At 29.1% G+C, this 72,089-nt stretch overlaps 1 protein-coding gene across 1 annotated transcript; it reads right to left on the reverse strand.

Annotated features, from left to right (window-relative positions):
- Positions 1 to 20,148: 20,148 nt before the first annotated feature.
- Positions 20,149 to 24,480, reverse strand: LOC129975546 (uncharacterized). Its single transcript, XM_056088606.1, has one exon. The coding sequence runs from the start codon at positions 24,478 to 24,480 to the stop codon at positions 20,149 to 20,151; it is 4,332 nt and encodes a 1,443-aa protein (XP_055944581.1).
- Positions 24,481 to 72,089: the final 47,609 nt, after the last annotated feature.

The following is a 72,089-nucleotide window of genomic DNA, read 5'->3' on the forward strand; positions in this document are numbered from 1 at the left end:
GTATTGAAGCATTAAAAAAAAATATAAAATATTTCTAAATTAATAGACAACTAATTCTTTAGTTCAGGAACAACAGCATATATTGAGAAATTTCTACACCAAACTTGAAAAAAAAAATAAGTCAAATAACGGTCTAAACGGTCTGGTCTTGGGGGCCAAACATCTTCCCGTTGGTGTGATGCGGAATTTAGGAGAAAGTGGAGCCAGCTCAGATGTCGGCCTCAGCATCTGAGAATGGTTTAAAATGATGAGATCCGTCGCAAAATAATCTGAGTGTTGCTTTAGAAAGGGGTGTTAATATACCTGATTCCAGATTTTCTAAAGCATTTTGCAAATGCATATTTGTGCGAAATTTGTATTTATATATTTTAAATAATAATGCGCCATATACGAATTTGTAAAAACTACGATCCCTTTTCTATAAAACGGAACATGCGCATTAGCAAGCGATAGGGAGAAAGAGGATTCGAAACCTGGGGAGAAGATTAACTCTTATTGAAATGCAAATACATTTATATAATCGAGTATTATCTAAATGCCTTCAAAATAATTATTATTCTGCATGCTGAAATGCAATTCGTTGGTGTAAACCACAGAAATCTATAACAAAAGAATGAATGTTTTAGGATTCTCATCTACAGAGACAAAATTTCGGTTAACACAACAATGTGGGATGAAAAACCATGTTAAAACAGTATCACTAGCTTTTTGCTACATGCCTATCCTCCTCTCTAGGGATTGGAATACCGGGATACCGAATACCGGTATTTTGAGCCATTTGTACAATTTTGTAAAACCGGTATTCACAAGTTTAAATACCGGTTTTTCGGTATTTACTAGAAATTTTTAAAATTGTTTCCACTATATGTTCAGGTATCGCGAACATAGCAAAATAGTATGCGTTTTTGTTTTTATGTCTCCATAACGGGCGAAATTAATTAGCTAATTAACGGCTTAATTAATTGCTTAAATCTAAATTAGCGAAACATGGACTATCCCTGAAAGAAAATATTGTTGTATCCTTAACGATTTAAGTTGGAAAGTTGATTGGTGGAAATCAGCAGTTGTGCTATGCACATGGAATTGAATTAGGAGTAATAGATGTATTATACCAAAAATTAAAGAACAGAAGAATCCAAATACTGTGGATATAGAAACTTCGGATTCCAACTTTGAAGAGAGTAAGAGTGAGAGTGAAATTGACAATGAAGATAATGACAATGTAATTGTGGAAGAAGATATTGCTAATGAGGATGAAATATTAACGTATCAAGAATTGCTTCTTATAATTTATAAAGTTCGAAAAATTGTTGAGATATTTAAACTTTCCCCTACAAAAAATGCCATATTGCAAAAATATATACTAACTGAAAATAAACAGAATATATGTTAATAATAGATTCTAAGACACGTTGGAACAGTTTACTCCTAATGATGGAACGGTTTTTGAAATTTAGAAATCCAATCCAAAAAGCAATAATCGACTTAAACCTGCAAATTAATTTTTCAGACAGTGATTTCGACTTAATATCCAGAACTATATCAGCTCTACTTCCAATAAAACTGACTATAGAGGCATTATGTCGGAGAGATTTTAATTTATTAACAGCTAATGCAACAATAAATTTCATGTTGCAGTCACTGAAAGAACAGCACACATCACTATCTGAAGAATTATATATTACATTGAAAAATCGCACAGAAGAAAGGCAACAGAAATAGAAAATGTCTTAGGGTATTTACATAATTATAATGATTTTAAAAATGGAAATGAAAAAGAAGAAAAAAAAATAATCAATTCAAATCTGATTAAGTTTATAGTAAATTTTCTTACAATTTTTTACCCACAACTCTATCCACATTCAGAAGAATTCGGTTCAATTATCGAAGATTATGATGTCACTACTGTCGATAGTGAAAAGGAATTGTCTCTTGATCAAAAATTAGAATTGGCGATAAGTAAAAAAAAAAAAAAATCAACGAACCAAAATACAATACAGAAATCAGCTATATCCAAAACCATCCGACGAGAAATTGATTTATTTGAAGATGAGGGATTTAGAGGTAAATACTTGGAAAAAGTATATTGCGCATTGCTAACAGTACCACCAACTAGCGTAGATGCCGAAAGAGAGTTTTCGACAGCTGGTTATTTTTACACAAAATTGCTTTCCAGGCTTAATGACAGTACAATGGATGCATTATGTTTTTTAAGATCACATTTCAAAAAGTTGTACTAGTACCCCAAACTGAATAGTGATATTTACACTTTTTTGTGATTTAAATAAATAAGATGTTTCTTTACTTTTTTGTGATTATATACTGTTATAATTTATAAGTTACAAATTACTTTTGTGATATTTACACTCTCTAACAAAACTGGCAAATAAAACAAAGAAACACTTGTGTTTTCTTTCTTTTTCTAAAATTTCTAATACCGGTATTAAGATTTAAAAAATACCGAATACCGGTATTGAACTTTTGGTCTGGTATTGCAATCCCTACTCCTTTCTTTTTTCTATCATTCCTTTTCTACTTTCTGCCATTTTTTTCGATTCTTCATCAATATCTTTCTTAAAATCTAAATAATTGCCATAATAATTAATATAAATAAATGCCATGATGATTAATTAATCTAAATAAGTCCCTATTTTTCAGATACTAGTGGTGACCGAGTATAAAAGAATAGTCCCGAAGTAGCTCATGCATGTCATAAAAGGTGACTAAAAGGGGTACCGAGTATCCGGTAATATAACTGGACACCCTCCTCCTGGGGATTATATCAGGGAACTAGTTCTGAGGGCTGGGCGTGGGACTAACAACTCCACCTCGGGAAAAAATTTAATTGTTACGAAATCCGAAGAAAGAAATACCTAGGTGTCTTGGAATGGACTTGAAGAAATGAAATGTTCATACATTGTAATTTAGCAAGGACCTATATTTCTTAACAGAAGAATTTAAAAGCCTTGAAAACTATTAAGATGACGAATTGGAAAACTTTAGCCAAGCATAAATTAAAGTTGCTGTTAAATAAAATGGTATACCTGTAACTAAAATAAAAATTGCTTATTTTTAATGTTATATTAGAATAAGTGACCCAGGGTTTCCAAGTCTACTTTATATGTAATTAACATACAATAATTTTATTTATTTATCACGTGGCACGTTCCTTTTCAAATATGCCGTATGTTCATGCATATGTTATTATTTCTAATGCAGTCGATTCATTATTGAGGGAAATTTCACATTTTACGAGAATAGTTTAATATGGTATACAGATGTTCATTCACACTCCTTCTGCAACATTATGTAATATGTTAGTTACGAATCCGTAATCCACAGTTAGTTCCATTTTGGGAAAAATAGTTTTACCGTCAGCTCTATTGGATGCTGATCGGATGCCGAATCAATGACCACCGGGCTTATTGACAAACTTGGCGACTATTTAACGACTTACGCGACAAAATGAATGATACCAGAATTTTGAATAATTTTGGCAATAGAATCAATAGTAGATGAGATATGCTTGATTGTTCGAGAACCTTCCCTGCCCTGCTCCAGAAACTATAAAAGGCAGGCAGTCCAAGCCGAAGTCAGTCGTGTATTTAGTGTGTTGGTACGTGGTTGTTGTTTACTACCGATTACTACTTGTGGGCTGCTGTTTGTTCTGTTTTGCTTGTGTATATCTCGGCTGTGTTTTGTCGTTTGTGTATTCGTACGTTTGTGTAAATAAACGCTGGTATTTGCTACTGAGGCCTGTTGATTGGGTGGTACCATACACCCAATATTCAGACGAACCCTTTGAATTTATTCCTAATATTTGGTGTCAGAAGTGAGGTTTTAGCTGAATTTCCATAACGTATATACTAAGTCATTCGGAGTTCTTTCAACACTCTTAGAATGCATAAATTATTTATTCAATTTTATGGATAATTTGTTCTGAGTCAAGGAAGTTTTTATATAGTAGAAAAAGCAATCATCGATATGTTTAAAATAATTGGCCAAACGAAATAACCAATCTCTAGCTCCAAGTGTTGGTCAAATTTCATCAATTTGTTTTCTTATAAAAAGCCATGCTTTCTGGTTAACTATAAATATTAGATACATGATTTTTTCTCTCTAGATAAGTTTCCTATAAAAGGCTATGCCTAGCTTTACTTCTAATCCATATCCTAATGGTCACTTGCCCGTACCAACCCCTTATTTCCGAGAAAAAAAAATCTGAAAAACTCTACATTCTTCATGGGATTAGCTTTTGATATTGTCCTCTTACCACAATCACTGTCACAATTTTGTCAAATTTTATTTCATATGAAAACTAATGACTCGAAGATACGTTATCAATAGTCGCTATTCCCTACTTCCTGTGCGAAGATATCACGAAATAAAACCCTTACTACGCCTCCCTCTCTCCAGCATCAACAACATAACCGATTTCGCCAATTACGTGATACAATTTATTGTGATAAGGCGTAGATCGTAAAAGTTTTAATTAATACTGTTTTTATATATATATATACATATACTGTTTATATAGGGATATAGTTTAATTAATACTGTTAATATAGTGATTAAGAATTGTTTACCAAAAATGATTAGTATGAAAGTAATGAAAAGAAATTTTTTACATTTCGTTAAAAATCAATAATAAGAATTTTCTTTATCTGTATTTCACTTCATGATCTACATATTAGCAGAATAAAATTTATTATTTAGCATAGATCTCTATATATACAGAATGAATTTATTTTCTATATACTATTACAAATATATAGAAAATATATTTGTAAGTTTTAATACATATATCTTTAATTTTATTAATAAAAGGAGAATATCGATTTATTTATTTTAATGGCCATGAAAATTAGAAGTTTCTAATTTTCTTTATTCTTTTTAAAAATTTAATTCAAAAGTGCATTAAAATAAATATGAAAGTTAGATTAAATAATATTTAGTTTTCACTGTATAAGACATTAAAAAGAATATTTTCCCTTGAAATATTAGAAGAAAATATTTCCAAGTCTTGCTTCATTCGCAAGGAGAGGGGGGGGGGGAGCGCAGTCTCTAAAATTCTACAGTTGTGAAAAGATTAACACACTGCGCATGCGCAAATAATTTTTACGCCATCAGAAACCTTACATCATCGGTGTGGGAAAAAAAATAAGACGCCTTTCCCCATCGCCGTAGGAAAAGAAGTAAAAGATTTGTGACGGAGGTATGCGACACAGAGACGCGTAAAATCGTTTTTAATTAATAAAAAAATTAATCATTCAATTAATTGTATGAAACTTTTAATTAATCTTTTGATACATGTATATGCAAATTTCAAATAAATTATGTCCAGTAGTTCTTTAGTCTATAAAGAATACACACAAACAATTATTACCTTTAATATATGTAGAGAGTTGCCTTTGACGAATCGCATAATTTCTAAATTTTGCTGAACATTTCAGTTTGAGTTCAGCAGTAACAGATTTAAATCGTTTTTTCGATTCGCCCATTTGAGAGGAGTGTCACGGAGAGCTTGAACTCAAAGTTCTTAACCTCCGGACATCCAGTGAATCGAATAATGATATGGGAATGATATTACTTAGTAAGTTGTTATGCAAGAAAAATTGATGATTTACTAAAAATATAACAATTAACTATGAGAGATAAAACTTTTTTTCAAATATTCATTTCATTAAAAGACACCTAGGGTCAGCAAACTCCATGGATTACAACATGAATAGTATCATTAGAAATAACTTCGATTCAAACCCTAGGGGACCACGTGTCCTCATGTTTGACTGCCAGATCGTTCAACAGCGAAACCGCAAATTAATTAAATGTGCATGAGTTATGTTTCTGAGACTGCAAATCTACCCGCATCCATTAAATATATTTGTTGAATAAAGCACGGCAGAACTCCGCAAGTATCGTGTAATGAAACAGGCTTTGTGGACTATTCGCGGTTAGGAAATTGATATACGAGGATAAGTGGCGTTCAGAGTGAGTTTTGAAAATACTTTAAGAATTTATCAATGTTTACGAAGTTTATAAATGTCCCTAACCTTCTCCTAAAAGCACTTCCAGGCAGTCTTCGTTATCATTTTATGAAAGACCAACTCAGAGCGGGAAATCTTTTAAATATTTCACAGGATTTAACCGAAATCGAGTTCCGTTAAGATTGGACTTTAGAGGGAGATTGTTTAGAGGCTTTTCGATAGCGGAACATGGGTTGAAATTTGTATAAATCTTAGATGTTTCTGGGAGGGGGGGGGGTTAGCTTTGTCAAATATTAGTTTCGCGGGGTGTGGGATGGAACATGAAAAATGGTGGTTGAAGTTACAATTTTTGAAAATTGATAAAATGAAATTTACATTAGGAAGCTGATAGCAGTGGATAAATACTGGATAGTGTATGTTAGCACTAGCATTAGCAAAAGCGGATTAAAAGAAACAAGATGGACAATAAATATTACAAAAATTTAATTCACTTTCAGATATTCAGAAGGATTCATAAGTGGTTACAGAATCCGAAACATTTAAAACTTTTTCGTAAATTCTAATATATAAAATTAGGATTGTTCAAATATATTGGATGATATGTTAAAATGCTGTAAGTGCTTTTCACAAATGCAATAATAATTATGATTTAAGACATTTCTTAAATTTCGTTTTATTTTTTCTTTTCTTTGCAGTGACACCCTTTGCAGTGGTGCCTCACCGTTCAAGACGGTGCATTATTTTGACCTTTTATTTATTTATTTATTTTTTAAATTTAGATTTTTAAAAAAATACCTAAAGAATGGTAAGAAGATGTAGATTAATTTTTCGGTAAAATTCAACTTGAATTTATAGTAAATATTCTTTTATATCAATAAGCATATCCTTGTATTAGCTGAATAATTTTGAATCGAATTACTTTTTTCCGAGTGCAAACGTTTAATATTTCAATTTAGTATCTTCAGGCATCAAAGATGCTTCAAACACGTTATCTGGATCGTTTAATGTACTTAGGAAATTCACGGATTAATTCAGATATTTATAATATTCATTTGTTTGAAGTGCTACATCTCATCTTTTGTCTTAAGCAGAGGGCTGAATTCTATCAGTTGCGATGCGATTCATCTGAACTTTCTTCACATGAATGCATTCAGTGAAAAGCATGTTCACCGAACACATTCATGTGAACAGCTGTTGAACGGGAGACCTGCATCCTGAGGTCGACTTTTTTTTTCCCATGCGCAACCCTTGTGCTAACGCTGACTGCTTTCGGCTGGTAACTGTGGAATCCCTCCACCATACTGTTCTTTAACCTAATATTATATGAGTGTCTATAGTAATAAGTGTTTGTGAATTTTGTAGTGTAGCTGTGTTTGTATAGATTAAAAATAGTATATTTAAAACCGGGCAGTTCCTTGGAAAATCCCAACATACTCACTATAAATTTTATTTTTATTGCAAAACTGTTATAGTGTGAATTATGTCTCAGGTATATTAATTCATGATGCACCCATTTGGCTCATTTTAATTTTTTAAACTAATTCATGAAAAAATAATTTAAAGTTAAAAAATAATTTTCCAAAATTATATGCAGCTATTCAATACATATATATATTTTAAGAAAATTTAAAAAATCATGCATTCTAGGGTGCATTTTATAAAACTCATTTGAAGATTCGCCATAAACAAGAACTTAATCTGCGGTTGTATGCAGTTTTATTTTTATTGCAAGCTGCAAGAAAAATGAGCTTGTTTATGCTTGATGGTATTTTAAACGTGATAAAGCGCATTTGATCTGCATCCATAGAACTATTGATATATGACATAGTTCAGATAAACCACAGGGCAATAACTTAAAAATGTTCATCGCATTTGTGTTGTTAAGCGTGATACATCTGCTTTTATCATGTTCATTCTTTCAACTAGCATATTAGATAATGTTTTGACTACGTAGAGGGAAAAAAACGTTCCCTGCTGACAAAGGGAAACTTAGTAAATCTTCGATTCAAAAATGTTTATTTAACACACACATCCTTAATATTTGCTTCGTATGATCAATTTAAGAATTTTTATTGACATTGTGCTTTATAATATTTATTATAAATATTAGTGCAAGATAGACCTTGCAGGTTCTTTAGCTTTGGTATATTTGATTGGCTGAACTTCGTGATTTCAATTATATAATTTCACTTCAGTTGTTGCAAAATAGGTGCTGTATAAAATATTCTTTTATCATTTTTTAAAAATTTTTTTATAATAGATGTTTAACCTCAGTAGAAAATAATGATCCTGAAGTGTGCATCTCGCACAGAATAAAATGCTGCTATCATATATGCACTAAAAATTGTTTAATCGTTTTTGCAAAAACATTTAATTTCTTTCCTCTGTTTAGTGTTTATAGACCTTTTTTTCGTATATTTATTTTTAAATAAGTACTTTAAAGCATAAATCAAATAAGAATGTTGACAAAACAGGCGTCTTATTCTATAAGTTCTAAAAAGAAAAATTAATTTGATTTTGAAAATATTTCCTCTGTTTAATCATACTCATACTTCGATTTCTTTTATTTCACCTTATGGTGATTCCAAGACAAGTTGATCATGTTGTCTCTTAATTCACTCAAAAGAATAAACTTTTAGACATTTTGGAATATTATAATTGAAGACATCTCTAAAATTCAGTTGTCTGGAAAACGTATTCGGAAATAAGAGTTGGGAGCGATCAACAGATTTCAAAATTATTTCACGTAATTTTGTGAGTGTAAGTTTTAAAATGCACATCTGCTGCGTACCCATTTAGATAAATACATTTTATTAGCAAATTAATTTTTCCTTATTTTATCAAAGCACGTCTGTACCTGATTTTTTTTTCAAAGTTTAAACATTAAAGTTTTTCCGATTCATACAAAGTCAACTTATTATTTATTTATGGTTTTAAATTATTCTAAATTTTATGAAGAAATACTTTGGGGGAAGACTCATTTCTTATAAAGTTAATAATCTTAACTAAAACTAGTCATTATTTACTACTACGTAATAAATTATTCCAAAATTCTTTGTAAGTTTAATTTTGCATAATTTTTTAGATCCTAGATAACGTCATCCTTTTTTGAGATAATAAATCTTTTAAATTATTGGATACTTCCAGAGCTCTATGCCACGCAATGTCAAAAAATAAACATTCTTTTCTTGGATTTTTGTTGTTTGAATATAGTTTATCTCTCAATAGGATCTTTTGTTGTTTGTCTCTCAAAGATGAATACTTATCTTTGTGAAATATCGGACGATGAATAACTAGACAAACAACAATATTTTTAATATCCATTAATATTTTATTAAAATGTACAAAGAGTGCATTTAATTTTGTTTTTGTGTTTTATGTTCCGTGTGTTGGTTTCTATTTCATAGTTACTGAATGTCTCCATGGCGAACGATATGTCTGATGACAAAAATACTATGCATTACCAGTGATAAAACTGATCATTAGATTTGATGGCTAACATTTTTTCGAAAGTTAAGACAATGAATGCTTCCGAAATATATTTCTATAAACCCGCAGTGTATTACAAACTAAAATGAGAAATCAGTTCTGGGATTTTGTTGTATGATAACAATGAGAAGCGAGCATGTGGAGCAGTTAATTAAGTGATTAGATATTTTTCTTGACTTACCGTCAAGTATTTCTCTAGCCGGTCAGCTACATGATGGCGATGCAAAAAAGACTGTGTATTAGATAGTTTGAAAGAAAGTATATTTAGTTAACAGTCACCAGGAACTTTTATAAATGATTTCCAAAATGTTATGGATGATGAGACCAAAAGAAAGTCAACGAAAAAGTCATTCAAAATATTTTTGCATAAAGATTTAAAATCAACTTCTCACGTTTTCCTTCGCTTTGATAGAGTACGAAAGCCCCTTATGAAGGTCTATATTTTGTTATTAACCATCCACCAAAATATTTTACTCTGAGGCTGAAGAATAAAGAAGTGAATGCAACGATAGACAGATTAAAGCTAGCATATCCACTACCAGAAGAAAATCCTGAAGAAGAACAGCTTACAACTCTAACTGGTGTGAAGATTGCGTCTGCGGCACGGCCAACTAAGATTCTAACCAAGAAAACTGTGTCTCAATCTGATCTTAAATCAGCTTTAAGACACTATTGAGATTCAAAATTTAAATTTTGAAGATATTGAAATGTGGGTAAACCTACTATTAAACGAAATCTTACTACATTATAAATAATATTACCAAATTAGCATCAACTTTTTAAAATTCAAACTCTAGTATCTTTAGAAACAACAAACTCAAAAATTTGATAATGTATCACTGTTGCCAATCTGAATTAATAATTGTTTACAAAATAATATTTATAATTATTAAACTACTCGTGAGTTACTTTTAAATGAAATATTTATAATTTATGTCACAACAATAGTAATAAAATTTGTAACGAGATTTTTATTAATGATGATGGAAATAAATACTAAAGTAGATTAAGATATGTTATTTCATGTGATAGTAGTTTGCCAGCACTTTTTAAAAATATTGCTGAAAATTATAAACAACGCACATATTTCCAAACATTTTTGATGATAAATACGAACTATGCTTTCCAATATACTAATGAATCATTCAAAGGCAATTTACAGAATTTAGTCTTGCAACATTAATATTTAAATGAATTTAGATTCACAAATAAAAGTCATGTTTTACCTAACTGAAAAAATAAGTATTGCACATTTTGATGAAATAAATCCACTTTTTACATTAAAGGGAGCTAAATATCAATTTTATATCCTTCATCCGCAAGCTATTTTTACTACAGAACATAAGTCATTTTAAGAATAGCAATTAAAGATAAATCAACACATTTAAAAAGGAAACAAAACATTTTCAATCAAGTTATAATTTTATTAACACACCTTTACATTACAGATAAATCTATAGTTACCTCAACAGAATACCGCTTAAACAAAAATCACATATACCTAATAAGTTTCCAAAACATCAAAAACAATATCCTTTCCCAAATACACACAAAATAACCATAAGTTGAAATCATATAATATCATACAGCATAACTTGTATGAATGTTATTACGCTAAAGGTCTAACTAACCATTTTCAAAAAGGTACTTTTACAATAATTCTAGTTTTCAAGCACCTTAAAATAAGAAAGATACATATATTCATAATACAAACACAAGAAAAATAATTAATACCCAATAGCCATCTTCCACATGAAAATAGTAAAATAATATTCATTCACCATAATATCAAATATAACTGATATGTAAAATGAACTTACAACAAGCCAATATCTATGCAAATATACTTAATACGAGGGCTATTTTTTTTCATGGTCCGATGGGTCGCTAAAGGAAAGCTTCGGGGAAAATCCGCTAGTTCTGTGCTCTGTGTCTATGATTGGCTAGGGGAATGCGTCGATTTGTCATTTCTGAGTACGTAGAGAGCACATAAACATGCTTCGAAAAATAGTCTCCCGCCAAATGTTAGCTGCGTTCAGTCATTCGATTTCTGCATGCTGAAGGAAACTATGAAGCTGAAATTCATAGACGAATGAGTAAAGTGTACGGAGAATCGTTCATGAGTGACAGCAAAGTGTGGAAATGGTGCAAGAACTTTGATGCTGAACGCACAGATGTCCATGATGCAGGCGGCCAGGGAAGGAAGAAAGTGTCAACCGATGATCTTGTTCAGCGCATGGATCAGGCGATTCGCGGAAATCGTCGGTTCACAATTTCTGAGTTGAGCGATTTGTTTCCAGAAATTTCACGGTCAGTTCTGTATACCATTGTGAGTGAAAGACTGCTGAGTACTACAATCACGACGGAGATGGGTTTTTGGACAAAATTGTCACAGGTTTGATTTGGTCACAGGAGATGAGACATGGGTCCATTACGAAACTGAAGAAACGAAAGAGTAATCCAAACAGTGGGTGCATTCACACTCCCCGAGTCGTAAACCAGTCAAGTTCAAGCGCACGTTCTCCACAGAAAAGTATATGGCTGCAGTGTTTTGGGACCGTAAAGGTGTTCTCTTGGTGGAATTCATGCCGCGTGGCACAACCATCAATGCATATTGGTACAGCAAGACTCTTCAACGTCTTCGAAGGGCAATTCAGAACAAGAGAAGAGGAATGTTGTCGCCAGGCATTGTCCTTCTTCATGACAATGCGAGGCCGCACTCTACAGTTGCAACAACGATCCTCCTGGAGCCCTTCGGATGGGAATTGTTTGATCATCCACCATACAGTCCTGACTTGGCTCCCTCAGATTTCCATTTCTTTGCCCACATGAAACGCTGGCTAGGAGGACAAACATTCGCCACAGAGAACGAACTGCAGACCAGCATACAGAATTGACTGGAAACACAGGCGGCTGCTTTCTATGATGAAGGCATTAGAAAATTGGTACCGATTACTTAAGTAGCTTAATGTTGTATCACATTGTTCCATATAAAACTTTCTGGATTCTGACTGTGATTTTCATTTAGCGACCTATAGGACCTTGAAAAAAATAACCCTCGAAATTCATAGGATATAACAAAAATGCAGAAGAAAATTATAAACGCACACAAAAAAATACAGTATTACATTATTTTACAAAAGAAAACTTTTTTCTTTTTTCAAAACTTTTTCCTTCAAAATCATCTATAAAGTGAAGTCATTCTAAATGAATATGAAAATTTCAAATAATTAAAAATTGATTGAAATGCTATTATTTTAATAATAGTAGTAATAAAAATAATAAAACAATTATTACTAATTATTTTTTTCATAACTAATAGCTTCAATACTGATATAGATTTAATTCCTATTAATGTATAATTTTAATTCATAGTAAGAAATAATCGGATAATATTTAGTCAGGGTATACACATAGGTTTTTATATAAAATGGAAAACATACACGCATCTTTGAAATAAATTTTTTGAAAAATATCAGTATTTTAGAGTGATGCTAAGAAACCAGAAATAAACGAACAATTTAAGTATATATAAAAAAATATAATGCATTATGCATATATTATAGATTTGTGAATAAGTATTAATGTGATAAATTATTATTCCTAACATTCATCGATTGTGTTGAATAATTAAATTTGGAAATTCTTTCTTACCTAAGCCTTTATGTATAGCTTACGTGCACAATTTTCACATTAGTCATTTTTAAGGCATTCTCTTCCCTACCATCTCAAACAAACCGACAATAAATCAGTGTTATCAAGTCAACCTTCTTTCTTCCTTGACAGAAATTAGAGTTTCATGAAGAAAAAAAAAATCACAATCGTATTTCACATCAGAGATTAACATTAAATTCCATTAAAATAATGGTAAAATACCTAAAAATACCTTAAATAATGGTAAAATACCTAACCCGAAACCTAGAAAATTTCTTTTAACATTGATAAGAAATTCAAAATAATATGAAATTACAAACTAAGAAAAAAAAAGCTTTAGATCAAACAGCATAAATAATGAGATATATAAGATACATGAGATATATAAGATATAAGATACATGAGATATATAAGATATAAGTTACATGAGATAAATGAAAGATATATAAGTTACATGAGATAAATGAAAGATATATAAGTTACATGAGATAAATGAAAGATATATAAGGTACATGAGATAAATGAAACATTATATAAAAAATATTCAACCTTCTATACAATATTTCAACCATAGAAGAAATTCTCATCTCTATGATAAAATCATATGTATTGTTAAAGAAGATAAACATTTTTATTTTTTAGAATGATTAGACGTCTTTTCTTCAAAAAGACAAATGTTTGATTTATATGTGTTCTGAATTGAAATTATGATTTGAATAAATCGCGCACGTTATTATTATTATTTTTTTTTTTTTTGAAAAAAATAACGTGTCGCAGCTTTGATTGTTCATTCACAAAAAGGAATGTCACCGATGCAAAATTGTTCTCCTCATGGACAATGTAACTTGAAAACATCTGAAGCATATTTACAGCACAAAAAAAAAAAAAAAAAAAAAAAAAAAAATTGCAGAGACCATTGAGAACATAGCATGTAATGATCTCTAAACGTCTTTTTCCACAAGTGGTTATACAAACTACACATTTCTGGTGCACTTTGAGGATTCAGGATGACAGCTATTATCATTTCTATTTGAATGTGTAAGTGAACAAAAATCTTATTTTCTAATGTCATTTCATATTATAAATACAGACTGAATTTCAAAAGTACTAATTATTTATTTCTGATCATAGCTGGAGAATCTTGTTACAGGAGCACGTTAAAGAAGCCATAATTTTTGTTTCATAGTGCAAAGAGATTGATTACCATGGAGATATCAATATCTTTTTGTTGAAATCCTTCTAAGTGAGCTATTTTCTTCTAAACTTGTAATTTTATGATTATTTGGAAGACAGTCATTAATTTGTACGTAAATAATGAAAACAATTAAAAGGTTTCACATTGTAATATTACAGAAACATGTAATGTAAAAGTATTTCGATATATAAGAATTCATCACACAAGAAATTTAAATCAGATGATGAAATGTTCTTAGACATTAATCCATGTTTAGCAATTTTATTAAGATTACGATTACTGAAAATGAAAAATTTCAATTTAAATCATCCAAAAATCAACTAAAATTAGTAAATTTTCAAAATGCAAAATATACAATATTTTCTCTACTCATTTTGAATAGCAGAGAAATTGTATTTCGATCTGTGAAAAATAATTCAGCATTATTTGTAATTAAAAAATATATCTAAAGATAACTTTTAAAGCTTATTATTGCATTTTATGTTTATCATAATCTATTCACATTTAAATATTTAAGAAAACACTGCAGAAAAAGTTATCTTTATAATTTCATGGACAAACAAATAATTCTTGTGACATAATAGGCATCGATACAAACATTGGTTATATTTTTAGCATTCAATTTAACTTTTTATTTCCAGCAGCTAATTAATGAAAAAAATGTAGCTTATTATGAAAAACAAAAAAATGCTGTAAGTACTAAAATTCTGAATTGCTCTAACAATTTAATTAAATTAAAATGCATATAGGAAGGAAAAAAATAAACTCACTAATAAGTAAGAATGTTAAATTTTCCTACCAGACCAATGAATAAAACTAAAAAATTTTGAATTGAAAAAAAAAAAAAATCTTTTGAAGGTATTTAAAATCAATTAATTTTTTTAAAGTAAAAGGATTTAATTTAGCATATTTCTTTTTCAATGCATTAATATTATATAAATATATATATATTAAAAATTTTAAAAGATGCTTTTTGAATGCATGTATTGAAATTGAATTATACTTTATTTAATACACCCTTATATTAAGTTTTCAGGGTTTAATTTTATGATTTTTGCCCTGAAAAAAATGAAAATATATATTTGTTTATATAGAAAATTTTGGCACTGCTCTCCTAAATATGGAATGAAACAGGTTAATGGAATGAATTCAGTACTTTCAACAATTCTTTCATCTTACATATAGTATTTCTAATATACGGATGTATTTACACACAAAGCAATACATATATATTCTTCTTGACTCAAAAAAATCGTCTTATCAAACTGTCAAAAATTTTGATGAACATATTATTATAATGAAATCAATTTCAAGTAGTCAAAATAGTATAAATATTAATTACAATTTTGAATACTTCGAGAAAGAGTTTCTTCTAAATATGAAAATACAGATATGAAGGATGTAATTATTTTATTTCAACATTCCATTATCCATTATGCATTTGATGATCATAACTTAAAGTAAAGCAGAGTAAGAACTTAAAAAAGATTGAGCATTTCAACTATCTTTTAGTTAAGTAATAATTCAAATACAAATAAAGAGATGTGCACATATAATCAGTAAAGATCAAATCCAATTTTTTTTTTTTTTTTTTTTTTTTTTTGCTAGGTAACAATTTAAATACAAATAATGAAGTGTTCATAAAGGTTAAATTTTATACCATACTTATGAATGCAAAAAAAGTAAATTATTATGTAAAATTCGCCGGTTAGCCGGTTATATAGCATTTGTCAGTAGTCAACTATAAGCAGTTCAGTAGTATTTGCTCATAATAAAATATAGCTTGTTTTATATTACTTATATATTAGTCAATGCATACGGATAAACTGCAAAGCATTTATATAATATTAAAAACATAGAAATATTCATTTAATATTTAAATTAGTATGTTTGAAACTATCAAAAAATATTCTATTTTTTATATGTATAATACATAAAAGCAATTAGAGCAAAGTTTGTCTCAATGATTCTATTACATGCAAATTTTTTTAATGAGATTTTTTTTCTTGCATTTTCAGATGGATTACTCACCAAAAGTTATCTAAAATTTCTTAGCCATTAAAAATAAATTCGTCACTTTGCATAACGCCTTAAAAAAGCGGTCAACATTTCAAAAAAAAAGAAAATAGTTTCATTAATTTGTCTAGAAATCCATAAAATACTCCGATTTCTACTGTAGCTGATAATGCAAACACTTTATTAAGAGCGAGTTATTTGAAAAATATCATCTTTGTATTTATTACGCAAAATGAATAATTAATAAGCTTAAATAGATTATAGAAATACACTTTTTGAGAATGAAAATTTGAAGAAGGATAGTCGTAAAAATTTAAAGCATTAACTTTTCTTATTGGAATCAAAACATTTATAAGATACTACTCAATTCATAAGTTTTAAGAATTAAAATTAGCTGTAGAACTTATTCCATAAAAACATGTGACCCATGCATACACATTAATTAAAAGAAATGATATATAGATCATTATTAGAGTAGATATTAATCAAATAAAATTAGAGAAAACAATATTGATAATTATTTGAAGAAGAAAGGAAAAGAAGACATTGGATGCTTTAAAGTATATAATCATAAATAATGCGAAATTTACTTATTAGTAACGTATATACAGATCATACTAGATAACATTTTTTATCCTTTTTTTTCTCGTTTGTTTTTGTTATTCCAAAGGATTTCTAATTCAGACAAAAAAAATGATCCAATTGCTCGTCAAAGCATTGCTGGAAACCTGTTGAAAATGCTAGAAAAAAAATTCATAAAGCAAAACACACAGAAATTTAAATTAACTTTTTAGAAAAGTAATTATTGTATATATTTCTGAAATAAGCTAAAGCATTTCAATTTATTCCACAATTTTGAAATTTGGTTCTTTTTGTTAGATCAGTTGCGAATTTTTCATTAATAATTCTTTCTAGCAGAGTAAACGCTTAAGTACTTTCGCACATCATCGAGAAGGAAAAAAAATATTTCAGAAAAATAAAATTATATTTAAATATTCTTTTATTAAAAATTGCGAAGTTTCTTTACATAATTTTTAGTAAATGTTTAAATTTAAATTAATTATATCTACAAGCGGAAATAAGATTTTAGAATTGTTATTAAAAAATTTCATCTATAATTCAGGGGTGTTTGTGGGACCCCAAAAAATCCCAGGAAACTTTTACGGACTTACTACCGACATTTTGGAGTTTCGAGAAGGGGGGGGGGGAGAAATGAAAAATTACGATTATGAAGTATTGAATGACCTAATTATAAAAGTTCAATGAATTACTTTTTTTGCAAAATTAAGACCTTTGAACCCAGGTCACGTGATCGCACATCTGGTCGAACGAAGTCTCTCCCTTTTTTTCTGCCGCGCCTACTTGCCGAAAAGAATCCAGAAGAGAATGTCCGAGAACCGGGGGAATGAGTCATAACTCGCAATAAGGAAAGAACAAAAAAGAAGTTTTTCCCCCTTTTCACGCATTATCACTGCCTTTGGAGAAAGAAAGGAAAAGTTTTCACCACACACACTGACCTTGCGTTTTCTGCTTTCAAAGCAAACAAAATTACCCAGATCAAAATAAATAATTCATTATTATTCCTACTTCCTTTTGAACGACGATCCCCGGAATTTCCGGGTATCGAAGTTCAAAATCCCCGGAATTCCGGAGTTTCCCCGGAGCACAAACACCCCTGATAATTCAAACTTTTAATTAAAAAATAAATATAATTAAAAATAATTCAAATAAAAGCACAAATCTGTTAATATTAAATTTAAATTACTCGAGCTCAAGATGGCTTTAAATTAATGAAGGAAACTTATTTTATTAAATTTCAATAGTTTTCTATATATTTATTTTTAAAATGAGATTTTTCAATTTTGAAATTATTAATGCAATTGAGCTGAAATTTTTCAAATGAATATATTGTATTGCTATAGTAATTTAAATACATGGATAATTTAAGGAAGCAAAATAATTCCAATAATTTACTTTAATCTTGAAAATCATTAAAAAGAAATCAAACTTTCTTTTACTTACAAGAATATATATTTTGCAAGAATTATGAATAGTTTTTTTTGTGTTCTTTTAATTTTTGGGGTTTTTTATTATTATTTTTTTTTGTGGAGTTCCCTTATTCTTAATTTTTTTGAATTTTTTTTTTTTTTTGAAAATTATTTTTTTAAATTTGCCTTATGTTAGTAAGAGTCAAGTATAACGCTACTGAATTTATTATTTTTCGACCTGGGATTCTGAACTATAGTCCCGAAAATATGGATACTTAATAATGAAAAATTACTTTCTATAAATATTTAAGTACTTTAATAAAAGCAAACATTTTTTTCACAATTTTTTTATTACAGTAATATTGTATGTAAATAAAAATAAAATTGGAAATTTTGTGCTTTCTTATAGCGAAGAATATATAGTGAATCCGCATTATTAGATTGTTCTTTAAAGATTATTTTATTTTTTAATTATTAGATGGTATTTTAAACATAGATTTAAGCAGTATATAAGTTGAAAGAGTTAAAGCATGGACAAGAAAGGAGTAGACTGTCAACTATAATCATTTATATTGAAAGAAATGACTAATCTACATTGTGTTTCAATATGAAGAAATCTTTACAAAGATTTTGCATGCAGTATTAGATTGCAGATATCTTTGTGATCGGCATGAAACAATAAATGAAATACGATCTATCTTTGGAGTTCTGGCTACAGGCATAGTTTAAACTTCAACTGATCTTTTAAGTAACCCCAGAGAGGAAAAGAGTGCCTGGGATATGAGGAGGTATATTTCTGTATAAGGAATTGGCATCTGTTCTGCTTCAAATTAGTATCTGTACATTCCTCGCATTTATTTTCTTCATTTACTACACATTCCATAAAGTAGTATCGTTTAATGCATCCTTTATTGATTTGGGACTCTATATAATGCTTTCTGTTATTAATTAAGTCATCTTTACCTTATTCACCGCGTTCCTCATTATTATAAATATAGGTGGATTGAATCTATCAGCATAAATGAGCAAAGGGTATTCAAAATCTTTGCGAATGCTTTTTATTATATTATTTAACAGAAGATTTCGAAAGGTAATATTTCTTGCATATTTTTCTGCATTTAAATTGGAGGGATTTGATATGCTTCTGTAAGCATTGTTTATACTTGTAAAATATGTTCCTTTTGTTTATACTTGTAAATTATACATAGGCCACAACACCCCATGTTTAGTATCATAACAGCTAGGCCATTTAATTCATTCCAGTTACTATTGCAGGAGTTTCCTCTATATAGTTATCTTTTAAGTACTTGCATCTTAGATAGGGATATGGGTTTTCGTTTCCTGTGAGGGCATTATAAGAATGCAATAGAGTTATTTCTCAGTTACAAGGCAGTTGGTTATCTTTTAAGTACTCGCACCTCATGTATAGGTATGGTGCATGGTGATTGGTCTTCGTTTCCTGTGCAGGTATTTTAAGAATGAAATAGTTATTTCTCTGACGGGAGGTTACCTCCTAAAGAAGTAATTTACTGTGACCGGTAGTTGCCATTAATTATGAACTTCAGTTTCCGCCTCGTTCTCTCGCGGATTTCTTGGACGACTCTTCATAAGGGGGTGGGGGGGGGGAGCTTTCTCAGACTTGAGTATCTTTTAAATAGGGAAAAATATATTATTTCGCTAGAGAGTTAGCCTACCAAGTACTTATTTAAGCAATAGCATTTAAAAAAAAGGATTACCTTGTTCATCTTCAAGACAATAAGAATGTAGCTACAGATTAATATTATTAAAAACTCATTGTACTTTTCTATTAGTGAGCTTATTAAATTTTTACCTTAGGGTGTTCGCTTCTAAAGTGTTTTGTGAGACTTGGTCTTGATTTTATACGACGATCACAGATGTTACAAAGGAAATGCTCAGATCCAGTGTGCTCGCGGGTGTGTTTAATAAATGCCCATCTTTCACGGAACACAGCCGTACAGTATTTACATATCAATGTACACGGCGAAACAGAAGAATTTTTCAGACGATATTCATTATTATCACAGCGGAGTAGTTGCATAACGATTTTTTTGGATTTCTCACATTTCTTAGAAAAGTCTTCGCTATTCGATCCAGACTTAGGACTTTTCTCTTGTTCAGGTTCGCAAGTGCTGTTGTTGACTTCGGCTTCTTCTCCGGTCATATCAATATTTTGACTCTCCATTTCATCATCAGCTTCGCAAGGCGCATCTCTTTCCTTATGAATAGCGTCAGTATCTGTCAAGTTTTCATTGTTTCTGACTAATTCATTTCTGTCGCATGCTTCATTGATATTTTTATTTTCCCTTTGCTTATGGTTTTTCACCTTTTCACTAGAAACTCTGTTTTTTATATAATTTGCGTACGAGATGGGTTCTTTTCTCATTTCATCTAAATTCACTTGAAAACATTCGCTGTCGTCAGCAACCATGTTCCCGCCATTATTTTCATCGACAGTTTCAGTTCCTACTCTTCTGCAATCCAGAGTTTCACGCTTCCCTTTGCGGCTTATCGAGTTATTACCGTTTTCTTTAATGCGTTCAGTTTCACTACTTCCACAATCTTCGTTGTTCTGGTTTTCTTCTCTGAAACATTCAGTGTTTTGGTTTTCGGTACTTAAACATTCCTTGCGTTTATTTACTTCACATTCCATGGTTACTCTGTTAACCTTACTGCATTCTTTATTGCTTTGGGACTGATTATTATGTTTGCTGTTATGAATTAATTCCTCTTTATCTTTTTCACTGCATTTCTCTTTATTGGTTGTTATAGATGGATTATTGAGTTTATCAGCATAAAAACGCACAACTGTTTCACAATCTTTGCAAAATCCTTTGATTGTATCATCAACAGAAGATTCCGAAAGGAAACCTTTCCTACACATTTTGCATTTGCGATAGTTAGATTGGTGAGATTTGATATGGTCATTCAAGCTTGTTTTATACCTGTACTTTTTACCACATGCGCTACATTTGTATTTGTATTTTTTCTCAGTCGAATGACACATTTTAGTCTCTGATGGATTATTTGGGCTTTCTTTTTCATTCTTATGTTCTAAAAAATGATCTACGTACTCGGCGTGATCTTCGAATATTAGGTCACATTTTTCGCACGAAATTGCGTTATTTTTCTCTGTGGCGGGATAAGTTTTATTTCTTCTATTACTTATTACCTTAGTTCGTGATTCGGGCATTCTAGCATGATTTGAATATTTTTCCCGAAAAAAGTTGCGTGAACTGACCGCAGACTGAGTACTAGTATCCTTTTCAATATCGCAGTCATCATCACTTCTTTTTTTAATGTCATCATAAGTGTCTGGATCATCAGATACATTGTTAGCTTTATCAGAAATAATTTGATAATTTTTGTCACTTCCAGTATTATCATATGAATCGCGACCAATTTTTTTATCAAATGGAAGCGACGTATTTAAAGAACTTATTTCAGACTCATGCTCATAGTTAGATTTATTAAATAAAGATATGTTTCTCGAATCATTGTCAGCGTAATTTCTGAAAGTATGCCGAAAAGATGCAGCATTTTGAACGGAATTTTCCGAGAAATTTCGAAATGATGCACTATTTGTGGACTGGTGTGAAACATTACTCATGGTAAACACAGGGTTTAACTGAGAAATTTGTTTGGGATTTATATCTCTTCGATTTATGCGATTTAAAATAAATTGCTCCTGGTTTTTAGACACAAATTTTGAGTTTGCAGTTGTATTACATGCACAATTTGAGAGGTTAGGTTGACTTTGTTGTTCAAATCCTGTATTATTTCTACTATTCTGATGTATTCTAAATCTCTGGAAATTTGCGTAAGTTTTGAGTGGTTGATTTGTTGAAGAAAGTCCCATTTCGGTTTCGAAAGAATTACCAGTTTTTAAATTGTCTGAAATTCTATGTGATGTGAAAGTTGGAAGGGAATCATTTAAAAATGCACCATTTTCTTTCGAAAAGCTAGGGTTCATTCCGTTAATCCTACCCTGAGTAAAATTTATTTCATTTACATTGTAATCTGATTTGTTATTTTGAACAGGAGCACGCCTAACAATACCGCCTGAATCAGCACATCGTGAATTAAAAATAGCATTTCCATAATCATCACTATCTGTGTTCCTTGATGTAGAAGGGATATCTAATTCGCGAATTGCTCGCTTTGAATAGGTGCGATCTTTAGCTGAAAGAGCATTTTTTGAATGTTGAAAGTTGTCCACTTTGTGATTTGACATCCGCTGCATGGGCCTTTCGGAGAGTCTGCGTCTATTTGAATCTATTATGCGATTAGGTGATGGTAAATATCTTTCTGTTACCACATATTGGTCGTATCCTCCCATCAAATTTTTCTCTCTCACTTGATAATACCTACGCTGTATTAGACGTCTCTCGTATACAATTTGTATTTCTTCCGTATTATTGGATTCATCATTCACATCGCATTCATGTGCACTATCTGAACGAGAATTCGATCCCGCAGCTAATTCTTTGTTTACATCATCAATAGCTGGCAGCATTCGGGAGGCTTCTGCTAAAATTTCCAGGTTCGAACGCTTAAAAGAGTTCTGAACTGCATTTCCATTTTGTTCGATTTTATTTTCTTTTCGATTGTATTCATGCATTGGCGTAATATCTCCGTAGTCTTGAATCGGACGATAAGTTTCGTTTTCTTTTCCAAGGGAAGTGTTGCAAGTGCATAGTTCGGATGCTTTACAACAATTGTATACATCCAGCTGTTTTGGCAAATTTTGATTTTTGTTATGTGACATCTGAATTTGTTCAGTGTCATCTACCACTCTTTTGGATTCATCTGATACATCAGCAAACTCCCGCCCAGTTATTGTTTCAATATTTTCATTTCTTTCTTCACGTAATTGCGAAGCTTCCACAAGATTTGTGTTCACAGCAATCTCTCTTTCACAAAATTCACTATTAGAAACAGGTTGAAGGTGCCTACGTGGAATCTCAGAGTTGCAATTCTTACTCATATATTCAAAGAAATTCTGGAACATTCCCATAATAAAATCAATTTGTTTCATATTGTCTCCAACTGGCATATCATTCCTTTGTTGTATTTCAGATGCTCTTGTTTCCGCATTTGTTGCTTGGTGTAAATTGTAATGTCTGACAAATATTTCACAACTAAAGAAAGCTTCGTAACATATATCACAAATATATGCCCTTAGAAGTGACATCATGGGAAACATTTTCGTATTTAAATATTCAGAAGTTTGTACTCCGTTGCTAACTTTTGTGATTCTTTGTTCTTTAACTTCGTCAGATGCGCTATTTTTTTTATTATTATTTTGAGTTGGAGTCATCTCATTATCTCTTTTGTGTAAATTAAGATTTCGAAGCTTTGGATTACAATCTATATTTAATTGCAAATTCTGCCTTTCATTGTTGCTTTGCGTTATGATGTTTTCTTGGGCAACTGTTCTTTTTGTCCTTTCAACTGTCGACAACTTGATCTCATCTTTCATTTCATGCAAACCATGATTCTGAATATTTTGATCGTTGCAATCTATTATCATTTGTCTCGGAAAAGACTGACTTTCTAGATTATTGCGATCCACTATCATTTGCCTCGAAGAGGACTGACTTTCTAGATCATTGCGAGCCGCTATCGTTTGCCTCGGAGAAGACTGGATCTCTTTTTGCCTTATTACAGCTGGTCTTATTTCATTTCCATTCGAGAGGTTATTGGTGGTTGTCAGTTCATCGTCTCTTCTGTGAATTTCAAGATGTTTTATCAAAGCATCGATGTTAGAAACTCTTTTGGAACACAATGTACATGAGAAACTTTTTACATTTTCGAACAAACCGCGATTACTGTTTGGGCTTTCATGAACAATCTTGATTCTTTTTTGACTATCTGCATTTTGCTCGGTTTTAGATTCGTTTCTTTTGGATTTAACTGGCGAATTATGTGTAGGTTTTTTTCTAGTTCGCTCATTTGATTTCGGATGATTCAAACAGTGGTCTAGAAATTCCTGATAGTGATCTTTATCGAACGTATCAGAACATTTGCTACAAGTATACGTTTGAGAGTCTTCCCCAGAATTTCCAAAATTTCGCACATTTTTGAAATTCCCATTGATATCCCTTTTTAGCGACTGAATGTTAAAAGACATGGTCACAAATTTTGGGGGCTACTTTCTTTAAAATATTTAATTGATAATGCATGAGAGTATATTTAGCATTACGTTTAAATTATCTAACATACTAAAGAGCTAAACTTAGGAAATTTGCGAAAAGATATTAATATGTTAGCACAGTTTCTCACCAATTGTATCAGTTCTTTTCATTTTATATAGAAATAAATTTTAAGGTAAATTTCACGTTAAATACTGAAGATATATAAATACTTTTCTTTTTCATTTTACACGTTTAATTAGCTGGATTGGATTTTTTTGTGACGGAATTAAAGCATAATTTTCATTTTTTTTTAAAAAATTGAAAATGTACAACGGATTTTGAAATCAACAAATTTAAAAATTCAAAACTAAATCAAATTTCATTTCAAAAATCAATTAAAAAATTAACCCATGTCCAAAGACATGGATTAATTTTTACCTGGTGATATTAAATAATTGGACTCAGATGATTTTGCTTATCAGTGACAACAACTTGCTTACCACTTACAGACAACGTTTCAAGCAGATAAACTCTTTAACATGTTGTTGAAACATCACAACCTGCAAAACAAAATAATTTGCTGTTTAAAATAAATTCAATTAGAATAGGCATCAAAAACATTTAAGTTTTTTACTTTCAATTCATTATCATAAATTTAAAGTGACTGTGGCAATTGAAGTCAATTATTATTTAATTAGTTTGGCTTACTTATATTAATGTCTCGTTTTAAAGCAGCACAAAGACAATTTTAGGAAGGACCTCGTAATTTTGAACCACGGTCAGATGACGTGGACAACACACATGAGCTGGCACCCCCTCTACAAACTTCCGCACCACACCAGTGGGAGGACGTTTGGCCTTGACGGATTTAACGTGCACCAGCCCCGCTTACACGACAGTTCCTCAGTGGAATAGAGCCTCGAACTTGAAACCCTCCGGTTTTGAAGTCGTGACCGCCGCGACACCCATTAATATTTTTAAAAAAATAATGCAAGGTTGACACGTGTATTGGTTAGGTATTCAGACGACTGCTAGCCAAGAGACGAACAAGTTTCGTTAGTCGAAAACAGATATAAAATATATATATTTAGAAAATTATTCATTAGTGTTGTCACAAACGATGTGTCTAAAAGAAGAACTAAGGAATAATATTGTTTAAAACTCAATTGCTGTAAATTTGGCGTTAAAATTTTATTTTTCCTTTTTTATCCCCGCTACAACATCAAGTGCAATGTAAATACTTACAACGAAATAATAATAATTAGTATAAAATATTTTAAAACAATACTAACAAAACTAACCTCAAATGTAACGAGTCAGATGAAACGCTGTCAATCACAAAGCAAATAAAACGCTTTGTTTACATAATTTTTTTATATAGTAAATAGATTATAAATATAATTAATTTCTTGGATGTCTTTAAGAAGTAGCGAGTTTAATAATTGAAAATTCATAATAGAACATATTAGCTTGAACAGAATTATTTTAATTAAATTGGCATTGAAAAATTTAGTATTTATTCAATCAACTGTATTAAATGGATTAATTCAATGAATAAAAAAAAATAATGTTGTTATATATTAATACTGTTCCGTCTTAAGAGACGCCTTTTCCCTTTCCAGCTGTGTTGCCATGGAAACCGACGCATGCGCAGTTTTTCTAGTTTTTATGCTCAGCTATTCAGATTTTGTAATTAGAGATGTAACGGTGAATATCTTTTGTATTTGTGTAGGTTTACGTGTTACTCGATAAATGTTATTCTGTCCTGAGTGATATCCTTGATTCTTGAGAATTAGAAAATAGATTTTAGGTGTTAGATCAAAGATTATTAAAACCTCTGAACCACATAATAGTTTTATAATGGTGTGATAACATTAAGCATTATTTGGTGAAAGCTCTGGCGCCATAGACATCAACAAATACTATTATATATATATATATATATATCACAAAATATTAATATTAAATGCTTAATAAATGTTTTGATGCCTGATATTTAAAAATTCCATTCGTTGTTAAATATAATTACAGCAAATTAATCTTATGAAATTTGTGATTTGTATTTGAAATATTGCGCACTTAAACAAGCATCAGTAAATTTCAACAAACATAAATGCCTTTCTCTTGTTAGATTATGAAACTCGTTATCCATAAATTATAAAGAGAAATAACTTCTTCTTTTTTTTTTGGAATTTATTCTGTAAGTGATGTCATATGAGCTGATATGTAAAATTTCAGTCTTATTAAAAGGACAGATACTACTTTCCTAATTTAAAAGGGGCTACTGTTAATATTATGGCAACAGATTTTTTTAAACTTTGATTTCAGATGTTTTGCTGCTGATGAATTTATATTAATTATTTATATAATCAACTATATTTTATATTACAACAATGTAGAAAAAATAAATTTGTTTCAAGAAATATATGATCAGTAGCATTTCAGTGCCGAATAAAAAGCTGCTGATATTTTGAAATTTGTGAAAGCACCCCTAAATGCATCGTTTTAAAGAGCAATACAGAAAATAATATGTATGTATGTAGTTTTATGTCCTTATAAAATGGTCTTGTCCTTCGATTTATGCCAAAATTTAAATATGTTGCAATTTAGAAATTTTTAAGCTCTAATCTTGCGAATTTTTTCTCAAATTAGAAATTATTCTTTCACGTAAAAGTAGAACACCTTTATTTTCATAACATAAAGAGTTTGGTTAAATAATTAATAAGTATTTAAGATATAAATGAAACTTAAGATTTTAACTTTAACACTAGAAAGTCCAAAATTCTGTTAGCTCATAATTTCGAAACGAATAGGCCTATGCTAATGAAAGTTTTCGAAGGAAACTTTTGATGTAGGTTTAAAATTTAATGAGGAAAATGCGTGTTGCTATTGGAAATTTGGAAGTTCGTTCTTATTTCAATATATAGATGGCCCCTTACAAAATTTTGATTTAAAAAATCTTTCAAATGTATGTTAAGCCTTTTCAAATGACACCTTTTTTTATAATTGTACGATGAGGGATACTATAATAAAGCTGGGTGCTCCTTTCTTTTTTCGCGATTAATTCCAATATTCCAAAATAAAATAAATAATATATTCGAAAAATAAATCAACTCTAATATCTTAAGTGACGATAGAGATTTTGAACTAGTTCATCACGAAAGAAGCAAGCTTCGGATTACGACGAGTAGTATTGAATTACTGTTTATTCCAGTATTCTGAGACAACCACTTTTCGACGAAAGGATGCGCGAATTTCCGGAATTCTTCGTCATTCTTTGACCTTGATTTTCGCTCTATTAGATACTTTTTTGTTCAATAGTTTTTCATGCTTATGTAAATATCGTGTCGTTTTCTCAAAAGCGCTTTCTCAGTATTCTGTAAATCTTTGACTAATTTTCTAAACAAAAATTTTTTTACTGCGGTCTCTTTTCACTGCATAGTTTTCTTAGTATGTTGTAAAAAATTATTTGTAATAGTTATTTATGAAGTTCCTAATATTTTTTACTACTGCACAAAAACAGATTTCATTATAATATAATAGAATAGACTCGAATACGAAATTTAAAAACTCTAGTATATCAGAAAATAAGAGATAAATCGATTTTAAAATTCTATCAACACAAACGTGAAATCATAATCAAATGTGAAACAAATCAAGCTAATTAAAAGTGTGTAAAATGGAATAAGCACCAAAAAAACCCGAAAAAAATAGTTTTACACAAAAGAACAAGCATACTAAAATTACAAGTAACATATTTAGAAAACCAAATTTTTTAAGACTTTGAAGGACGAACTAACATAAATGATTAAATAAAGAATTAAATTAAAATTCTAGAATTAAGTAAAATAAATAATTAAATGAAATAAAAATTAAAGAATTAATTTTTATTTAACGGTACGGAAGAGTGACATTTGAAATTATTAGAACTGCACACGTGATTACAATGAATAAAACAGGGAAGACTTTTTATGTAAAAGTTATAGTAGGGAGATTTCTAATTAGTTTTAACTTCTTTCGTGAATTAAAATAAAATGAAATAAAGCACTTCTGACAATTATTAAAACTATTTTACACTATAAAATAATGTGAACACGTATTATTAAATTTTGTATAATTTATTTTATCAATAATATAGAAATTAAAATCACACACCCCAAAAAAACATAGTGAAGTTTTTTTGTTTAATTATACTGTTCTAAGTAGAGTTATTATTTTGCCAAACAAATTTTAAATTTTGAACAAAACAGTGTTTGATTGTTGTTGATAGTTGTTTATTTAACGGTGCGAAAGAGTGACATTTGACGTAATTAGAATTATATACAAGATTACAATGAATAAGATGGGGAAGACTTTTTATATAAAAGTTGGAAAATTTCGAATTAGTTTTCACTTCCTTTGTAGAAATAAAACAAAATCAAATGCTTCTGACGATTATTTAAACTATTTAATAATATAAACTATATGAACTTAAATTATTAAACTTTGAATATTTAATTTCATCAATGAAATGGAAATTAAAATTGCACACCCCCCCAAAAAAACATAGTATAGTAGAGAATGATTTAGCAAAAAATATTACGAAGTAGAGACGTCATTTCGCCACACAATTTTTAACCCTTTGCGCTCGGTAAAATAATTTGAAGCATAATTATTCACTTAATACATGGATTTGTTTATTACGCCAAAAAATAAATACATGTAATTGTGTCAAATTAATATTTGCCAATATTATAACAGGATGGCCAACATTTCTGCTGCTTGATTTTTCGTGACATTTCCAGATGTTATAAAAAATTTTCCTCTGTAACGACAATTCTTCCCAATCGCCAGAACTATATGAGTCGCCAAATAAGATAACCGAACTCTGCCTTTGGCGCCTTGGCGAACATGGACTGGCAACCCCTCACAACAGAAAACCAACTTTTCAAGATTTCTTCAGTTGGTGTGTGATTTCCTCAAGTGCATGCTCAGTGTTCACTTTCTGGTTGTAATTATTTTATAATATTGGTAAATTAAAATTTATTTCAAATATTACTTGACAAATTCCTATACCTGACATTTTTTTGGAAGTTTCTAAAATCTTTAGAACAATTTTATTTTAGTTTTTTTCTCTTACGTATTACAATACATTCATGCGAAAAATAGTACTTTACTATTTTTTATTAAAATCAATCTAGAATAAAACCTTGAAGTTTTTTTTTTAAAAAAAAACGATCATTAGGTTTTAGACAAGAATATTTTTTTGTTAACATTTTCCCAATTTTTGCAAACACACTAATATCAACATATACAATATTCTAGAAGATGTATGCTCGTTCAAATGGACCTTTCTTAGATTTGATTATCCAAATTTATACATGTAAGACGTAATATAAAATTATATGCACATTGGCAGAGTACTTAAGAACTAAATAATATGTTTCCTTTTAGTGCAATCTTTCTTATTTTTATACTGTTTACTAACATCCAAATCAAAGCTCAATAATATTACCAGTAAAAGAAAAATAACCATTTACGAAAAAAAAAAACCTGCTTCAAGGAAATATTGGCAATGATAAAATGCACTTTTAAACTATAAGAAGGTGATATTGCATCAAAATAGAAAAAAAATATTCAGCGACAGCAAAATTGCAGTAACTCTTCTTTCGTCAAACAGTAAAAAATCGCCTGCATGTGAAGCATTTCATATTATGCAAAGAAAAATGGAAATTTGGCTCTTTACATTAAATTTTTTATTACATTTTTTTTTTTTTTTTTTGCTTTAACATGATGCATGTTAAAAATTTTATTTTATTTCCATGTTAGAAAAATATGGAATGAAGGAATTCTGTATATTTTTATCAATTTCATATACTTCAAGTTCGAGGCCCGATCCCACCGAAGATCCGTCTTGTAACGTTAAATCCACTGCGGCCAAACGACTTCCGCTGGTGTGGCGCGGAAATTTGGAGAAGGGGGGTACGAGCTCAGGCGTCGCCCTCGTCATCTGCCCGCGGTTCAAAATTACGAGATCCGTCCCAAAATAGCCCTAAGGTTGCTTGCTTTCAAACGGGACGCTTATGTAACTAAACAAAATTTCTATTCCCATAAGCGAAAATGCGCCTTGAGGAGTTGATTTTACCTAAATAGGGATGAGATGAAAGATATTTCTTTTTTATATTATTTATAGAAAGTGAGAAATATTGAAGAAATGTATATTTGTATAATATATCAAATCAAAAATTTAATTTAATGCGTTTGATATTATTTTAATTTCAGAAGAGTTTTTTTTTTAATTTGGGAATTTTTTTAAAGATACTGAAAATAAAATTAAAAAATTAAAAGAAATAAGTGAAAAGAAATATTAGCAAAACATTCGTACGATACTTAACCCATAATACACATTATTTAACAAATGATTTGCATTGCTTCTCAATACTCAGGAAACAAAAAAGCATACACAAACAAAACGTGTGGTCATACTGACTTGGTAATGAAAGAAAGACAATCATTGTTTGCCAACGGATTCTAACCCCCCCCCCCCCCGCGCTTTTGCGCATGCGTTAGGAGGGCTTTAATTCGGCAAAATAGGGGTGAGAGGAAAGGATTAGATGTTTACGTTTAAAAATATAAAGTAAATTCAGGAAAAATGGCGCACATAATTCCGCGTGCCACCCCTTAGTGAGATAGAACCGTCGAAAAGTGATCGTCTCAGAATGTTCAAATGAAGAGTATTTGCATAAAAACATACGATATTTTCTTCAGCTTTGTGAGGCGTTGTTTGTTTCTACAATTGTAACAATTTCTGAAAAATAATTATTATTTTGGAATTCTCCCTTATAAAATGTTAAAAAAGTATTCAAAACATGCATTACTTTAGCAGTTAAAAATATGATGCTTATTTTAGATAAAAATATGAACTCTATCTATCTTTAAACAGCTAAGATCCTAAAGAGAATGAATCAATTGGAACTTCACCAAGATTATAATAGGTGTTTGATTCAAAAATACAAATGACAGCAACTACATACAATTGATCAAACTAGACAAGAAGAATTATACTTACGTTTTTTTAATTCACTTTTGTTCAGTCATGAGAAGAAAATAGATAAAACAATGCCTTCATAGCGCATACACCAAAAACACGACTCTAAAAGGAGAAAATGGAAAATATTACCTTATTATCATATGAAAATTTAATTTTGAAAAGAATTAGTATACATTGTTAGAAAGGTAATATAAACAGAAGCCGTGGCAATTTATGAACGCATATATAATATGTATGTACCACAGCTGTTGAAGAACTAGACTAAAATCAAATTTTATGGTTTTTTTTATTTAAGCCAAGAGAAAAAAAATATTCATTTCTTCAATTGATTTATTCAATTATAAATAAATCAAACTGTATATTTTCTTCTTAAAACTTTGGAAAAAATTATACCTTTGTAAAAGTTAAAAAATGTAACTTTTTTCATCGACGAATTACCAATTACGATTTTTTTGGCAATTTTTAAATCATATACCAATACATTTTTTGAAAAAATTTAACCCCCACGAGAAATATTTTTAGATAGTCTTTGCTAAATATTTTTCAGACTTCAAATACTCTACTATTATTTTTTTTAAAATTCTGTCTTGTTTCTTTTACTTGCCGCTTCAGGGAATCAACTAATTCGCCAGAAATATTGGTTATGTTTGTTTTCAAATAAATTGCTTAAATATAATTTTACGTCCATGATTCCACGAAATTGTCCGATATTATAGCCGTGTTATATTGTCTTATTTATGTTCTGTTTATTGTGCACATGAGCGTTTTTAAAGGTGAAAATTCCATAGCATTATGGCGGTCTTAAAAACACAATTGTACGGTTAATTTGTTTTCAAAATTTTGCGAAAATGTAACATCATTTTTTTTAATCTTGTATTAGACAGATATTAAATAATCTTTCTTGCTTAGTTTTCAATAATGAAGGAAAATCATTCGTTTTATTTAATTAAACGATAAAAAGAGTTTGAATTTCTGGATAACGATGCAATCTATAATTGCAAATAAAATAATTAAAAAAATAATTAAATAAAACAAAAAAATACTTAAAAAAATTTCCAAATTTGAAAAAAAAAATCCTGCTATTATTAAATTGATATCATTAGAAAGCTAATTTTTACATTTAAAATGGTGTAAAATACATTTCGCGCAGTAATATTAATATTCATTATCGCAGAAAATCCCCTAAGTTCAGCTTAATTTTCATTTAATTAAAATTTCAAATAAAATCTCTTCTAAGTTCACGTTTCCACCTTTCAAGGTATATATGTCTGCAATTTGGTGGCTGTAAGGTAAATGTTGCTCTTTTTTTCATGACAAGTATACTCGTCATAGAAATTCAGAAAGTCCATCGCTCTAATTCAAATGAAGGCTAGGAAAGTAAAGCTTTCGAGAGCAAAACAAAAAAATTTTTCCTTATTGAAGAACAAAAATACATGCGAAGATCTGATGCCAGAAAACGTTATTAAAATTTTAAAAGAAATCTTTAAAACCAGAATGTTAACAATATGTATCTAAAGTAACTACTGATTTGATTTATTTTTCTGTTTTTAATGGAAAAAATAATTAATCGTCTGAAAGTGTTCTTTTAAATCTCTTTTTTTTTGTACCTCAACTTCAGAATTATGACTACAAATATCAAAAATATTAATAAATTATGAAAGAATTAGATTTTGTTTCAATTAGTAGTTTGTTCAATTGATATATTCTAATTTTAATTTAAAACGTGATAGAGTAGTCTTCACCTAATTACTCGCACACATTCTAATAAAGGTGTAAAAGGCCTTACATGGCAGTTGTGTACAATAGTTAAAAAATATTAACTTTTAGCTTGAATTTTGTCTTATTATTGAATGTACCGTGTATCCTTGGCGAATTTTTCGGCGTTTAATCCGTGGTATGGCTTTTAATAGTATCCGACAACCGAATTTGTGTTTTAGACGTGTTTTCCCCCATCCGACTGAGGCCAAAATTTGACAGAGAATTGCAATTGTAGTCACAAAATCATGCCAAATTTGACATATTGAAGTTAATGCATTTTTCAGTTATCGTGTTTGCATGCTTCTGAAAATACAGACCGATATCTGTCTAGTTCTTTTCGTTTTGTAGTTATAGTATTAACTATATTTGAGAATCTGAGCAGATAGATATACTCTGAATATTACTCAAAATTTGAATTCCACAAATTTGGTATAAAGCTATATGCTAAATTTCAGCCGTCTAGCTCAAAGCGTTTTTAAGTTATCTTTGTCACAGACAGACATAATTCCAAAAACGTGTTTTTTGAACTCTTGGATGGTCTGACCATGAAATGTGTTCGTTAAATCTACATCTAAATAATCAAAACTACTTCAATCTATACCCAAATTATTATAAGAGATCCATAGAAATAAAGGCTATCTAATTAGCTACTAAAGTGTAATTTACAATCCATAGTAATTAATTTCCACAAGCTTTTCTTACGTGTACGCACATTTTTCTGGTAGCTATTCTTATAATTTCTAATTAATATATATAAAAATCAATGCGAGGCATATTCCTGAGATTATTATTAAAATAGAATAAATTATATAAGGAATATAAAAATAAAACTGAAATTAATATTATCATTATAATGTGATATTTTTATTCTTGAATATTTATTTTGCTTTTATGCGCGGATTTTTTTCTGGAAAGTATATATTCTTTGAAGGGTAGGAATATGCACTTTGGAGTTACTATTTTTTTAAAATTAAAAATGTAATTATAATTTTAATTAAAAATAAAGAGAATTTAAGCATTTTCAGTGATAACTTTCGAAAATATTACAGCACCAAAATGATTTTTACATCATCTTAAAATGAAAAATATTATCTTTTCAATGATACCAATTTTTTTTTGCTACATAAGTATTTTACTATATTTATTAATTTTTAAATAAACATTTTACACATATTTTCCAACAAGAATTAAGAATCGCAGGAATTCAGAACGTATATTAAACGCATTACGAGCGATAAAATAAAATAATTTAAGAACTCTGGTACAAGATTAAAGCTGTTGAAAACTTTTATTAACCATTAAAACAACATATGTTTTTCCGTTTTTGTTTTACAATCTGAATTACTGTACCGACCATAAATCATTAATGGTAAGACAATTTTAAGAAAACAAGCGATTATTTAATTATTTATTTGAATCTTGGAAGAATCTGTAAAAACTTTAAAATTGTACTAAGGCTAACTATATCTATTTTTTACTAATTTTAGAGAACAAGTTAGATAAACGAACAAGTCAGATGAAATATTTAATTAAAAATTTTAGTAACCAATTATCACGGCTAGAGGCAGTTCGTATAGAATATCTTATAATCCTGAAATCCATTTATTAATTTATAATTATTATTTGTGAAATCCATTCAAGATAACAATATCCTTATAGAATGAAAATTTATTTAAATTAATCGATTATGTTAACTTTTTCCTACAAACATTTAAGTAGTTCATTGCTATTTAAAAAAATACTCAAAATACTGAATTTCAAAACTCAAATGTTAGGAAGTAAATAAAAAATTACTACATTCATAAAATATAAGTATTCATAAAACAAATAAAATACATGAAAGAGCATGTATTGGAAAAATTTCTTACAACATGTGACATTCATGAATGGTCTGGTTTACCATATCTATGGCATACAACCAGTACTTTCAAAAAAACGGTGGCGACTCACTATCAAAATAAGTTTGTTCAAGTTTCGCTTCGAAGTGTCAGCAGAGTATTATAGTGGTCAGAACAACATGGCTGACACCTTTGCAGCGGGTCCTCGGTTATTTATGCTTTATTTTTTACTTATGTATTTATATTCAATGCTTTTGCTTTTTAAGTTTATCTCATAGGTTCCCAAAGAGGTCCAAGTGGACCCCCAGGGGTCCATAGGAGACCACACGGGGGTCCAAGTAGACGTGAAAAGAAAACAGGGGTTCACAAGCTGTAAGTGGGGGTCCACGAAAAATTTTCTGGTTTTCATAATAAAGAACAAAAATTTTGGCTTGGATTTACCTATCAACATAATTCAATGACGTTAACTTGCAGTTACAATGGAACAGCCTTAATTTAATAAAAACAAAGGGTATAATTTCGGCTTTTCTTGGTAACTTGAAATTAATGAAGCAAAATATTAGTCGGCGCGAATTCTCACAGTTTTCGCACTTGTCACAGATAGAATGTCTTGATGAGGATATTCAGACATACGCTCAACATTTAAATACCCTGCATGATGACTTCAAAAATAGATTTGAAGATATTCTGACGATGGAAATACCACCATGGATCATAACCCCATTTGATGAAACGGAAGAGGCGAATATGGTATTTATTACAAGAAGAGCTACTTGAGCTCAGCACCAACTTGGAACTGAAGGTGAAATTTAAAAATGGCTATCAAACATTTTGGCTGCAGGCAGAAATCCCCGAAAAATATCCTGGGCTATGGAAAATTGTGAGAAAATTTTTGATAGCGGTTTCTCGTTATATCTTGTCGAAAGACGTTTTAGTGCCGTTACCAACCTGTTAACAAAAAAAAGGAGCAGATTGAACATCACAGAACGGGGAGATTTGAGATTACTTCTTACAAAACTGAAGCCAAATATTGATAATTTGCTGTCAATTCATCAAGTACATCCGTCTCATTAAAAGTATGGCTATTTTTTTATTGTTGATTTACATTTCAGTGTTCATTGTTGATTTTTTGTCAATTGTTGATTGTTTGTAATAATAAATGATTATAATTTTGTATAACCACAAGTATTATTTTAATAAATAAGACACAATAAAATGTGCTACTTTTTTTCCTTTTTAACACCCCCAATTTAGGGTGATATTTTTTAGGAGTTTTGGGAATACAGTAGAAATGAAACAGCAGGGGGTCTACCGAAAATAGTAAAACTTTGAATGTGGTCCACGAGAAAAAAAAGTTTGGGAACCTCTCGTTTATCTATATAGGTGTTCTTTCCTAAAAAAACGCGATTTTACACACAAACAAATCAAGATGTCATGCCATCTCGGAGCCGATTTCACCATGATAAAATTGAATCTAAGTTCAAAAATATAAATAATGATAGATAAACTGTAAATTGAATACAGTAATATAGCAGATTGTTTCGAATAACATATTAAACTAAGTGCACTCATGATTTTTTTTCATTTGAATGACAAGTTCATATGTAGGCAAGCTCATTAGATCTTTGTATTTTAATATTTTCTCCAAAAAAACCCCCGCAATTTTACAAAATAATAATAATAATAAATATAGAAGATTGTTTCGAATAACATATTAAACTAAGTGCACTCATGATTTTTTTTTCATTCGAATGACAAGTTCATATGTAGGCAAGCTCATTAGATCTTTGTATTTTAATATTTTCTCCAAAAAAAAAAAACAAAAAAAACAACGCAATTTTACAAAATAATAATAATAATAAATATAGAAGATTGTTTCGAATAACATATTAAACTAAGTGCACTCATGATTTTTTTTTCATTCGAATGACAAGTTCATATGTAGGCAAGCTCATTAGATCTTTGTATTTTAATATTTTCTCCAAAAAAAAAAAACCCCGCAATTTTACAAAATAATAATAATAATAAATATAGAAGATTGTTTCGAATAACATATTAAACTAAGTGCACTCATGATTTTTTTTCATTCGAATGACAAGTTCATATGTAGGCAAGCTCATTAGATCTTTGTATTTTAATATTTTCTCCAAAAAAAAAACCCCGCAATTTTACAAAATAATAATAATAATAAATATAGAAGATTGTTTCGAATAACATATTAAACTAAGTGCACTCATGATTTTTTTTCATTTGAATGACAAGTTCATATGTAGGCAAGCTCATTAGATCTTTGTATTTTAATATTTTCTCCAAAAAAAAAAACCCCGCAATTTTACAAAATAATAATAATAATAAATATAGAAGATTGTTTCGAATAACATATTAAACTAAGTGCACTCATGATTTTTTTTCATTTGAATGACAAGTTCATATGTAGGCAAGCTCATTAGATCTTTGTATTTTAATATTTTCTCCAAAAAAACCCCCGCAATTTTACAAAATAATAATAATAATAAATATAGAAGATTGTTTCGAATAACATATTAAACTAAGTGCACTCATGATTTTTTTTTCATTCGAATGACAAGTTCATATGTAGGCAAGCTCATTAGATCTTTGTATTTTAATATTTTCTCCAAAAAAAAAAAAAACAACGCAATTTTACAAAATAATAATAATAATAAATATAGAAGATTGTTTCGAATAACATATTAAACTAAGTGCACTCATGATTTTTTTTTCATTCGAATGACAAGTTCATATGTAGGCAAGCTCATTAGATCTTTGTATTTTAATATTTTCTCCAAAAAAAACCCCCGCAATTTTACAAAATAATAATAATAATAAATATAGAAGATTGTTTCGAATAACATATTAAACTAAGTGCACTCATGATTTTTTTTTCATTCGAATGACAAGTTCATATGTAGGCAAGCTCATTAGATCTTTGTATTTTAATATTTTCTCCAAAAAAAACCCCCGCAATTTTACAAAATAATAATAATAATAAATATAGAAGATTGTTTCGAATAACATATTAAACTAAGTGCACTCATGATTTTTTTTCATTTGAATGACAAGTTCATATGTAGGCAAGCTCATTAGATCTTTGTATTTTAATATTTTCTCTGAAAAATATATATAAAACGCTAAAATTTTGAAATATATAAAACGCTAAAAATTTGAAAAATATATATAAAATTTTGATTTTGAAAAATATATATAATAAAAAATATATATAAATTTTGAAATTTATATATGAAACGAATTTGAGATTATTGAAAAATATATGTTTTGAAAAATATATATAAAATGCTAAAAATTTGAAAAATATATATAAAATTTTGATTTTGAAAAATATATATAATAAAAAATATATATAAATTTTGAAATTTATATATGAAACGAATTTGAGATTATTGAAAAATATATGTTTTGAAAAATATATATAAAATGCTAAAAATTTGAAAAATATATATAAAATTTTGATTTTGAAAAATATATATAATAAAAAATATATATAAATTTTGAAATTTATATATGAAACGAATTTGAGATTATTGAAAAATATATGTTTTGAAAAATATATATAAAATGCTAAAAATTTGAAAAATATATATAAAATTTTGATTTTGAAAAATATATATAATAAAAAATATATATAAATTTTGAAATTTATATATGAAACGAATTTGAGATTATTGAAAAATATATATAAAATGCTAACATACGTGGCACAGAAATTACTTATATTCCTCACTGTTCAATTGCAACTAGCAAATATGAACAAAGAGCTTCACTCAGTATATTCGCAGCTGCATTTAATTTAACATTTTGCTTAATTAATTAAATGAGCTGCAGTTATGGACTAAATATTCCATTAAGTCAGAGAGAAAATATGTAACAGAAATCAGGATGTTAGAAACAAACATGAAATAAAGTTTAATCGAGAAATAGGTTTAACCATCGCCAGATGGATAATCACAAAGACTTAAGGATGGAAATAGATGATTATATCTTCCAAATATGCCACAAAAATTGTTTTTGAATTATTTTAAAACAATTACCTTTTTAAGAATATCAATTTCCTTTTCGTAATTCTTTATTCTCAAGTATTTTTTAAAATTTACTTTGATTTCAGACTAAAACCAAAGTAAATTGAAAATAAACTAATAAAATAAAATGAACCAATATTAGGATGGAAATAAAATTCATCCATTAAAATACTCAATCGCATGCTTCCGCCAGTGTTAGAATTTATGTTAAAAAATTTCTTTCTTTGGATCTGAAATACGATTTTTCACTTTGCTTTTATTTTGTAATATACTATTTTTTTTAATTTGTGCTTCATTAAGTTGTTCAGACTGATTTAATTGAAGTCATTTCTTTCTGTAGCATCAAAGAGCACTTTGCATTTTTTTTTAAATGCATTCCGTATTAATCTTTTAATGTTTAAAAATAATTTAGGAGAATACGCTGACAGCCACAGGCGACTAGTTTTGAAAAGTTTATAGAAATTCAAGTAAAAAATGAAATTTTTACTATCGATGTCGAGTACATGGCTGCGTATAACGCTAAGTGTTATGCATTTTTACTATAAATTTCCAAATGTGTTAATATTTTTCTTTTTTTCTTATTATATTAGTTTAGCTAGAATTGTTTCGCTTTGACAATAAAATTGAAAGGAATATAATTTTTTAAATAAGTTATGTTAAAATATTCTTTTTTTTATTAATATGCTTCGACGTAATAAAAGCATAACATTACGATTAATTTTACGATTTTCCCATCGAACCCTTCACGGAAATTATGCTAGCTTAAAAACATAATCATATTAAAGGGCACTTATTCTTTAATTTCTCATTCCATTTTAGGATGTATATGTTACCGTTTAAGCTCGAAAACCGTTAGTGTGCAAATTACCTAGCTAATCTGCAGATTAACTTATTGGCCTTGTTAAAGTGCGGAGGCTAGTTTTTTTCGCATTTTAACTAGGTAAAATGCACATTAGCCACTTCCGGATCTTTCAAGTTCAAACGTTTGTCTTTCTCATATACTTTCCCTACCCCCTTTCCTTCCACTTTTAGTTTGGTTTCGAAAAATAAATAACATATCAATTTCCTTAATATTTTAAATCTTTTGATTCTTTGCATTGAACTCTTTCAAATGATTGATTCTATCAGCTAATGTATTGATTATTCGATTGCATTAACCATATTATTTAGATATCAAAAACTAAATAAACAACATTTAATTTAAGCGTATAAAACCGATGCCGTTGTTCCAGCAAAGGTCTTATTTTCTCTTTAAAGAGCGCGTAATAGGTAATGTGAAATTAATTAGTGCCTTGTATGTAATATGCAAATTATCTAGGTAATTTGAGATACAAAACAATTTTTCGCATTTTATGCTAATGTGCGGATTAGTTAGCGAATGTGAAGATTAACTGATTTTTGCACTTATAACATATTTAGGTAATCGATAAAGGCCATTAATAATAGTGAAAAAAAATAGGAGTTTTATAAATCTGTCAACAAGAAATCATTTTTATACAATAAGAAATTTATATAATAAGAATTTTATACAATGAATCCGGATTGCTTGATTTCGTTTCATATCTATGCGAATAATTACTTATCGTTACGAATAAATAAATGAACATAAATATTTCATTTTACACAATAAATAATAAAGCATTTAATAAATCCACAGCTACGAAAATGTAAAATAAAAAAATAAAAAAAAAAACGAAATTCTGAAAAGAACTCTTTTCCTCTCATGTTTCCTAATCCAAAAATAGTTTTCCTCTATATTAAGAAAAGTACAACAAATAATTTGTAATACAATTTAACTAAAATTAACTTATCAGATGGCAATAACAGAAGAAAGAAACATAAAACAATTCTTGTCAATCCAAACCAACTGATGGATCTAAAACAATATTATGTACTGAATTTGTATAAATAAATGATACTTTAATTTTTATATTACAAGTTATACATCACATCTAAATTATGGTTTTTATGAAGAAATATTTCTTAAAATTAATAAACCTTCATCCAGTTTCATAAAAATAATTTATAAACCATTAAACGCAAAACAATAAATATCGTTTGCAAATATAATTACTAATAAATACAACGCTTTCCTTAGTGCTCAAAATAGTTCTCTTTAAAAAAAACAAAAAAAATATTATAATTTATTTTTTTATTATTATATAATTTTAATAAAAAAAAACGAATATCCATCTTCTAAGAAAATTCATAAAATATATGCAATTAGAGATAAGATTCAATAAACTCAGCGATTCAATATTTTGGGAATTAACATTTCAGCAAAATAAAGATAGTATTGAAACTGAATTCTGATTACTGCTTTGAACATACATTAACGAAAATAAGTAATCGTAAAGCCAAAATTATTTTAATATATTTCCTGCATTTTGATTTTTTTCTTTATCTAATATAAATTAAAACAAAATTTTCAGCAACTAAAAGCTTGATAGGAATAAAACATCTATAGAATTGCCTAAAATTCTTATGATAAATACAAATTCTTAACTTACCAATCTAAGCAAAATAATGCGAAATTATCTAAAAGTTGTTTAACACGAGCGATGTTCAGTTCATCGTATCATTTACTGGGACTCAACTGAGGAAATTATAACTCAAAACGAACTGCTAGTATTTATAAATTCCGTTAGAATATTCTAGTTATCTAGTAACATCCGGTTTAATACAACACCATTCCAAGAATAGAAAGATTCGTAATTGGAAAATTCGCAATAAGCAGGTATTTACTGAGATTTAGATATTCAATTCCTAGAAAAAAGTAAGAAGAAAAATGGATATTTAATATAAATGAAAGAACGAGCTTTTTATTGAGACATGATTGATGAAAGATATATTCTGCTTTTTTTAAAGAGAAAAATGGGTTTTCTTTCTGTTTAAAGTGTGTATATTCTTTTCGATGATGATGCAGACTAATTTATTAATGCTTACTCATTGGCATAAAATGCGTCTGGGTATTTATAATTTGGATCCATTTCAGATAGTTTTTTTTATAATAATCTTAATTTTCTTAGCCTCATCAAATTTCTTTAAAAACAATTTCTACAAGAACACATTATTTATGTTCGTTTGGCTATTGGAGATTTAATTATACAAATTTTTTGTACCTATTATAGAACTGATTTTATTTGTTTTTTCGAATATTTTTAGCTTTACAAAATCAAACTAAATATAGTTAATAAATATGAGCACCAATAACTCTATAAAAAATCTTTCTGCCTAAGAAATAACACTAAAAAAATAAGACCTGATGCGCGATTAAAATATCCACATTTTTCATAATCGAAATTCTTAAGTGTATGCTAAAAATATTTTTACATATGAGAGTCGTATTTCTGTTTAGAACAGCAATTGTCAAAAGCCGAGTTATTAAAAGTTTTTCACTCTCAGCGTAGCATTAATTAATTAATTAATGTTTTCATTATCTATGATTTTAACTCTCTAATCAAAACGTACGTTTATTAATACTAGTACATTAATTAACTAATGCTTTAATTATCTGTGATTTTAACGCTCTAATGAGCTAGTACATTTAGCATTAATAAATTAATGCTGTTATTATCTATGACTTTAATGCTCTAATCAATAAATACATTTATAGGAATCTATTGCAAATTTTAGTTCCTAATACTATCATAATTTGAAAGCTATCTGTGTCTTTATTTCCTCGTCTATAAATAAACGCGACCGATTAATGTAGATTCAAGTTTCACTGAATTCCAAGAATGCTCGGTACTTTCGCCTAATTCTGAATTTAAATTACAATTTATAAAGTGAATATTTTGGATGTAAATAATTTATTCGGTGAACTGCTAATAGCAAGAAAACTTTATTCATGCATTATATTATGATAACAATATAATGCACATTTTAAAATAATTTAAATAGATAATTAATTTTGTCAAACTGAAAACCATATTTCCACAGAGACTTCCACTGTTTAAAATTATACAGTTATCTATCGAGATGACAGACAACATGTTTTGAATGGAAATTTAATATGGAATTTGTGTTAATTTATAAGTTCTTAAAGATGATTGCATCTTGCATAAGGTATCTGGCAAGTAAAAAAAAATTAAAACAACGTTAGTATTTCATATTTACAACAAGAGGTAAAAGCTATTGTATACATAAAAGTAGAAAAAAAAACATTTTAATGGTCAGCAAAATTAAATAGGATCACATTTGGTTTTTCAACAGCTCTCCATCTTGAAAATCACTTTTTTTGTTTTTGTAAGCAAAAGTCCAGATGGATTAAATTTTGCATGTTGTAACTTTATCTAAAAATTTCGATAAAATGTTTCAAAGAAAAGGGTTATTTTTATGAAAACTTTCGATTTTTTTACTGCATTACCAGACTACAAATATAAGGAATTAAAATACGGTATTCATGTTGAGTAAAACCATTTGCAATTTTGATACTATTCTATTTATCCAGTTACAGTTTATTACCAAAGTTACGGAATATATAATGTCTATTTTTAAATTTATTTACTATATTTTGAAAAGAGATAATTTAATATTATCCTTCGATTTTCTTAACTGTACCACTAAAGTACAAATATAAGAATTTAAAATATGTTTATTTACAAGCATATTGCTAATATGGTTTTGTGCATTTATTTATTTGCAAGCATTTTGTTAATATGTGAAGTAAAAGTATTAATTGCTTTTATTTAAAGTTGAAATTTATCGTGGATGGAATGAAAAAACAAGTTCTTATAAATAGAAACAAAGAACGTATTACAGTGATAAAAATGGTTGCAATGAGAAGATTATGTAAAAACAAAACTTTCTTTGTTGTTTCCGAAGAGCAATTTTTTGAAATCAAAACATAAATGGCAATTTTTTAGAATATAATTACTAATATTATGCAAGTCTATTTTATTTCACTTTGTCGAAATTATTTTTGACCGGAATTTATAAGAGAGATTTAGGAATTATGTACATTAACGTTCATAAATTCCGAGAAAGTCATCAATATTCCTTGTAAACTTTTGTTGCTTTTTCCATTAAGCAAATTTAAGATCTGTTATTTGTGGATCAGAGTAAAGTCTACGAAATTTTTTTGTGGTGTTAGCTTGACAAATCTGACTTAATTCGTTGAAAATCACTCAAAAGTATAATGATTACGATTATATGTTAACGAAAGTCAAGAAAAATTATTATATTGTTGCTAAAAAGGAAAATAAACTATCTTTAAAATCAATTGCAATTAAATAATAAATCTGAGAGTTTAAGTATTCAATCTTACCAGGGCCGCATTAAGAAAGAGTGATTAAGTTAATTTTAAATTCATGCGTTCAAGATTTATATTATTATGTAATTCTATTTTCTTTTCAATAAACAAAAAATGTTAAAAAGACAAAATTCTTGCATCTCTTCAGTGCAAATAATAATACTATAAGAACTGACATTTTAAATAATAATTAAAGAAAATAAAATATAAATTTCTTTAAAAATATATGATAGGATTAATGTGATAAATCGATTATTATTAATAATAAACGATAAATGTGATTAATCGATTTATCACACGGACAGATTGTTATTGATATTTGTGATTATTATTATTACTTATTGCAGTATTTATTAATAATATCCAGGGTTATTATCAGTAATCAATAATATATTAATTTATAATGAATAACCGAATAATTGCATTGAACATGATATATAAGCTTAAACATAAAACTGATTATATTGGTTCACTATATATAGCTAATTGTTTTTTTGTTTTGTTCTGTAGACAGAAAAAGTCTGCTGAGCTGTTATGTCTGGTTCCGGAGCATTTTAAACCAATCTTCTTTTATTTTTATATAAAATGTTCTAGATAACTAATGGTTCAGTCTCAGGAATAAAGTTGAAGTAAGCACACTAAAAGGTTTAGGAAGTTTAACGAACTATTGACAACAAATAAATGACCCAAGAACTGATTATGTTCTTTTACTGTTTTATTTCTTGATAAAAATGAGTTGATTTTTTTCTACAAAGAGAAAAGACTCAGCAAAACATTTTTGTTTTTCGAATTGTATTCATTTTTTTCCAATACATTTTCCGTTTAGATTATACCGGACAGATTTATACTTTTAAAATAGGTCGCTAATTATATGATCCGTATACGATTTCATTTAATATCCCCAGACATATTCAACGAATTATTTTTATCCCTTCTTTTAAGGAACAAAATAATTAATGATAAATGAAAATTATTGCTCTTAATGAATAAATTTGATACTTATGATCAAAATATTATGCAAATCGAAATATGTTAATATTTAATAATTAATGATATATTCATAGGCAAAACCATGAATATCTCTTTATAGTAATCTTCTAATTAGTAAATAATTTAATTTAGTGCTTTTCGCTTAACAAACTGAGATAACATCATTAAGGATATTACCAAAATATAATAACGGGTTCCAATTCTATTAGATTAAGACTAATTAAACTAATGTTAATAATAAATTATGATTCTAAACAAAGAACGATGATTAAAGAATGGTTTTAATGAAAAACAAATAGGAGTTACTTTTAGATAATTTTCAAATAAAATTAATTCACAATACATCATAGTGAAATGAAAACATAAATGTGTGTGTTAAGATTTCAATTAACCAAGTGGTCTTCTTGGGTGGAGCCAACTGTCAATCATGTAAATACCACGTGGTCTCACTGTTAATGTTTATATATTTTCTTTTCCAGCAGAAACGAACTTGACTCATGTACTAGAGGGAGTGTGATTTTTTTGTTCAACTAATGATATTCTAGTTTATGGTTTTTATCCTACAAGGAAATTAATGAACACAATTATTTCACGAGTATAACACCAGCAAGAACTGAATCTAGTAAAGAAAATATCTTTTTCTATTAACCAATAATTCGTGTAAATTATCTAAATCACAACTGTCCCATTAATGATGCATGAATTCATTGAAAGGTTTTCCATTTCTAAGAATTTCCTAATCATGAACTAAACGTTTTCAAATATAAAAAAACTTCTATATATCGAATTTCCATAAATTTGGAATATTTTCGTGGATTCTTAAAAAAATAGTTTGCGTATATCGAATAAAAATGTCTATAGACCGAAGAAATATTTTAACCGCAAAATAATGTCTGTGGCTTTTGTTTATAAAAAAGAATAGAAATAAATTTTTAAAAAACATTACTAAAACATTAATGGAAGTAAATTACTTATTGGTAAATTATATGTCATTCTGAGTTTCTTTTTTAGGAATCTTCCTTCTTAAGTTGAAAATCACATTTTTGCTTAGATTTCTCAATGGCGTCTGAACTGAAATAGTCAAGAGTGGAAGAGAAGACAAAATATTATCTTATAAAGCTTTATCTTAGTAAAACGAACGATAAATGCATTGCAAAAGAATATGAAAATTCGACAAACAACGATATGAAAAATTTAGAAAAACCATAATTTGAATAGTGTTTATCTCATAAGCGCTGGATGGAAAACTCCCTATCTTTTTGATTTATATCGCAGTACTAAGCCGAAGGCGAATTTACAACACTCAAGAAGCACGCATATATGGTTCAATATTGTATGATATTAAACAATATTTGTAGTGTAGTAAAATATTGTTAAATATTGAATAATATGATATAGTAACAAACAATATCGTACAATATTGTATAATGTTGAATATTGAATAATATGATATAGTAAAGAAAAATATTGTACAATATTGTGCAACAGACTGTGCTACCTTGGCATTGAGTAGGGGAAGCACTTCAAAAGAATTTTGTGTTTGTGGCCGCATATTGTTAAAATCTGAGGTTGTAATCGGTTATTAAAACCTGAAAATATTAGAAGAGATTGGAAATGTTTTAAATACTTAAAATTCGATACTATTTATAATTCAGTTCGCAAAACGTTTAAAAATGATACGAAACAAGAATATTCATGTTACTTAGTTGCTTGTTCATATGTAAACTACTGAATATGTTGCGAAAATGGGAATCCTTAATATCCAAACCGATTTGAATGTCTCAATTTAAAAAAAAAGCGGTATGGTATCTGAAGAAATGTAATACCAGAAAAGAGTGTTTACTTTTCAGGCATGCGATAGACTCAATGGGAAAAATAACTTTGAAACCATTTCAAAAGAACCACCTCTTTAAAAAAACAATTTACAGTAACTATTTTAAAAGAATATATATGCAAACCATTTTCAAGGTTCCAAAAATGTTTTTAACAGAGATTTGGTGATTTTTCATGTGTTTGTCAAATTAAACACTTACTTTCAAATTTGATAAAAGTTTTGAAGGAAGAAATGTTAAGAACCAATTCCAGATTGTCGTTTGCCAATAGAACGCGACTAATATCAAACCTCATTTTCATAGAAAAAAGACAATAGCTGTGTTTTTTAAAAGGCAGGGGCGATTTGAACAAAAAAAAAATCAATGGGAGACTTGAAAATTATTGAGAAATGGGTATCAAACACTGATAAATGTTAGATGGAGAAAAAAAAACCCAGTGGACTTTCGCTTTGTTGACAATTGTTAGCCCTAGCCTATTCTAGTTCAATATTCTGTTAAGCACTTTCCTTACACGAAAAGTAATAGTACCAAGAGTAATTTATTAAATATAGAAGCAATTATGCATTTGTAAATTAGACACAAATTTGTATATTTTAAAAACATTTTTACCGATTTTAATTGTTTAATTTTAAAAAGTAATAATGCTTTATTGTTTTTAAAAAGAGATTCATTAAAAAAATTCCAAAATCATTCCTCTATATCGACATTATTTTGAGAAGCTGAGTAAAGAAAAAAATGATGCAGAAATGCAAAAAACCGTAACTCAGATGATAATTCTTACAACTGTTTCTTTAAAAAAATATGATTCATTGGAAAAGGAATTCTAAAAATATTTACTCATTTGTTTTTCGAAATGAAAGGAAAATTTGCAGAAGTAAAATAATAAATAATTAAGTAACATTTATAAACTTGAAAACTGCTTCATTTATATTAGCTATACTATTGCTAAAATTTCATTTTAATGTAATAAAGATAATAAAATATGCAAAGTTTATCAGTTTGGTTTCAAACAATAATCCGTGTTTATTTTTAAGGGTAAAAGTCTATAGAAAGAGACAGTCTAAACATTAATTTCAGAATCTTTCCATTAGAAAAATAACACAAAATGTTCACAAATGAAGGTCATCTTTGAAGAATTAACTTTATATCTTCGATAAGGTGTAGAATTCTAAAATACATATTTAATTCTCTATATGAGATTACAATCTTTAATTAATTCCAAATATGACTTTATAATTTAAATTTTGAGATCTGATTTTCTTTTGACAATTTTTTTCTAATACAATATAATCATTCTAACAATTACAAAGAATAAATTCGTTTATCATGATATTCAGTTAAATTAATATTAGGATTAATTAAGTAATAACATTTATAGGCATATACTACGCAGTAATAAATATCTGTAGGTATATCCAAATATATGTATTAATACTTAAAATAATCTATAATATAATCTAGAGTTTGACAGTATTAAGATTCTAAAAATAGAAAAAAGAGTTATAATATTTTGGATTAACTTATGCAGTGATGGAATACAATGTATTTTTTCAGAAGTCTTCTTATATTTCAAAATATTAACTCGTACGCTGACTCTGTTTTTTACAAAATAAATTCCATTTTTGTCTATAAAGACATCATGATAAAATACAATTTAGTTTTAAATCATACATATCAAATTCTTCATGCTGCTTTAATTTTCAAATCCAATCGACATCTTACAAGAACAAAAAACTAATGATGCCATTACACAGATTAAACTACATTTAGTTGTTGGATAGAATATACAAATGTGATTTCGATAGCAAATGATATAATTATATTTTTAAAGATTTTTTTAAAAATATACTCACTAACACATAGTTTACATAAAGTAATACTTTTTATGGAATAACAGATGAAATTAATTAATGATTTCTAAAACAACTAATTAATAACTTCTAAAAAATCAATTAAAATAATAAATATATTCACTGATTATATGAAAATTTACCGCAGCTAACTAATGAGCTCGAAAAAGTATATATTGTAAATGAAAGAAATTATGTAAATTTGGATCCAATTCAACAAATATTACAGAAAAATTATACCGTTTTTGAAGCGGATTTGCAGAACGAACATCTAATGATATGGTATGCTCAAAAATGTATGTATGATAAATCATAAATACATCTGATGTATCATAAATACATATTAATTCTAATCTTTACATAATTACGTCCACCGAGGAATTGTAAAAATATTTTTTATATTTCTTTTATAATATTTTTTTCGTCCTTATGAGTAGGCTTTCAGACCGTTAAAAGATTTCAAATATACATTTTTATGGAAAAATCAAACCAATAAAATGGGGAACTTAACAAAAAATGTAAAGTAAAAAATAAAATTGCTAAGAATCATTCTTCACTTCAAAGAAAGTCCTTTAGAAACAACATTTCATGTGTTTTATTTTCAGTTTTTTTTTTTTTTTTACACATTTCATCTCTATTCTAGTTGACGAATTGTGGAAAAATTGTCATATGCCAATGTCTACCACTAGAACAGCTGCGCACAGTTTGAAAATTTTCTCATCGTTTGATGACTGAGAGCTTAGCTTTGAAGATTTTTTTCATCTATAAATATATTTTTCTTCTTCCTCACAACGTTTTTATCGCACTTCTTTTTAGGCAGAATATGATTAACGATATTTCAGAAAATGTCATAGATTAAGTGCCGAGGTAAAAAGTTATTTTTCTTCTCGAACAAAATGGCTGACAAATCGTTTGTTCAAATGGAACACTCGCAAATGGCTGCTTCTTTCTTCCGAGTAAGAACTGGCATCAGTTGTTAAGAACATTTTGACGTTCGATAGCTCTATTTCTTATGATTTCTGACAGATATGAATTTATTCTTCTTTTACGTCAGTTTGATTTTTATTTCACATAGAAAAAATATTCAGCTGGCGTGTTGAAAAACGACCCGTTATTTTTGTACCTTTTATTTTTACGATTATTCTGTTCTTTTCGGTCTCATTTTAAGCGGGAAAATATTTTTTTTCTTCCTTCGTATTTCAGTAAGTAGGTAAGCTTTGTACTTTTAACTTTTGATTTCTTCACTTTTATACAGAATTTTGGGCTTTTTTATGGCCTAGGAAAACTATTTTTTTAACTGACTTTTGAATTAATGCTGCTAAAACAAGCAATCAAAATTGACGACTATTTTTAACTAAAATCATTGGACGAACCGATAGGAACAAGGCCATTTCCAGTCATTAAAAATGTAAATATCCAGATTTTAAATACATTTAAACATAAATTTTTCATAAACATAGTTGTATGTACAAATGAGACAAAGTCGTTTGTTATTTGTTTAAGTAACCTCGATTTCTATTTGAGAAACGAAACGAAACGAAACGTGCTTCTTTCGATTATGATTATAAATCATTTTTCCTCTTATTTGATCAGACCTTTTGATCTATTTTAGTTATTTTTTCTAAAATTTTCCTAAAATTAAATAAGAATTCAATGCATTATCAAAAATATTCTTAATATTATCATTATTTTTATGAGTAATTTTGTCAATAATTTTAAAAAAATGATACACATTTATATTGCTTTGAATTTTTCCTATTTAATTGTCTAACAAGTTCTTTCTACGAACTCTGCACTTTTGGCAAATAAAGCCGTCAAAGGTGAAAACAAATTTTCCAGCTGCACTTGTCACCTAATTTAATTAATTCTAATTTAGAAAAGGGAAATGAACTCAAAAATAATCGGTGAAGAATAAATCTAAGAATTTGTGAATTCTTTTAACAAGCTTATTTGGAAGGAAAATTCCTTTGTTTTCCTAAATTTCACCAGCAATGATTAAAAGAAAAAATAATGCTTGATTAGACAGAAAACTATTGTCAGAATGATTAAACTTCTTTATGAAGAATAACAGATATATTTTGATGAATAAATTATGTCTTTTTGCTTTCGAAGTTTTAATTTTGAGGCAATCTATTCGTTTATTTATTATCTTATGTTTAATGATTTTGGGGAATGTTCGACTTCAACACTTCACGGAAAGATTTATTTTATTCTGCATATTTTTTTCTAAAAAGACAGGCAAATACTAAATAAAACTAACATTTTCTAATCAATGTTTTGTGTATATTTGCATGCAAAGTAAATAAATATTGCAATTAAAAACTTCGCCTGAAAATATTTATTGTTAATTAAATATCTTTATTTTAGGAAATATATTTGTCCTCTGTAACGTGAATAAATGGATTTTTTAAAGAAAAAGCACAGATTTTAAATAACGAAAAAAAATTCAATTAATATGCATTTTTCTAAAGTTTTTCTGCATTTTTCAAAGAAATGACACAATACTTTGTTACATTATAATAAAACAATATAATCTTTGAAGAATAGGCGACGCATGTGATTTCATTTCAAAATATAATTCTATGGCTTAAGCTATCTATTAAAAAATTGTTATGTTAATATTTAACTTCAACCTAAATACAGGACAATTATTCAATTATTCAACAACAATTATTTAACACAAATTTATTGAAATATTAATTACGATAGGAATTAGGATATTTTATTTAAGTTATAAAATTTTGATGTATTTTTTTATTTATATGATATATATTTAAAAAGTGCAGTTCTTAGATCCTACATAATGGATTATATAACCATGGATTTCATCATTATAATCCATTTATAGATACATTATCAGATACTTGTCAGATATCCGATTTGGTTACCTTATATTATTTTTTAAACAAGATAAGAAATACCACAGCAAAATATGATAATTATCATATGATGAGCGATGTATGATATGATTAAATGATGTGCCGTGATTTTCAACATCTAAAGGTTATAGTCTCATGTAATAATAAAGAGGAATCTATGTGTCTACAGACCAGACAAAAAAACCTTCAGCTACCACATTTGGCACATATATATACTTCGGAGTGTAAGAATTAATACCTTGGAGCTATTTATTTGCAACTTTAATTTTAAAAAATAAGCTCAATTTTGGCGTTTTCCACAATAAATTCCAAAAATATTATTACACAAAAATAAATTTTATATTGTTTCAAAGATTAAAAATTTGTCTTTTTAATTATATTAATTTTAATAGTCGTGTAAACTTTACCTAAAGCTTAGCAGTTTTAATTTTTTTTTTTTTGCCCAATTTCCATCATTTTTGTCCTGAAATTCGTTGTTTCATTAAATATTTAAACGAGTGATTTTCTTCCATTGTTGAAAGCTAGAGAAGAACTTTGTTTACCTCTATCAACATTAAAAGGCCTCAAACGTCCATTCAATAAGACCACGATGCCCGTCCGAGTAGCCCTCATTCGTCATGTTTCATTGACTGAATATTCTTAGGGTGTGTTTTGATCATTGCAGAAGCTGGTCCAGGTGAATTTAGGGGATAGGGAGATTTTCTAGAACATTCCAAGGATGTCCGAGCATACATATGCTCAGTAACTGTCAGGTAAACAGAGACCTCTTGGGTATAAAATCCCTTTAAGAACATAGACGGTCATTGTGGGGTTTTTTTGGGGGGGAGGTGGCGAATTTTTCTTATGATTGATAAAGAAATTTGGATTTTCCAATATTCTGGGGTACCTGAATTGAAATGATTTTAGGAATGAGAGAAATATTATCTGTATAATTTTAAAATTAATAAAAAAGTGAAGGTGCAAGAATGCGAAATTTAGAAAATAGACGACTCGGACATTTACGTTATTAATAACCATATAATGTTACAGGACTGATCGCCATTAGAAAAAATCATGTGCACAATCAACAGACATAAGACAATTAATATAAAGCGGCTTTCATTTCTAACCATTTGGCGGAATCCCGGATATGAAATTATATCTAAACGATTTACTTGAAATGAAGTATAAACAATATTTCCGGGCGCACTAGCTGGTTGCTAGTGAAGAATATGATTTCTGATTCAATTTTAAAAGGAATATTTCTCGTTCATTTCCAACAAGAGTACATTTTTAAAATTGTAATCTTTTGTAACATTTAAATATAAAGTAAAAAACCCGTTTCTTAGCTAAAGAAATTAAAATCTTATTTAATTTTATTTATTTTTTTATACTTCCAGGTAGGATGGAGAACCCTTTTTTCTTTTCTTTAGGACGTATCTGGTTTCCACGTCATAAACAAAAACAGTGGGCTAGAAAACACCCCATAAAAAGGTTTTTCCGAGTAAGTAGAATGTTCCGAAGCATCATTTATACATCTGACCTCGAACATCTGGCAAATATCCCGGACTCAAAGCACTATTCGGTGAAAGAAAGATTTCAAACTAATCCGTTAGGTTTCTGGACTTCGTTTTTACTTCTTGTTTGTCAAGACATGAAGCAATACCATTAGCGCTGCAAAGGTGTAAACTTAGTGTCTTGGGTGATGTATTTAGCCGGAGTCTTGGACTTTTGTTCTTGTTATTTTTGTATGTCTCTTTTACGAAGTGAATGTTTATTTCTTTAGCGAAAGGATTAGTAACTGTCTATCAACGAGTAGGATTTTATGTTCCGTTTTCACTTCAGTTTGTTCCTACACGAATTGTGTTTAGTTGCCGAGGTAACTTGATGGGTTGCTTTCTTTGCGTTCGGTATCTTTGCTATGAGAGATTTTTTTTTTTGTTTTGGTAACTAAACGCTATTAATTAAAAGTCTTTGAAATTTACATTTAAGTTTTGTTTCTTTGATATTCAATGAAACCCGTAAAATTAGTTTTTTTATTTGTGCAAAATTAGTTGATGTCAGTTTATAAAAACCATCTTACCAGTAGGGCTGTGCCGATTTTCGATTTATCGGGGTAAAAAAACGATTTTTCGATGCCAGTTTTCGAAAAATATCGATCTATCGGAATCATCATCATGAATAATAGTTGAAGATAAATCGCGATAAAATAAGTCGATATTCACAATTAATGCACGGTTTCGATTTCGTTTTGGTTATCGGTTAGTGTATTTTACTGCTCTTCATTCATTTTCACCTTCATACAGAATTTTTGTTAATATTTCTATAAATACTGTCATATTCTAATATATAAAAGTACTTGTTTTAAGAATGTCATTTTGGAATAAATTCTTTTCTGTTCCCTAACTGAATGATACCATTACGGAAAAATAATTTCAGTTATCAGAAGGTTGTTGACTGCTCTTTGTTTAATCGCTAAATATTCATCTTCATAAATAAAAGGAAAAAAGATTTATTCAGATTAAATTCACAATTTTATTCGCAGTTCGCATTTTCACATTTACGCGTACTCGCATAAAAAAGAAATTCAGTTATATTTCCGCTTTCCCCAGCGGCTCTCGATAAATCGCGATACAATAAATCGATTTTCACAATTAATTTACGTTTCCGATTTCGTTTTGGTTATCTGTTAGTGTTTATTTTTGTTGCTCTTCATTGTTATTAACCTTCATACAAAATTATAGTTAATATTTCTATAAATACTGTCATATTATAATATATATAAATACTTGTTTTAAATGCAATGTTATAAATTGTAGCTTGCAGATATTTCTTTGGAATCGACACACTTTCTTAAATGAATTTTAACAAAATTATTTTCTAATTATTTTTATTCAAAGGAAAACAAATATTTTTATTATATAAATTGAAACTTTCTTTTATTTGGAGTCCTTCTGATCCGTCAATATGTTAAGAGATGCTATTTATAGCTTATAATAGCTATAAGTAAATAATGATATCACGATATATCGAAAAATATCAATATGTGTTGCACGATATATTGTGATGATGGAATTCTGTCATCGCCCAGCCCTATTTACAAGTGGTTATTTTTTTTATATTTACACTCTTCAGGATCAGCTCGCGCAGAACGAAATGTTCTCACAAAACCGGACGCTCCGAAGTGAAGCGTCACCATGGACCCGCGCATTTTTCGAATTTAAACCTAATTTTACGAAAAAATTCATATAAAATCATTTTAATATAATGACTTCATATAAGTAATATTTGTAAAATACTACTAATTAATATGCTTTAATATAAAGACTATAACGTTAATATAAATGAATGAAATAAACAAAACATTCAACTTTTAACTATACCCACAAAAACAAATATTATGCACACGAAAACCAATTATAAATTTAAAAATATTCTACAATATTTCACTCTCACCTTCCAGAAACAGTCAGCTGAACACACTTTCCCATATTTGACTAAAGAAAAAATCCGAAGCAATCAACAAGATCGCTCGAATCCCTTTAAATCACACGTGCACTTTTAGAGAGCCGTTTGTTTATACCAATAAATCCATCAAATCTAGAAATGCAGATCAGAAACCAATGCCTTCTCGCAAAAGGTCAAATACCATACAATCAGACTGTTAAGCGTTTCAATCTTTTCGTAATTCGAAGGCAAAATGGAACAGATAAATAAACATAAAAAATACTATATAACGATATTGAAACTGCAACATAAACCTATTCCCGCTACATAAACCAATAAGTATTCCAACCTTTCTCCACTCTGTCAAAATATAAACAAAAATCTAGAGCAAAATAAATTATGGCCTTTTAAATGCGCAATCCTCTCCAAAGAGCCGAACACGTGCAAATGCTTACATGTTTAAATTCCCTGGATTAAGTAAATTACAATAATAAATAATAAAAGCTCAGAAACCGTAAGCGTATATTGAAGGTCAACACTCTGCGAGTTATGCTTCAAAATTATAACGGACTTCAACCGTCATCTAGTGTTATTTAAAAATTCAAATAAAACATTCCAAATTGTAATCACGAATACACGATTGTGGGTTCCTGGAGTGGGAAAGGTTCATCTCGTATGCGATACGTAGGCCGTGAAGGAAGGATCGAGTGATCAAGTATACCTTAATTTAAATTATAAATTATTCATGCACCAATTTTATATTAAATTATTTGTGATAATTTCAGGAATTTAGAGTAATAGTAGAGGACAGAATTTCAAAATGTCAAATCAGTATTGTATTTTAACAAAAGAGGCTTTTTTAAGATTTTAATTGCAGATGGCAGCATATGTGAGAATAATTTACAAAAAGAATAAGCCAGTATAAAAAAACATTTTTACAAAATAGCAAAATTTTTATAATTGTTTACATATAAATCTTTTAGAATATATATTTTTCACAGAAATAGTTTTAATAACGAGTGCATCAGAATCAATAAACAAATGACAAATTATAAAATCTAAATTTTTATACATTTGAATATTATTATTTTAAGCAAATAAAGCTCCTTTATAGAAAGATACTTTTGTTAGTTGGCAGATTGTCCTCAAAGCAGATATTGAAATGCTCTAAAACGACATGAATCGATGTTTCGAATTCTATTCTATTCTATTTTCTGTTTAAAAATCTAGGATGTAAAGAATATTTTACTAAATATTACAAATAGATCGTAGATTTGTTTAAAATTTAAATTTCACAATTCTCTCAGAGACAAATTAATTGACTCAAACAACATTAAAAATGATTCTTTACTTCATTTCAATTAAATTCACTTTTGTAATTGGAAATTTATGTCTAATCTCTAATGGTTAGAAATTATTGAACTGGCAACGATTAGAGTAGATACTCTGTATATAGGGATTGCAATACCGGTATACGGGGATACCGAATACCGGTATTTTGAGCCATTTGTACAATTTTGTAATACCGGTATTCACAAGTTTAAATACCGGTTTTTCGGTATTTACTAGAAATTTTTAAAATTGTCTCCATTATATGTTCAGGTATTGCGAACATAGCAAAATAGTATACGTTTTTGTTTTTATGTCCTCCCTAACGGGCGAAATTAATTAGCTAATGAGTGGTTTTGTTAATTGCTTAAATCTAAATGAGCGAAACATGGATTATCCCTGAAAGAAAATATTGTATCCATAACGATCTGTATAGCATAAAGTTATTGAAAAGTTTGAACTTAAAAATGTTCCTCAAAATAGGGCTCTCAAAATTTTAGCAATAAGCAAATTATTTTTATTTAAATATTGTTATTTGTTCAGATTTGAGAAAAATCCTCTCTTAATTGCTGTCATTTCATTCTTTTTTATTCATTGCCTTTAGTATTATTATTGTATATGCGTTACTTGTAAAGTATGAAATCCGGCATCCTGTGAAGTCCGGCATCCTGTAGCTTAAGCACTGTATGTAATGCCTAAAACTAACCGGCAATATATGACAAGATATACTTCCCAAGGTATTCTATAGAATACCAAATGGGAAGCCATCAAAGTATAAAATACATTTCCGATTCGTTTTAAAGGAAATGATAAGACAAAAATTGTCTTAAAAAATTCATAACTTCTGTGGCCATGCTAGTCAAGATAATGTAATGGATATTTTGCGCACCCTTTGTTTCAAAATTGAAAATGTGATTGAAGGTAAAATAAATTCTAAAATCAATCTGGAAATATAAGTGAAAAAAAATGAGAATGAATTCTAAAAATAAAATTATTCACTGCTTCTTTGGTAACTACTGTGATCTTTCCTATTCCTGGCGTCGACAAGATGATTCGCGCAATATATTGGCAGTTGTGATGAGTGTGACTCAGGATGGTTTCTACCAACTTGGAATTTCTGAAGGAATTGTAAAACAAGTATATGCGAGATCTCAATTCACTTTATGCCTTAAGAATTGGCTTAAGAATAGAATTGAATATATTATGAAATTCTTCTCCGTTAGGTTGCAATTGCTGAGTCCAGTGGAAGCGACTAAGGATTCATCAAATGTATGCTTAAAACATAGTGCAAAAATGTGAAATGTCTTTGCGTGAAAAATGTAATTCAAGCCTAAAATGTGGCAACAAGCAGGTTAATTTTAATTTATGATTTTTTTATGTGGGAATTTTGCTTTCTTTAATAAGAAAGGGGGAGCCCGGCGGCGTAGTGATAGTGCTTCGTGCTTCCAACGTGCAGGTCCGAGGTTCGATCTTCGGGCTGTGCAAGATCGACTCAGCCTTTCATTCCGTCAGTGGGTAGATAAACTGAGGACCAAGTATGCTTGGGAACTTAACACTGGAAGCTTCGCGTTAGGCTGACCACCTAACGGGGACATATGCCTTGCACCCCAGGACCCTCTGTCTCGAAAGCAGATAGGAACACTGCAGGCCTTGGCCCACATGGGCTGTCATGCCACTGAGTTAAAAATAATAAAGGGATAAATTTTATTTCGTACAGCTTTTATTTTTCTTTACGTATTTTGAATAGATTTTTTTTAATGACACTCTCATTACTTTTTCAGAATAACATTTGTATTTTCGAGGAACGGACGTCATTTATATAATAGCCTTGTCAGGACCTTTTCTCATACTTTGCCTAAATAGCATTTGTCATTTTATAGAAAGCCTGGGTATTATATACAATACATAAGGAAAGTATGTAATAATTATCTTATTTCAGACTTTGCCTAAAAATTCTATGGTATGCTGCAATTTCATACTTTGCCGGTAACATACGGGTTAGAAGTGACGGTTAAATAAGCTTGTTCTTCCTCTAGAGATTATCCTCTCGAGGGGGCACCGCGAAATAGGGATGAGATGCTTCCGGTATGGTGGTTGGATCTCGCTATTCTGGAAAGTACACGAAAAGATGGGTGACTGGCTCCTTCCACCGATGACGGGACTTACTTCCTTAGGGAAGAGTTGTACCGTGGCCGGCGATGGCCCATAGGATTCAACTACAGTTCCCGCCAGTATTGCTGTTGGGGTGGTTCGGTCATTCAGTTATTTTATCCGTGTGCTTTCGAGTAAGTCGGTGAGGCAGTGATATGACTTCCTCTAGGGATTTTAATGATGGTTTGGGATCGAGTTGAAGTAAGGAACTCAAATTTGCAATTCATGGGAAGATTCCATTTCTTATTTAAACGCAATTATATTAATAGTAACTTGTTTTTCCTTACAAAACAACTATACGACCTGAATAAATATAATTTCAGACAAGTCGGAAATTCGATTTAATGTTTCCTTTTCGTGTGGTGTCACGTTTCTCGTGTTACTTTTTGTGTTGGTTTCTCACTCTAAATGCTTTAGACGTAGGCTATAAGAACATTTCAAATTCTACTTCATGCATTTGCAAAATCCCCGGTTTTTACTTTAAAAAACTGAAATGATTTTTTAAAGTTTCATTTGAGTATAAACATCTTTTCTACATATAAAAAAAACCTTTTAAAGAACTTTTTTTAAACTTTTATTTCTGTAAAAGAAACCGGAAGTAACCTTTACTTTAAATCTAGATCACATTTTTTTAAAATATAAAAATAGACTTTTTGGGAAGGAAAAAAAGATTTTTTTTTCAGCAAGAAAAACATCGGAAGTTGAAATGGCTTTTTTTCCACATTAAACGCAAGATTAAAACAAAACAAAACAAAATAAAACTGGGTAGAAGGTGAATGTTTGATTTCATTTTCATGCATTTCATTGTTGTTGTTTAGTCACTTTTTTCATAATGGACTTCTAAATAAAGTGGAATGGAGTTTTCTTTTATATATTTAAAATAAAGTCTGTTTCGCAAGCTAACTCTATATTTTATTTAGAAGCAGAAACACAATATGAATTTCTTACAAAATTTACAGTTAAGTAACAAAGATATTATACAATATTGCTTAGTTTTTCTTACCACATATTATTACATAATATTGAACAATATTTTACAATATATTGTGGGACCTGGGTATTTATGAAGATTTAAATTAAGTCATAAAATGAATATAAAGTATTAGCATCTTTACACTTTGAACTTTATTTCTCGATTTAGATAACTGTTTATAGAATAATTAAAAAAAATGGGTTAAAACAGATAAACATTTTGTAAAAAAATAAATTGTTCCTGCTACTGATTAATCTTTTGACTTTCAAGTATTATTAATATAATTTCTTTTGATGAAATTAATAATACTAAATTATAAAAATTCTTATAGAAATTGTTAATTCTTCTTATGATCACAGCTCATTTCAGTCTTCCCGTTCTTATGCAAGTTCACAAAAGAAAATTCTTTCAATATTCCAAAATGAGTGAAGCCACGGATATTTTGAGTGAAGTCACGGCACATTCCACGAAAAATTATGGAATTTGGATAACATAACCAGAAAACGCCGTACAATAGTTGCAGAATATTAGCTTTTGCGCGAATTAAGTATAAGGACAACATGTAATTGCATGAAAATATGCTTTATTTCCATTTCACCTAAATGAACTTTTTATATTTCTTACTTCTGCTGCATAATTTTGTGATAACACTTATACCACATAAAAAACATAATTTAGCTTCGAAATATTGATTTTACAAAATTTAACATTAAAGGAAATACGGAAAAAATTATAAGGACATGTTGTAAAATACTTAAAAAATGTTTCAATAATCAAGAAAACTACCTTTTTTTTCAATCACTTGAATAAGCCGAGAGGTCATAGATTCTGAAAGATCTTTTAAAATGTCCACAGATATTTTTTCCCAAGCGTCTTTGATAGCGACGACAAGATCTTGTGTACATTGATACTGTGTGCCGTTTTTATAAACCTCTCGGGCTAGAAGTCCCCATAAGTTTTCGATTGGTTTAAGATCGGGACTTCTCGCCGGCCAATCAAGTAAATTTACAGAATTAGTTTCAAACCAGAGTTTTGCACTCGTAGAAACGTGTATCAAAGCATTATCCTGCTGAAAAATATAGTCCTTTGAAGTAATTAGTGGCGCTTCAGGTAACAAACTTTCTCCTAACATATCAACATACCTGTCCGAATTCATTTTACGGTTGATAAATACAATTGGAGTGGTTCCATTTGCCGCAAAAGCGCCCCATACCATAACCGAGCCACTACCACATTGACGCCTGGAAAACACTTCCTTGGTCTTTCGCAGATCATACCAAAAATAACGAAAACCATCAGGTGCATCAAGATTGAACTTTGTTTCGTCCGAAAATATTACATCAGCCCACTTTTGACCAAGAGAAATGTATTTTTTGGCAAAGTAAACTTTTCTTTTCTTATGATGATTTGTAAGAGGGGGGCGTGGCACTAATTTCCCATAAGAAACTTGAGGATGTTTACTCAAAACATTTTGAACAGTCCTTGTTGAGAATGGTAAACTCAAATTTTGTCTAAGTTCATTTGCGGTTTCTCTTTTCTCGCAAGCTCTCTTTACAATCACTCTTTTTTGTCGACGAGTGAGAATTTCTGGTCTCCCAGTTCGCTTTTATACCATACATCCCAGGATTTTTTAGAAAATTATAAACAACCGTTTTAGATCTCTTGATTCTTTTTGAAATTTACCAACCATTTAATCCACATTCGCGAAAAGCAACAATTTTTCCTTTTTCAGAGTCAGAAAGTTGAGTTCCTTTGGGCATCGTTTAAAAATTCCCACTGAAAGTCACCGAGTGGGAAATTCTTTTCGCAAATGAATCTTTTAACTCGGAATTGTCATTTTATGCTTTCAAATATGCAAATTTTTAAATAATTACTGGACAAAAAGCAATGTCCTTATACTTTTTTCAAACTTCATTTAGGTTTAAAAATCAAAATTTAAGTTTTAGCAGATTTAAAATTGAAAATTTTAATTACTTTAAGCATAAAATATTTTAGTTTTACTTCTATTTTTGCTTCAAAAATTTGCATACGATTCTGTAAACAAGGTTTCTAGATTTGGCGATTTTTCGTGTGTAATTATAATTTTTTCGGGCACTGTAGCTTTTGCGCGAATTAAGTATTTTTACTGAATCTATCATGTGATCTTGGAGAGTTGTTTTTTTAGACATTAAACCCGAGCATAGTAATAGAATCTGAAAATCGAATTTGTGCTTTAAATACGTTTTTTAGAGATTAATCCCGAGCATAGTAATGGAATCTGAATTTGTGCTTTAAACACGTTTTTCCCAATCGATTGAAATGAAAATTTGACACAGATTTAATAGCCAAAAATTACATACCGAATTGATATATTTAAGTCCTTGAGTTTATGTGCTTTTGAGAATATAGATAGAAAAACTTTCAACCACTTTATGGATATGACTTAAATTTGAGGAGTGTTTACAATAATGAAATTAGACCTGTGTATCAAATTTTATCTATTTACGTCTCTTCATATTGTTTTATCGAAATATTTTGTACTTTTTTTTATCGCGTTCACTTAAATTTAAACAGCTGTAGACAGATTTTCTCTAAATAGATTTTGCTGAAAACTTTATAGATATCTACAAATTCGGTGTAAAGCCATGTATCAAATTTTATTTTACTATCTCAAAGCTTGTTTTTCAGTCATCTTTCTAACATACAGACATTTTCCAAAAATGTCTTTTCCGAATTGACGGGGGTCTAAAACGTGGCTATTTGTCAAAATCTCAAATTCAATTTTTTTTATGATTACAATACTATTTACTTATTTTTTATACTATTTACTCATAGAAATTAAATAAAACAATGGAATGGAGTAACAAAGCAGATCACTGACTAGAACAGAGTGAAGAAGACCTCGCATGTTTATAGATAACTAAATGATAGGAAGAGTACATATTGTAAATGATTCTAATGACACGACTAAAGAATAATATCTTTATCGATCATGGTCCCTAGAATTCAAAACCTCCCTTCATTCAAAGGTTTATATATTTATGTGTATACATACAAATCTTTACTTATGTTATGTTGTGAAAAAGATTACTAAAGTAAGATTGTTTGGATTTTAACCGACTTTGAATATGTTATATGAAATGTGAAAAACTCGGATGAGTATATAAATGGGCCATCTAACTCGAAGGGGATGAAAATAGTAGGGGGATATTGAAATTTCCATTTCCCTACAATTTCCTTAATATTGAAGGTAGAAAAATAAATCCAATTAGCCGAATTAGCGCCTCATTGAGAAGAATAACTATTGTATTCAAAATTTTTCGATAGATGAATTTGTTTGGGCTAAAAATAGGTTTCCAACTTCTAATTATGGCTGTTTCTAACATTAATAATTTATGTTGCCAGTTTTAAAAAAGAAATAAAATTACTATCCCTATTTTATCTCCATTGAAATTTTTTAAATGTACGTATAGAATAAAAGCTTGAATAAAACAAATTAAATAAAAATAACGAAGAATAATGTTTTAACGGCATCATTATGCAAAAATGATCAGCTTAAAAATTTTCAGAAGCATTTTGTTTCATAAATTCCTATGAATACATTTCTTTTTTTAAAATTATGCACAAGTAATTAAGTTTATAAAAACGAGAAGAAAATTTTTATCATATATTATAAATCAAATACAATATTTAAAATTATTTTCCTTTAAAAGCACATGAATTTAAATCATGCTGCAATTTGAAACGGAATCCAGCTGATAATATTTGCAATTTTTATAATTTGTTATTTTACTCGATCAAATGTTTTAGCAGTATTTACTCAGAGAATTCTTGAGAGTTTTCATCATTTGAAACTAGTAATTCAAAGATTTCTGAATAGCTAATTAATAAATATAGGAATTCCGAATGCCAAATTGATTGTGATATTTATCGTTTGCAAATGTTTGACTTTAGCTCTGTACAAACAGTTTCTGCCCATTTCCGCAAAACTAAATGCAGTGTTTACTTAATTCATTAGATTCTGTCCTTCTCTTTTAAGACTACTGATTAGTTAGTTCCTTTGGATTGTATTCAAAGCAAATGGAAATATCTGAATAAAACTTGTTCATTCGTATTAAAAGGAGCTACTTTCAAACTGTTCATAAAACAGTAAGAAATCCCACTAAAGCATCTTTTATTATCTTATTTATATAAATATGATAAAAGCTGTAATGCTTGATGAAAAAATTAACCTCTTGATTTACGAATTTATTTAATTTCCTGATTAAATGACATTCTATTTAGAATATTTATTATATTTATTATTATTTTCATTTATATAATAATATAAAGACATTTGAGATACTGAAGTGTTTTCAATTGATTTTTGTATTTTAAATTACTTAATACTTTCACTTTATTTCAAATTAAACGTTCAGTATTTCGATGGGCGAGTCAGAATCGTGATCGTATACGTAATTATTACATTGAATGCTTTCAATAAAACTGCTTAAAATTGTAAAATTGTAGCTCAATTTCATTATTCAAAACAGCACTAATTAGATAAGAATATGAGAAGCCAAAAGTAGAACACTCCCATCGATTTTCTTTTATACTAACACAACATGACTCATTTTGCGCTTCCTAATATTGTAAGGAAAACTGAATAATGGACAGACTTTTCAGTTTTGAAACAAAAACTTTAGGTTAGTTACATTAACGTCCAATTTTAAAGCAACTCTATGGCTATTTTGAGACGGACCTCGTAATACTGAACAGTGGTCAGATGATCAGGACGACATCTGAGCTGGAACCCTACTCTCCAAACAACACCAGCGGGAGAATTTTTGATTAACATGCACCAGACCCGCATACATGGCGGTTCTTTGGTGGAATCGGGTCTCGAAACTGAAAGCTTACCACCAGGCCATTGCGGCCCTGCGAAGTCTTTACCATTAATCCACTGCGAACAGAAGTGTACGAAAAAATTGAAGGAAAGATAATCTTAGTTTTATCAATACTGAACGATGCCAAACGCTTGTTTAATAAAACTATGATCTGTGTTCATTATGTCTGGATATCACTACGGAAATTCCTCAAGCTTTCGGTAAATGTGATTGAATTAAAACCCGAAGTCTGTGCTTTATTCTTCAGAGACGCTCGCCCATATGGCTTTGTAAGATAGGGGGGCTTTCTGAGGACTCTCAAAAGATATTCGAGCATATATTTGCTTAATAGTTATAAGCTAAGTTGAGTCCTCTTTTTATTATATCAATCCCTTAAGAACACGGACTGTAATTATAATTTTTTTTTGAAAAGGGATGGTAAGGGTAGAGATTTTAGAGGTAGGGAGAGGAGAAACGTGGGCTATCCAGTATTCAGAGGTATCTGAATTCGAATGAATTTAGAAGTGAGAGGGTTGATATTTGCTTATTATTTATGAGTCATTAAAAGGATAAAATGTTTTGAAATTATTTTCGTAAAAAGGATTAAAAAAGCTTGATTTTTTATATTCTAAAAATACTCACTGCTCAGAATCTTTATATTTCACGTGGTTCTTAACAATAACTGATGTACTTCATCTGCTTCTCCAAACGGAGCTCTTTTGGGTACACTCTGCTTCACTCTTCCTGCTTCTTTAATCGAAGCTCTCCTGGGTAAACTCTGCTTCACTCTCCCTGCTTCGTTAAATGAAGCTCTCTGTTACACTCTGCTTCACTTTCTCTGCTTCTTCAAACGAAGCTCTCCTGGGTACACTCTGCTTCACCAAACGAAGCTCTCCTGGGTATACACCAGCAGAGCTTCAACGTTAGTCTGCTTCCGATCTTCTCACAAAGGAAATTCCCTATAAATATTTAAAAACAAATATTAACAAAGGATGAAAAAGAATGAGACAAAAGAATCAAAATTTGAATGATACGTATATTCTTACGAAACAGTTTTTCACCAATTATTTTTTTGTAAACAATTCAAATTTTCAAAGAAAGAAGATGAGCGATTGTGTATGCTTTAAATTGACACAGTGCAAGTTATAAAATACGGCAACTCATTATTGTCTTTTAAATTTTTTTGTACATCTTCTGCTTTGGAGAAAAAAAGAGCAGAATAGGTTTAAATCTTGCTGAAAGCATTCTTTCTATCTTGTTGAAAGTTTCCGTTTTTTTTTTTCATGTACTAGTTTGATTTTTTTGTACTAGTTTTTCCAGTTTGTTCTCTAAGATTATTGGGTGTTCAGAATTGTAATTATTAATGAGAATTCATTTCTTTAAGAAACATTTCACCTTATAATTTGATGTGACTAAAACACATGAATTCAATTAAAAAAGTTTACTGCAAATCACAGAGTGCGTATATTACGAAAGCAGAAGTGGATATTCTACTACTGATTTAATGATTAGCAAAAGCACGTGCTTGCTAATAATTAAATCCCCTGTTGATGAAAAGTTTGAACTCCATCATACCATTTAAAAAAAATTGTTTTGGATATTGTATGAAATAGATTTAAAAAAAAACATTATTAAAGTTAAATAAAAATTGTACAAAAATGAAATTTAATTAAAAAGGTAATTTTTTAATTTCTAAGATAATAAAAATATTTTTATAGGATAATTATTTTAAAAGATATGAATATAAATTTTACTAATAGAAAGTTAAAAGAAGGAATGGAAGTTAAAAGAAATGAATATAAATTTACAGCTGTATTGTACAACTCACTTAGCTAGTTAATGGAGCTGCAAATATTATTAGAAGTGTTCTGACGATGATTCGCAACGATACTAAAAGTTACATTCAATCATAGGCGAAAAGATACAAAAGAAATTAAGAAATATATTTTCAAACAAAGCTTTAGCGAGCGCAAAAAATAGGCTTAACCATCGCCAGATGGGTAATATTTATTGAAGTTAAAGGACGGCGGGCATCGATGTTTATATCCTCCGACATAATTATCTTACAAAAATATCTTTATATCATCCTGAAATGCAAAAATTACATTTCCGTACAACTTTTCCCCTTAATTTTAATAATATTTTAATGCATTAACTATAGCGAAGTTTTTAAATGCTTTGATGGAATTCAAACTCAAACATTAAAACACTCCATCGCAAATTATTGCCAATCATTTGCTCTGTAGTAAGGTTTTCATTTTCGCTTTTATTTTGTTATGTACACTTTTTTTTAATTTGCAGTAAACTGATTCAATTGAATTCATGTTTTTCTGTCGCAATCCATAATATGGTGATAGGATTAAAAAAAAATATTGCACATCATATTAATCATATAACAGTCAAACAATCGTAAATAGTCTATAATCTGGGCGACCAAATTGATCGCGAAAGACGAGTAGAAGTTAAATAAGTTTAAACCAGCAAGAGAGGTTTCCTCAAAACTTTTTTGCATATTTTCTAATAAAGATCTTATCCCCATCTCGTGCATAAAGTCTACATTGGACAAGATCGTGAATGCTAAGATTGCTCAGATTTTTATTTTCATATCATCACATACGAAGCCTAAAACTTTCATACTATAAAAAGTATAATCGGTACTTGGTATTAATTGCATGGCATTGGCGAACAATGGTAATAAAATATCTTTGGCGTGAATTTAGCCTATGATTTTTGGCGATTAATAACTGGCATGCGTTTAATGTACAATATCAAATATGTGTTTTAGAAACATTTTTTCTCAAACGATTGAAACCAAAATTTGGCATACAACTACAATTGTAGTCGCATACCAAATTTGATATATTTAAGTCGTTGCGTTTTTGAGTTATTGCTTTCACATGCATACGAAAATACAGACGGACAGAGGATAAGCCCAATTTTAGTTCAATATTTGATAAGAGTTCACATTTTTAACTACATTTAGATTTTTAATGCTAAACCTGGGTTGAAAATTTTATTTATCTATTTTCTTAGACTTTTTTGCTACCGTATTTTTCTTTGTTTAAGAAGTTGGACAGACAGACTACTTGTGAAAGGATTTCTCGCAAAATCTGATGGAAATCTACAAATTCGGTTCAAGATCATATACCACATATTTTTCTACTTTGTTTAAAGCAGTTTTGATTTATCGTGTTGTTCGGAGACAGACATAATTTTAAAAAGGAATTTCTTGGACTAAGGGAGATTTGAAACGTGGAGATTCGTCAAAATCTCTAGGTCTAATTTTTTGAAGATAACTATACCTTTCTTTTTTGTATATTTCATATACGAGAAAACAAAAATGAAAAAAGTAAATTTTGGAAATTATATGAGCGCCTGAGGAGTAGAGGGAAACAGCTCTGTTGGACAAATTGCTGTTGTATATGACGAATGATAACTGGATAACACTTCTTGATTTTCGTTTTTCGTAAAATCCTAATAACCTGAGCTCTTTTAGATTTAGCTCATGTTTTTCAGACCCGATTGAATGACTTAATTCATTTACTTCAATGGATTCTATTTTAAAATTAGATGGGACTAATTTAATTCAGCTATATTAACATCTCGTTTTAAAGCAACTTTAGGGCTATTTTGGGACCAACCTCGTAATTTTGAACCGCAGTCAGATAACGAGGTACAACACATGAACCTGGCACCACCCTCTAAACTTCCACATCACACCAACGAAAAAACATTTCGTCACGACGGATTTAACGAGCACCAGGCTCGCTTACACGACGGTTCATCGGCGAAATAGGGTCTCGAACCTGAAGTTCTCCGGTTCCGAGGCCGAGACCTTACCACCAGGCCACCACAGCCCTAAATTTTGATGGGCATTTTGAATTTAATAACGATTTAGGAATAAAGGATACCAAATTTCATCCACTTTGCTCTTAATGTATTTAAGCTTTAATAAACTCAAACAAACTAACAGACATACTTTCTATATTTATTACTATGACAATCGTAGGTCTAATCGAGATTCTTTTATTCGGTGCCGTAGTAACGGCTAAAAACTATTCGTCTGTTACCGGCAATATGATGAAGTTCTGGAAGGTCATGCATTTTCATTTTCATAAAATAAAGAATAATTAATAACAAATAATTAAAATAAAATGGAAAAATAATCACAAAATAAATATCAATTCGTGGGACACCAACGTGACATCACCAGCATCTGACCGACAACCGAATACCAATGTGGTGTCGCCGGCGTTTGACCGATAATTTTCGCGGAGCTCAAACATGGTGTCACTTTACGGCACAGTGTTAAATAGGTTTGAAACTTTAAAAATACTTCAAAATTTTATAATTAAAAATTTGCTTTACAGTATTTTTGCTTTGTGTATCCGTTATCGTGAAGATGGAATATCAAAACATATGAAAGAAATTATTGATACTCACTGAATTATTATAGAAATAAATTTCGATATCGGAGTTCGAAACTGCTGAAAGGTTTTTGAATAGAAGCTGCAACCTTCTATGAAGCTGAATGCGTTGTGCTTAATAATTTCGTCGGTCTCAGTATTTATTGCCTCTTCTGCTGTGTTCTTGGAAAATTCTATGACGCAAAATAAATGCAATTAAATTCATTATTTGGATTTCTATTATAATTTTCCGCGAAATTCTTCTTTTACGATAAGTAATTTGCACACTTTTAAATTTAGATAAAAATAAAAAAAAACCATCATTAAATTTACATCTTTTTTGCATATTGTTTTAAGGCATATTGAAATACCAAATAAAGGTTTATGGACATTTGAATAATTAAGCGCATTTGTGTGTTCGGGAAAAATCATCGATTGCAATAGAAGAGATAATGATGAATAACCTTCATTACTATTGATTTCTTTATCGAAATAGACACTGCTTCAACTTTTGTCTCATTATTTCATGCAAAACCAATTATATTATTTGCACAGAAAAATAATTACAGCGAGAGGTGCATTGCATTGCGTACAACATTTGTTGTTCATCTAGCGGTAACTGTTATTACCAAGGTCGATTTGTGCAGGAAGTGATGTGGTGTTGCAAACACAATATACTATTGTGTAGTGATGCGTAGTTGTATATTTAAAATTTTTAATCATTTAATAATTAATTATTAAGAAAATTAAGAGTTTTATCTTTGAGTCGATATAGATAAATTTTTTTATGAAGAAAATGTTTTACTAAATTGTTACAAGTTTTTAATTAATTTCGGTTAAAAATATTTATTTTCTCAGTTACTTTTCATACATTCTTTATTAAGTTTTTTATGCTGTCAGGTCTTGGTTTTGAAGACGGTTCGTTTAGTGCTATTCGTTTCAGTATCCCTAGACGACCACTTTTCGACGATTCTATCTCACTAAGGGGTGAGACGTGGAAAGATGTGCGTATACTTGAAATTTACTTTAAATGTAAACATCTCTGTCATCTTTTCATCTTTCCTCTATTTTGTCAAATTATACCCATCCTAACGCATACGCAAAAGCGTGGAGCATTTTAGAATTCGTTGGCAAACAATGCAAAGTTATGAGATAACTTTGGTATGATTTTCAGCATTGTTACTTTTTCAAATATGTAGTATACAGGAAGTATTATTATTATCAAAAGATCAGATTCTGACGAATCTCCACGCTTTAGATATCTCTGAGTTTGAAAAACACATTTTTGAAAATTGTCTGTCTATATCTCTATGAAGAAGATAAAGCAAAACTGCCTTGAGCTAGACGGATGAAATTTGGTGCACAGTCCTTATACCAAATTTGTAGATCTCTGTCAAATTTTGAGCAAAATAAGTTTAGAGGTAGTTTGTCTGTCTGGCTGTTCGAAAATAAGTTAGCACGATAACTCCAGAACAAAGAGAGCTCGATAGATAAAATTCGGCACAAAGATTTAGCATCTATAATGTAGTCACCTTTCAAATTTTGAGCTGAATCCAATCATGGGTCGACCATTTGTTAGTCTGTACTTTCAGAAACATGTACGCATAATAACTCTAAAACGAAATGTCTTAAGTGTATCAAATTTGACTATCAACTTGACTACTGATTTTCGTGACTATAAGTGCAGTTTTGTTTCACTCTTTTTGTTTCAATCGATTGGGAAATATGCGTCTGTAACACAAATTCTATTATAAGATACTATTAACCGTATGCAGGGAATAATCGCCAGAAAGCTCGCTAAGAATTACATTCCAAAGATAAATATTTGGTAACTATTATACGTCAATATTTGAGCATCTGGGTGGGCAGAAATACTGAATAGATTTTGCTCAAAATTTGAAATTTATAAATTTAGTGTAAAGCCATATACTAAATTTCAGCCGTCTAGATCAGAGCTTTGAACTGTGCGAGTTTTGAGTTATCTTTGTCACAGACAGACATAATTCCAAAAATGTCTGTCTCACTCAATTCCAAAAATTTCCGTCTTTGAATTTAAGATGGTCTAAAATGTGGAGGTCCGTTAAAATCTTGATTTCGAATTTTTTGAAGATTATAATACTTTCTCTATACTTTGAATGCAAAAAAGTAAAAAGAAGGAAAATCTAGTTTGAATCACCCTCGAGCGATCTTGTTTCAGAATTTCTTCGTCTGACTAGATTAATCTAGGAGTCGCTTTTATATCATTACTCATAACATTCTCGGAGTAATGATGTATCACTGATCAATACAAAAAAATCTGAAGCAGACATTCCTTACAGTACATAAAAGTATGGTTGAAAAATATACAGAAATATATTAAATAATTGCCAGTACTACGATATTTTTAACGAAGAAAATCAAATTAAATAAACAAAGCAGATAATAGTACTAAAACAATTTATTAATAAAAAAAGGTTCCTTTAAAATGAGTTTTATTTATTATAATTTATCGAATGCAAGCCAAAACGTTTTGTTAATCACAATTTCTTTCTTAATTCTATTATATCACTAGATAAAAATGCCGACGATTTTGTAAAATTACCAAGCAGTTGATGGAGATACTTAATTTAATCAACAGCATGTTTAGCAATTGTTTCCATCGTTTTTCGCTTCTTTTTACACATTTAGGTGTCGTTATCGGCAAAACAGAGTAAATTGAAGAACTTAATTTTCTTCTAAAGTTGATAACGTTAAACGATCTTTTTACTGCTTCTAGTATGTTCTAGAAGAACAATTAAAGGAATAATCGTTTAAATGTTCCTAGTAAACTTTTAGAAGTTACTGTTCTTTTTAAAAATGAGATTTTTGCTCATTTTGTTAAAAAAAAACATTGAAATAATATTAGGGAAGAAAAAAAAAATAGCAGGAGGTTTATAATATAAAGACAACAATTAACAAACCATCTTTTTGGATGCAGTGATAATTGCTTTAATTTGAACGAAATAAAATTA

This window comes from Argiope bruennichi, chromosome 7 (assembly GCF_947563725.1).
Source record: "Argiope bruennichi chromosome 7, qqArgBrue1.1, whole genome shotgun sequence".
In the NCBI taxonomy this organism is placed as follows: domain Eukaryota; kingdom Metazoa; phylum Arthropoda; class Arachnida; order Araneae; family Araneidae; genus Argiope; species Argiope bruennichi.

Bases quoted from the DNA above. Each gene is read 5' to 3' on its own strand.
- LOC129975546 (XM_056088606.1), bottom strand. From the start codon at position 24,480: ATGTCTTTTAACATTCAGTCGCTAAAAAGGGATATCAATGGGAATTTC.